The sequence below is a fragment of the Dasypus novemcinctus genome, chromosome 25 (assembly GCF_030445035.2).
Source record: "Dasypus novemcinctus isolate mDasNov1 chromosome 25, mDasNov1.1.hap2, whole genome shotgun sequence".
Classification (NCBI taxonomy): Eukaryota; Metazoa; Chordata; class Mammalia; order Cingulata; family Dasypodidae; genus Dasypus; species Dasypus novemcinctus.
In genome coordinates this window covers 53,617,626-53,689,714 of record NC_080697.1, presented here as the reverse complement: position 1 = coordinate 53,689,714, position 72,089 = coordinate 53,617,626, and positions in this window count along the sequence as shown.

Below are 72,089 nucleotides of genomic sequence, written 5' to 3'. Positions count from 1 at the left end.
TTTCATAGTTTGTTTTTCTAGTTCCTTAAAGAAGGCTGTGTTGATTTTTATTGGGATTGCATTGAATGTGTAGATCAGTTTTGGTAGGATAGACATCTTAATAATATTTAGTCTTCCTATCAATGAACAGGGAATATTCTTCCATTTATTTAGGTCTTCTTTGATTTCCTTGAACAGTCTTGTGTAGGTCTTGGTGTATAAGTTTTTTACATCTTTACTTAAATTTATTCCTAAATATTTGATTTTTTAATTTACTATTGTAAGTGGTATTTGTTTCTTGATCCTCTTGATGTTGCTCATTATTGTTGTACAGAAATGCTACTGATTTTTGTGCATTAATCTTATAACCTGCGACTTTACTAAACTCATTTATGAGTTCTAGAAGCTTTGTTGTAGACCTCTCAGGGTTGTCTATGTATAGGATCATGTCATCTGCAAATAATGAAATTTTGACTTCTTCCTTTCCAATTTGAATGCCTTTTATATCTGGTTCTTGCCTCAGTGCTTGAGCAAGTACTTCTAAGACAATGTTAAATAGAAGGGGAAAGAATGGGCATCCTTGTCTTGTTCCTGAATTTAGAGGGAAGGATTTTAGGATTTCTCCATTGTAAACGATGTTGGCTGTGGGTTTTTCATATATGCTCTTTATCACGTTCAAAAAATTTCCTTGTATTCCGATCTTTTGGAGTGTTTTTATCAAGGAAGAGTGCTGTATTTTGTCAAATGCTTTTTCTGCATCTATAGATATAATCATGTGATTTTTTTCCTTCAATCTGTTTATATGGTGTATTACATTGATTGATTTTCTTATGTTGAACTATCCTTGCATACCTGGAATGAATCCCACTTGGTTGTGGTGTATAATTCATTTAATGTGTTGTTGAATACGATTAGCAAGTATTTTGTTAAATATTTTTACGTCTAGGTTCATTAGAGAAATTGGTCTGTAATTTTCCTTTCTTGTGTTGTCTTTGTTTGCCTTTGGTACTAGGGTAAGGTTGGCATCATAGAATGAGTTCGGCAATGTTCCTTCTGTTTCAATTTTTTGGAAGAGTTCCAGCAGGATTGGTGTTAGTTCTTTCTGGAATGTTTTGTAGAATTCACCTGTGAAGCTGTGGCCCTGGGCTCTTCTTAGTTGGGAGGTTTTTAATGACTGATTCTCTTTATTTGTGATTGGTTTGTTGAGATCATCAATTTCTTCTTTCGTCAATATAGACTGCTTATGTGTTTCTAGGAATTTGTCCATTTCCTCTGAATTGTCATTTTTGTTGGAATATAGTTTTTCAAAGTATCCTCTTATGATAGTCTTTATTTCTGTGGGGTCAGTGGTGGTATCTCCTTTCTCATTTCTTATTTTGTGTATTTGCATCTTCTCTCTTTTTTTCTTTGTTAGTCTTGCTAAGGGTTTGTCAATTTTATTGATCTTCTCAAAAAACCAGCTCTTGGTCTTGTTTATCTGTTCAAGTGCTTTCTTATTTTCTATTTCATTTAGTTCTACTCTTATCTTTGTTCTTTTTTTCTTTCTTCTTCTTATGGGATTACTTTGTTGTTTTTTTACTAATTCCTCCAAATGTGCAGTTAGTTCTTCAATTTTTGCTCTTTCTTCTTTTTTGATGTATGAATTTATGGCTATAAATTTCCCTCTCAGCACTGACCCTGCTGCATCCCACAAGTTTTGGCATGTTGTGTTATCATTATCATTTGTTTCAAGGTATTTATTGATTTCTTTTGAGATTTCCTCTTCGACCCACTGTTCTTCCAAGAGTGTGCCATTTAATTTCCATATCTTGTTTTGAAATCTGAGCCTCTGGCCCTTGCGGATTTCCAGCTTCACTCCATTGTGGTCAGAGATATTATTTTGGATGATTTTGATCTTTCTGAATTCATTAAGCCTTTCTTTGTGGCCCATCATATGGTCCATCCTGGAGAATGATCCACACGCACCCGAGAAAAACATATATACTGCTGTATTTTGGTGTAATGATCTGTACATGTCCACTAGATCCAGCTCCTCTAATATACTATTCAAATATTTCATTTCTTTAGTGATTCTCTTTTGAGAAGCTCTGTCTAGAGTTGACAGCTCTGCACCAAAATCTCCCACATAATTGCAGATGCATCTATTCTTTCACTTAGTATTTCCAGTGTTTGCCTCACTTATTTAGAGGCGCCCCTGCCAGGAGCATAAACATTTATGATTGTTCATTCTTCTTGAGAGATTGTCCCTTTCACTAATATGTAGTATCCTTCTTTATCTCTCACAGTTGTTTTGCATTTAAAGTCTATTTTGTCTGTTATTAATATAGCTACTCCTGCCTTTTTTTGGTTATTGTTTGCTTGTAAGATAGTTTTCCAACCATTCACTTTCAGCCTCCATGAATCTCTGGGTCTAAGATGTGTCTCTTGTAGACAGTATATAGATGGGTCTTATTTCCTTATCCAGTGTCCCAGTCTGAATCTTTTGATAGGTGAGTTTAATCCGTTGACATTCAGTGTTATTACTTTCAAGGAATTATTTATGTTAGCCATATTTTGATTGGACTTGTGTTTGTCATATTTTGTTTTTCTTCTCTTTTTTGTCTTTTTTGTTGCTCTTACACTCTCCTCCAACTCTGCCTGTCCTGTTTTTTCCTTTCTTCCTGCAGAACTCCCTTTATTATTTCTTGAGGGGGAGGTTTCTTGTTGGCATATTCTTTCAATTTCTGTTTATCTGTGAATATTTTGAACTCTCCTTCATTTTTGAATGCTAGTTTAGCTGGGTAGAGTATTCTTGGTTGGATATTTTTTCGTTTAGTACCGTGACTATATCATACCACTGCCTTCTTGCCTGGTTTCAGATGAGAAATCAGCACTTAATCTTATGTAGCTTCCCTTGTATGTGATGGTTTTCTTTTCTCTTGCTGCTTTTAGAATTTTCTCTTTGTCTTGAGCATTGGATAATTTGACAAGTATATGTCTTGGGGTGGGCCTGTTGGGGTTTATGATGTTTGGGGTGCGTTGTGCTTCTTGGATATGTACATCTGCCTCTCTCAGTAGATTTGGGAAGTTTTCAGCCATTATTTTCTGCAACACCCCTTTGCCCCCTTTCCCTTCTCTTCTCCTTCTGGGATGCCTATAATATGTATGTTTGTGCATTTTGCATTGTCATTCAGGTCTCTAAATCCTAGCTGGATTTTTTCTCTCTTTTTATCGATCAATTCTACTATCTGTTTGATTTCCAATGTACTGTCTTCCACATCGCTAATTCTCTCCTCTGCCTCTTCTAATCTGCTGCTATTTGCTGCGAGTGTATTTTTGATTTCTTGAACTGTGGTGTTCATTCCCATCATATCTCTTATCATTTTGCATATGTCTGCAATTTCCTCTCCAAGTGTTTTCTTCATATTGTTAAACTCTTCCTTTACTTCGTTAAGTTTGTCTCTGATATATGTTCTGAGATCTTTAATTACTTGTCCGAAGTTCTGTTCCCCTTCATGGTTTTTAGTTTGTTCATTGGATTCAGCCATGTTTTCCTGATTACTGGTTTGGTTTGTAGTTTTTTGTTGCTGTCTGGTCATCATTTTATCTTGACGGGTTTAATCAGTTCCTTAGCTTCTTTGTCTAGTCTTAGGGATTAATTAGCTGTTGTTGTTGTGTAAGTGTTATATCTTCTCTTTGTCACTTTGTTCTTCTTATTCTAATTTCTTGTTGCTGGCTCAGTTCACTTTGAAGGAAAATATTAGGGCCAGGGAAAGGCAATTGTGTAAAAAAGGAAAATGTGTAAAGTAATATTGGTAATAAATATTAACCGAGTAACAATATGAGATCTGGGAGAATGGATATTAGATTCATGTGAGTTGTGTAGAGTTATAGCAGTAAGTAACATACCCATAATGAGGTAGTCAACTGAATATGGAAGGAATATAGTATGAATTTAAAAGCCAGTGTTTTCATGAGAGAGGGAAAGAGAAAAGAAAGACAATAGTATCAAGAGTGGATAAAAGACAGAAAACAAAACAAAGGTATTAGAAATTACAAGTTAGACAATTTGAGGACCAAAGAAAAGGAGGTGGAATATAGGAGAGACAGTAGTTGATGGAGGATATGAAGATATGGGGGAAAGGGGATAGTGTAGGTGGCCAAAATCAATTCAAACAGAAACGAGGAAATGGAGGATGAGGAAACCCAGCAAATGTGAGGTGTTCCCTGCAGCACCTATTGTATAATTAAGATAAAATAAAATAAGAAGAAAAAGAGGGAAAAGAAGAAAAAGAGAAGAAAAGAAAAGGGGCCAGTGGGCAAAGAAAAGGGTCAGAAACAAACAAGAAAAAGAAAAGAAGAAAGAGAGAGAAAGAGAGAAAAAACAACCCCTAAATAAATGAATAAAGACCTTGGGGGATACAATGGGAGAAAAGACTAGGAGATAATGCAATATTAGCAACCAAGACAATTAAAAAAAAAAAAAAAAAGGAAAAAGAGAAAAAGGAAAGAGAAAAAAAGAAAGGAAAAAAGAAAAAAAAAACCTCAAACTCCGAGGGCTAGGACAATCGAGGACCTCAGATGGACCTCAGGGTGTGGTGGATTCAGGGATGGGAAGTCTGTGATATTGCAAATTCAAGAGGTGTGGGTCTCTGGGGTGTGGGCCACCAGGGTTTATTGGACACAGACCTGGCAACCTCAAATCCAGTTAACAGGGAGCCTGGGAGCACCGCAGTGCAACACAGCCTTCAGGGATCCCCGCAGCTGGGTGCCAGCCCTATTGGGGGGGGAGGTCACATCCACAATCTCTGACCTCTGTGTCAGAAACCCAAAATTTCCCTCTCACAAGAGTCTCTTCTGTCGCTGTCTCACCATTTCAACTTCAGGACACCTCCCGCCGTGCAAGCCCCCGAAACAGCCTGCTGGGGACACCTCTATATTGCAACCAATTTAAGGATGCTGCAGGTGGGCAGCCAGCCCTAGGGGGTGGGGCTCTAGCCGGAAGCTCTGATCCCCGTGTCAGAAACCCAAAATTCCACGCCTCGCAAACGACTCCTCTGTCTCTGTTTCACCTAATCGGCTTCCAGACACCTCCTAACCCTGCAAGCCCCTGAAACAGCCTGCTGGTGACGCCTCTTTATTGCGACCAATTTAAGGACCGCTCCAGATCAGCAGCCAGGCCTAGGGGGCAGGGCTCTAGCTGGAAGTGCTGATCTCTGTGTCAGAAACCCAAAATTCCACGCCTCGCAAAAAACTCCGTCTCTGTCTCACCAAATTGGTTTCTAAAGACCTCCTGCCCTGCAAGCCCCTGAATTGCCCGCTCAGGCCTTATGAATTCCCCAGCACAGCAGAGCCTCCAGGAATCGCTGCCGCCGTGCCGCCCGGCCCAGGGGAGAGTGTCCTGCGCGCAGCCCCTATCTCCGTGTAATAGAGCCTCAGCTCTACCTTTTACACGAATCTTCTCTGTCACCGTCCCATCAAATTGATGTCCAGACACCTCCTGCCCTGCAAAACCCCAAAACAGCCTGGTCCTGAAGAATTTCCAACACTGTCCAGCAGCTTCTTTGCAGGAGACACTATAAGGTGCACTCACTCAGACACCATCTTGCCCCACCTCCTACATAACCTTTAAAGAATATAATATCCTCACAGAATGATACAATGTTGTGTATAACCTTAGAAATAAGATTAAAACACATTTTTTCAAGTCAGTTGACTAAAATGCAGTGTGTCTAAAAATGAACTTTTGAATTTCTTTGTCCATTTTTCTTTTAATTGGAAGTTTTGAAAAACAGAGTATTTGTTAATGATTATTGTAGTACCTGGCTTTTCTTATATTGTAAACACTATTTTCTGCTTTTTGTATTCAATCTAAAAATGAGAATAAAAATAGAGAATTTAGAAAATCCAGATAAAAGAAAAAGTCCTATGTGATTTCCCTATGTAAAAGAAATAATCACTGCCCTATCCTGTTTATTCCTCCAATAAATTTTACAAAAGGATAGTATAGATAGATTTAGATTTACCTACCTAAATACAGATAACTGTATTTACTTTCATATCTGAATTATGTTTTATTTGCAGTAATGCTTTATAACAAATCTTTGTTTCAGGAAGACAACTTCTTCTTGTTTTCCATAAGACAACTGTCATGGATTACATTATTTCATAGGTTTAGCCTGCCTTGTATTGAAGAATGTTCAAGGAAGACTGGTATTTTTTACTTTTATGAGATCTTTCTATATGTTCTACTTCACGCTTCCAATTTTATGCATATGCACTACATTTTTTCAATGGAAACTTTCTCTTTTAAATCTTGTGCTAATTAGAAAAATATATTTTTTGACACTCTTGGAAAAATTACTCTGAAAATATACATGAAAACCTCAACCTAAAAATTCTAATCCTTCATTTTAAGCATTATTACATAGTTTATTATCTTGAGTGGATACAACTCCATCTATTTTGTCACTGGGGATCAAATGATCAAGATGGACAACAAATAACTTTTGCTGTAATGACAGTTCCTCTGAAGCTCTTGAGGCAATTTGCTTGTGCATTAAATGATTCCAGACAACAACTTTCTCCTGCCTTTGTTGGGTAATTTACCTGTCTCTTTTCTTACAGTGGGCCTGTTCCTGCTTGCTGTTATCACAGTCCTCCTGGCTATTAATCTGCTCTGAGCTGGGAAATAAAGTCAATAAGCATATTTTGGTTACATAAAAGCAGAATAAATGGCTGTAGAGTGGGAGGATGTAATCTCACTATAAGTAAAGTGCAGAGGGTTTATTACATAGTATAATATCAAGAAAGCTACATGATAAAGTCATAGTTTTACTGTAGGCCTAAAACTTCTAAATAAACTTCCAAAATCCACAATACAATCTGTTAATTCAATTGAAAAGAAATTTGATTAACTTTTTAAACAGTTTTCATTCACGTAAAAATTTTAAACCCGTATTTTTCCCAGTCCTCATTCCCATTTTTAGAGACAATTCATTTTAATTCTGCCATCTACTTCTTTTGCTCTCTATAGATCCATATTTCTAGAATATGATGGTACTGTAATTTATTCATTTTTACCTATAAATATTGTCAATTGGCTTCTTATTGTGGAAGCAATGGTTTTAACTCTTACACCCTTCCTGATCAGTAAATACATGCAAACACAGCCATGCACATTTTCTTTAATCCCATCCTTACATATTTACCATTAATTTTATCTAAAGCCAATTCAATATTTTTACTCTTATGACTATGTAAATATTATTCACAGTTCAGTCATACTGCATAATACAATTCATTTCACTTATTTTTCAAATTTTGTTGCCTGAGTGGTGAGTCATTAATCCCCCCTCTCTGTTTTGTATGTAGCTATCACTAATTTCAGACGTAACCCTCCTTGATTTTTTGAATTCTTCTGTTTTCTCCCGCTTTAATTTTCTGAGACACACCCTTCTCTGGGAATCTTTCATAATTCTTTTCTGATTTCAATTTGGACCAGTTTTCTTTAGATCTGCTGAACTTTGTCATCCTTAAATATTCTTTAACCAACACCTCATAGATTCCCTCTGCTGCCATCATGCCATTGACGCCTTAGTTTCTAGATCTATAAGTTATTTTTCCTGATGTACTGGTACATGTTAGAGAAGTACCTCCTACAATCATATTTCCAAAGTGTATATATGGGTGATAAAACTTGCAGGACTGAATATGTCTTTATTCAACCTAATATGTGAATGATAATGTATCTGGATATAAAACTCTGGATTACAATTCATTTTTCCTCAGATTGTGAAAAATTCCTGTTTTTTAAATTTTTTTTGCTTGTTTTAACATGTGATCTATTCAAGAATTATATAGTATTTTTCTTAGAAAACACTGTGTCAGGTTAATTGTTATGAATGTGTAAATAACAGATATTCATCTACCATAACTCCCATTAAGTTTGTTTACCCAATTAATATTTAAATTCAGGCTAATACAGGCAGGATTGTATATATAGCATGGAAATTAAATGATTAATAATGTTGAAAATTAGCTCACTGAACCAAAGTTATGAATAAGAAATGTAAAAAAGCAATCAGTTGAAAGTCGTAAAACTGTGTTTCTTAAAGATTCTTTAATTAATATTCTCATTCCTTCTATCAGCACTAAATATTCATCTTTGTGTATGTTAATACTTCTTGCCTAAATTCCAGTTTAGGTTTGCCCAGGATATCTATTTTCGTCATTTTACTTTCACTATCTCTGTGTCCTTATATTTAATATGTATCTGAGTAAGCAGCAAAATTTTTAAATCTAATCTGCCTACCTTTGCATTGAAACTGAATATTGAGTTTGTTTATATTTAAAATATTTTTACATGTGTAGATTTGCAGCTATTCTCTTCACATATGTGTTCTATTTTTAGTCTGTTTTCTTTCTTTTTTCTTATCTTTGAACAAAGTTGTCATTATTATTTAATTTCCCTATTTCATTAGCTGGATAGCTACACATTCTTTTAGTATTTCTTTAATGATGACTTTAGAGTTAGTACTTTTGACTTAATGTAATTTAAATTACTACTCTTACCAGTTGCCAGAAAATACTGTACCTTTGAATCTCAAGTGCATTTATCCTTATTGTACATATTTTTAATGTTTTCATATACTTGAGCTAATGTTTTCATAATTTTAACAGATATTTTAAGTTCCACAAACATTTTCATTAGTGTTTATATAGTCTGTGTTCATTTATATTTGTATTCTGATTTACCAGTCTAGTAGTCATCATTCCTTGTTACACTTTTATGCTTATAATTAAGAGAATTTTCTTTATGCCCTTTAGTAGTTCATCTAGATTGGTTCTGCTCACAATACATTTCCTGTTTTTTTTTCCCCGAAACCATTTTTTTTTAAGTTTAGTCTTCATTTTTGTAGAATATGCTCATTTAAAATTTCCATCCATTGCCTTCTGGCTTCCATCATGTCTGTTGAAAAGTCAGCTATCCTTGAATTTTTCTTTTCTTTTCCATTGGGCTTCTTTTAATATAGAAGAAATACATGTTACAGAGTTTTTTTAAAAATGCGTGTAATTGGAGCCACAAAATCTGTAGAGAGAAAATGTACGAGAAGCAATCAGGGAAGAATAATATCTAAGATTTTCCTAAACTGAAGAAAGATTCTAAAAGTTCTGAAAGACCAAACAGGATAAAGAAAAAAAGAAAATCCAGTAGATGCAAAATTACATATGTGGCTCATATTATATTTCTACCAAACAACACTGCTACAAATGCTATCATGGATGAATGCTCATTATGTGAATTAACTGCAGTAAGTCTTCTAGTAACCCTATGAGGCTAATAACTTTCCTGACTTCATACCACAGGTAAGGGATGCTGTTGATTTTGAAACTCCAGCACCCCAGCTCCATAGATCATTCTCTTAATTACCACTCTGTACCATACCATAGTCAAATCCCTGCTCCTTTTATTTATCTATGTATCTCTCAAGAGAATTTCCAGTACCTCATTCCAGGTGACCGTTTTTATCTCTGTTCTAATCTCACTGCCCCTAATTTGGTGCTTTTACATCTATTATACTCTATTAAGGTGACTTATCAAATAGAAATAAGATTATTTTGGGACTTGAGGTATATGTTAAGTGGTTTTATTTTTATTCTAATGGCAAAAAGAAGACACCGAAATGTTTTTACTATTCATGTTTTTTTTCCCCATGGGTGTCTCTGACTTCCTAATTTAAAATTTAAGTTTAATGAAGGCAGAGGCCATCTCTGTCTTATTACTACTGTGTTCCCACCAAGCCAAGCATCCTGCAAAAAAAGATGCTTAATAAATTTTTTGTGACTGAATAAATGAATAAAGGATAAATAGATAACATCATTAAGGATCTTTCATTATAGCTTTGCAATAGTTTCCTTTTACTTTTCTTATTTCTTACATTTCATGGCAAAACTGACTTATGAAAGCTCTGTCTTATATGCTATGGTCACATTATGTTAATGCATGCTATGATCAGCATAATATGCTTTCTTTTCCTAGCCACACTACTACACAGGATGAACTCTATTACCTTCCACCTTACCCCAAATTGCATATTACCCATACCTACATGCACATTATTTATTATACTTTGCTTTGTCAAAACTTTTAGTACTTCAAACAATTGTTTAGTGGAGGAAGACAAGTGTTGCAATGGGACCAATTATTCCTTTGCAAATATTCACAGGTGGGACACAGTGCTTTAGTCACTTCTTTAATTTGAAATTTGTTTTAAGGAAAATTTCTTCTGCCCCTAAACTTGTAGTTGCTTCTGACAAAGTTAGATGGTAAATGCAGATTATTTTAAGATTATACTCATTTTCACTCTGGGGCCAGCCATTTATAATTATGTCATCAAACCCAGAAAGTTAGGGAAAATAAGTCCAATAAGTAGGATTTTGTTTTCTCAACCTAGGTTTTGTAATCTAAAGGGATTTAAATTGAAATTACCTGAAATTTAAAAGCATGAGCTAAACTTAAGAATGCCATTGTAATTATACTTCTTTCATGTTAATAAACATTGTGGATCCTCTATCTATATGTGACTAAATTCTAATATATTATATAATAAATAATTATTTTGAATCTTTCAAGTTCTGGAAAGGCAATGGCTTTGATATTTTTGAATTCCGATGAATAAAAATTGTAACACAAAACAAGAAGTCTTAATTTCTAACCCTCGTGTAGAAACTAAGATTGTTTTAATTTAGGTCTAGTAACATATTTTCATATTTGGGCAAATTATCTTGAGATATCATAGTCTTTTTTTTCATTATAAGAGAATTTGTGAGTTTACAAAACAATCATACAAATAAATTTGTGGACTCTACAAGGATTTTGAAAATACTTGAATTGGTTGGGGAGAGATTATACCATAAATAATGAGTTTAATGAGGACTGGATTAGTCACTGTGATGTGATTATAATCTCTTATTTTTGAGGTTTATTTTGTACCAGTATATTAATTTCTGAAAGGGCCATATGTTTACTTTTTAGTGGTCAATCTTACCAATGTAGCTATAGAGTCAAGGAAGAACACTCAAGATAATTTTTTAATCAGAGATTAAATTCTAGTCATGTAGTTTACTGACTACATGATCTGGAAAGTTTAGTTCTTATGTAAGTCAATTACCAGCCTCCTATTTCTTCTCAAGCACTCAAGAATACTGGCCTGCCTTTTCTTTAATGTCTGTGTTGAATATCAGTGTTATTTGCCATGTGTTTCCTGTTCTTTCCCTTCATGGGTATGTGATAATATTGTGCTTCCCTGCTCCACTGAAATTAAATCTGGTTATGTGACACTTTGACATTGAAATGTGTCTAGAAATGGCATGGGCCATTTCTGGGTGGAGGGGTATGAGCCAGTACTTGATTAACTGTGGTCCCCATTTCCTCTGCCATGAAATGTTCAAAACAGTGGCTCTTTCACCAACCTCAGTCCTAGAGTGAGAACCACAAGAACAATCAAAGCCTCATTCATGTTCTATGGCTCCATGTTCCCTATAACTCTATGACTTCTCATGTATTTATATTCCTTCCAGTAATTTTTTAACCTCATTTTGCACCTACAGTGAGTTCTTCATCAAGTCACTTAAGTGTGATTGCTTTATTTTTCAACATGAATTTATCCCATACCCCAAAATATTCCATTTTCCATTTAGTCACCTAAAGTTACTCTCATAATAACGCTGTTATCTTTAAGAAGAGTATGGGCAATGGGGAGAACAGAGCATATAGACTAAAACAAGAAGCAACTAAATTTGAATATTAACTATCAATAAACTGATGTTTTGTTGTCATTCCATTCATAGGGGATTTTTTACTGGTTTTCTTCTTACTTTCACCTGTTGTTCCTATAAAAAGCTTTTCCATCAGCCTTTCTTATTTTCACACTCCTTTTAATAGAGGACACTGCTCCTTCTTTCCTTCTTGAGCTACAGGTCTTCACTCAAAATTCCTGTTAATGTGAAGTGAGGAAAATGTAGATAAGTAATTTTTTAAACCCAACCGTCATCCATTGTTTCTACCTTAGGCCATAAGCTCAAAATACAGAGAAATATTGGGAAAATATTCAAGCAAGCAGAAAGGTTGAAAGAACAATGAAAACCCATATAACCCTTCTCCTATATCCTCCAATTTTAAAAATGTTGCCACATTTGCTTTATCTCTTCTTCCAGTTAAAAAGAATTACAGAGAGAGAAACTGAAAAGAGTGACAAGGATATATGTGTGCGCACATGTGTGTGTACACGTGTGTACTGAACCATTTGGAAGTAAATCATGGAAGTACTGTGATGTGCTACCCCTTCAAGAGTAAAGCCTCATCCCTCAGCTGCTGAGTTCTTAGTTGTTAGTACCCTAAGGAAAATTCTATAACTGAATAGAAACATTTTGAAAAAGGTCATATCACTTCCCAGGGTGGCCTGCTTGACTTACCAAGGTGAGTCCCTGAAAAGTTGGTCCTTTGTTCCAAGGCAACATAATTCTGAAGGCTCATCACAGCTGCAGATTTTCCATAGGTTTGACTGAAGCCTTCACTGGCCCTATATCTCATCTCAATTTCTCCCTCTGCCCAATGCTACTTCCACAAGTGTTAATCTGATATTAGCAATTCTAATATTTCTTCTGTGTACTAACCTGATGGAATCTTCTTCCCAGGCACCGCAACCTGCTACAGTTGGTACTGCAAGTGATCCAAGAAAGCAGCTGCTTGGATGAGATTCTGGAGACGGGTTATTGTCTATTAGTCACTACAGTGGCAATGAAGTGTACAGGAGCAGTGGTGGACTCTGTAGTCTGTAGTGGACTACAGAGAGCTCTTGGGACAATGTGATGGTCCAAATGTTAAAATTTATTAATGATGACTTGGGGATGGTCTTCCAGTAGAAGGTAGCACATTACATGGTGTGATGCATGAGGCTTCTGAGAAATACAGAGGGCATAGTAATGCTCAATAGCTTAGAAAAAAAAGAAAAGAAAATCTGACAGTGATTAACTGACAAAGTGATGTAAATGCCAGAATGTAATGAAATAGCATTAAAAAAGGCTTTTGTTTCTTGCAAAAGTAGAAACAACTGGGAGACAGTCCCAGAACTTAATCATAAGACTACTGAACTCCATATGAGACATATATGCTATGGTAGAAAAATAAATAGTACTCTGACAATTGCTATGCAGAAAATATTCTTCAATATCCTGAATCCTCAGACTTTCATGAACCCTCTGAGCCTGCAGAAGTGTCCTACTCTACGCTTTTAGGAGTTAGTAAAATTCTTGCTTGAAGGCAATGCTGAGGTCTTTAACCTGCTCAAAAACATATAGCCCCACCTCCCTCCTGGAAACTGAGCCAATGATAGATTAAGTCAAAATATGATTGGTTAGATATGCACTGGGCCTGCTAGGCAAAGAAAGGGCCAAACACCAAAAGGAGGTGCAGAACTTGGCTCACATTTCCCAGCAGAAGTTAGGAGACCAGAGCTGAGACGGCATTCTCAGGTGCTTGATCAAAATATCCAAAACAATTCTTGCAACAGCCAACAATGGCTTGATATAGCCAGATGTACAATGGATATCACCTCCAGATGGATATTGTTTCACAGTGCCAAAGGGCATTATGTACCAGGCTGGTGAAATACTGGAGCCTAGCTTACTAGCTTCTCTAAGGTCAAAGGTACTGCAGCTTGGTGACTGTGTGAAGGACATTTCAAGGGAGTAATAATTACCAGAGGGATGTAAGTAAAACTTAAATACAATTGGCATTATGGCCTGCTCCCATGGAGAGAGAATATGTATGGTATTGCAAACCTGGATCTTAAATCTATTAATCGCAGCTCAAAAAGAATCTTATGCACTGGGTAGTGTATTAATTAGTTTTAAGTACTGTACCTGTATCTCTCCTATTCTAGATATATGTCTCATAATTATGATGATAGCTTTTCTATTCTAGATCATATACAGAGGGATATTGAATGTGGTAAAAGTTCTGGTAACTTCATTTTCTAAGTAGTTAAGAAACATGCTTATAAGATAAAGGAATAGCTACCTGAGAACAGTGGGGACAACAGCCCTTTTAATTAAAAAGCCACCAAATTAAATTGGGGGTGACCTCTCACAGTCTTCACCCATACCAGGTTTAAACCAGTCTCCCTTCTAGCCCTTATTCCAGAACCTGTCCCACTCATCCCCTGGGGAGGACTGGTAGATCCACATGCCCTCCTGCCAGGGCTAAGCATTTCCCACCGGAAGGGAAAGAGCAAACAGGTGGCTAGGTCCCACTTCAGCTTAGCCTCTTCACGGTGGCCTGTGGGCAACCTTTCCTCACCCAGGACCTGGACACCAAGTTCTGATCAAAACCTGGCCAGAGAACAGGCCTCACTCTCAATTAGAGCCAAAACGGAAGGAAGAGTCCTCTGTAGTACTGATCACTTCCTCAGCTGTTTAAGTTAAAGTAATTGCCAGCTGGGTGTACTTATCCCAAGTGAAGCCAGCTGCCCAAGAAAGTCCCAGCTCATCAGAAAGTCCCAGCTTCTGATGGGATGTACAAGTGCCAGTCATTGGATGATCCAAAATATGTCTTTAAGAGACAGCGCTAGGTAGTGTCTGTGTCGAAGTCAGCTCTTCCCTCTAACTCTAGCCCCAACACCTATTGCTAGGGAGAAAGCAAGCCAGACACCTCTTAAGAAATCTTGTCTGATTTCATTTTCTGTAGTTTCATCCTGTACAGTAACTAAAAGGGAAATGCCTCTTCTCATCTCCCTCTTAGCTAACATAACCTCCACCATGGAAAACTGGGGTGGGCAATTTATACCAAACCCCATTATCTATTACAATCTCTCCCTAGAGCTAACAGCATAGAAGAGATTCGCCGTGCCTTAAAAGCTCTTAGACAGCAAATGGACTCTTTTGCTGCTGTAGTACGGGAAAATTGCAGAGCCCTTAACATGGGGCAGCAAAGGGGGGACATGCCTATTTCTCACCAAAAAAAAAAAAAAAGCTGTTTCTATATAAATCACACTGGAATAGTCCTATTCAGCATTCAAAACCTGCCAGAGGAAGCCCACCAACTTCAGGGGAATGCAGCCTCTGGACCCGCCTGGTCTTTCCACTCTCGTGGTCCAGTATGCCACAGCTGGCCCCCTTTTTGGGCCCACTTACCACCATCCTCTTTATCCTTGTAGTGGGGCCATGTGTCTTCAGAGTTCTAAGTTTATTTCTTCCAGAATCAGTGCCTTCCAAAGCAGGATATTGGTCACACAGGGATTTCAGCCAGTTCCAACCACAGCGTCAGACCCATCTTCCCTCAGCCTCAATGGAGTAGCCAGAGAGGTTTACACCCTGTCAGGCAAGGACTACTGCCCTAACCAGCAGAAAGTGACTACAGAAGAATGACCTTCCCCCCTCAGTATCCCCTTAGGAATAAGGGGGTGAACTCTCTGAGGGGGGAGTTGAGGCAGGTTAGTACAGGGTAACGAGGAGAAAACGAGCCACAACATGGCCGACAGACCGCATGGCCAGCTGGCAATATGGCTGCAAGACCGCACTGGGACCTTGAGAGTAACCCTGAGGTCCCAGGTTTTCTTTCCAGGACTTCCCTTTGGTCCCAGGTATTCAAAACAGCCTCACCATTAGTTCCACATTGGTGGGGTAACCAATAACAGCTGGGGCCTCTCCCCTTAGCATTAGGAAGATGGAGGAATAATTAATGTTTAAAAGGTGATCACACAAGGCAGAGCTCACTCTTTCTGCCTAGAGGACCTGCACCAAATCTTGGTGCATGTTTCTGTCTTTCTCTCCCATTTCTCAGCAAGCTCTGTTCTTTCCCCCATTTCCCAAATAAATCATTTTTACTGGTCTAACTAAAAAAAAAAAAAGCCAAAACATGAGATTAGATTGGGGAGAGGCTAGCTGCTGATGCAGGTTTTAGGACCTAACAAGGACCCCAGGAAATGGTACAGAATACTTTGCTAGGCTAACTCCTAGAAACATGGAAAAGCTATGGCCCACTCTAAGAAAGGCAGAACTTCCAAAATGGCAGTGACAAATGGAATAAGAAAAAATTGAAATCTCAGAGAAGTGGGTATACTGTGTAAGGCTGGAAAACACACTGGCATAGAATTTTCCAGGCATAGGCCCAGAGCATAAAATTTTTACAGGAACAAAAAGAAATGTGCTGATGACAGGAATGCATAGCATCACTAAGAAAGAGTGGTGGCTCAGAGCTGGCAAGAGATGCTGTAACAGAATGCGGCTCCCTGAAATTAGTGAGGATGATAGAACCCTAAACAAAGAGAACTGTCTTGGCTGAGCTCAACTGCGAGATGCCTGGGATACAATTATACTAATGAAGGGCAAAGTTAGAGGTGCATCAGGAATGAAAAGGGCTGTAGTATAGTTATGGAGATGATTAACCGAACATAGCACTTCTAGGATCATTAAGGGAGGGTACCTAACAAGGATATCCCTCAGTTTGTAAAATCAAAAGAAATTAAGCGGTAAGTATCAGAAGACTGATAACGTAACTATTCCACTAAAAGTATTCCTTGGCTAGTTTCTGGAGAGATTGAGTCCCCAAGAGGAAGACTATTGCAGCATCAACCATGACAAGTATCCAAGGGGACTCCACCTCCCACATCTTCCTCAGTGAGGCTCAGGTAGTGCACACTGGAGAAAGGGCATGTCCACCTGTCTGGAGCACTTCTGGACTGGGTGTGAGCTCATATTGATGCTGAGAGACCAGAAGCTAAATCATTACCCCTTTATAGGGAGAGGGCATATGGGTCCTAGGTGATATGATGCAGGTTCAGTTCGTTCATAAAGTTGCAGATCCTCTGTTGGTCATTTCCCCAATTCATTCAAAATTTGATTTGACCTTTGGTACAAACTAGCATTGGTTTCTTGGCTGGTGGAGTAAAAGTTATTCCAGTGTAGAAGCCAGTTCAAATGAAAGTCTCTGAAGTACTAGCTGAGATAGAATCATCTTCTAGAGCTAATGGCAGAGATTAAACCACTAAAGTACTAAAGGATTTGGGGTTGTGATCCCTATCATATCTCCATGTGCAAACACTGAATCAGTCCTGGAGGATAACAGATTATTGAAGATCTAATCACATAGTAGTCCTGAATGCAGCTACCATGCTAGATGTAGTATTTTTGTTAAATCAGATTAACACAAATTCCTGCTCAGAATCTGTGGCCCATAATTTGGAGCAAGTGCTCTTTCCCATCTGTGACAGTTTGAAATTATTTTATGATCTAAAAAAGAAAGTTATTATATCTGTAAAGTAATTCCTCTGGGCATGATACCTTTTGATTGTTTTAAATTCAACAAAGGGGACTTTGATTAGATTACTTGATAAATGAGATATAGGGCAGGGGTTCGTAACCAGGGGTCTGTGAGCTTGAATTGAAATTCATAAAAACATTATTCTTGTGGGGATGTGTTGGTGTGGGTGTGATGTATTTATTGAATAATACACAGTATAGTATGGACTTAGTAAGGGATCCATGGTTTTCGCCTGACTGGGTAAGGGGGTCCATGGAATAAAAATGGCTAAGGACTCCTACTTTAGGGCTTTTGATCGAGCTATGTCAGTGAGGCATGACTCAAGCTGAGTCTCCGTCCTGCCAGCTGGGTCTGGTATAACTGGAAATACAGAGGAAGACTCACACAGACAGACACAGAAGAAGAGATCTCTGCCATTTTTATCCTGCTTTGTGACAGAAAGGAGAGGCTCAAGCAGCTGAGGACCCAGGGAGGGATAAGCTATTTGCCTGGTAGCTTGCAGCTGAAATCAGGAAGAAAGCTGAGCAGCCGAGCATGAGAGAAGACGTCTGGTAAGAGAAAAGCCCTATGCCTGGCTGCCCTCAACTGAGCTCTGGGAAATAGTAGATCACTGAGGGGAATGCTTAGGAGAAAGTACAGCACAGAGGGCAAGGCAGAGACCAGGCAGAGATGCCTGCCATGTTGCTTCAACACATGGCAGCTGACTTGGATGAGAAAGCACCTCTTATGGTGCCTTGAGTTAGACTTTTTACAACCTTGGAACGTTAAGCTTTTACCCTAAGTAAATACCCTTAATAAAATCCAACACATTTCTGGTATATTGTATTGACACCCCTTTGGCAAAGTAAAACACCAGCTCTGCTAGAAAGGAGGGTCAGAAACAGTTCACATTCACTTAAAATGGACAACAGAATATATTTCCAGTAATGCTGGTGTTTGGTCCCTGTTAGTGGCTTTCAATAATTAACAAGCTGTAGCTCAGTTTCCCCTGATATGCACTGGGGAAAGGCTAACCCCATCCCCCATAAGCCTTCGTGTCTAAGGGCATGGCACTTCTCCACAGGTCAAACAAAGAAACCACATAGAGACGGGCATAAACGGAAATGGAGACCTTCCCTACCTGCATCAGAGGGAGATAAAGAAACCCTTTTATCCCTACAGATCAAAGGAACATCTATTCCTATAGCATTCCAAGAAACCGTAACTCCCTTTTCTCTAATCACTATCAGGGAAAGTTTTCACCTCTAGGCCTTCCTATTGGTCCCTGCACCTCACTCGGACCCTCAACCCCTTCCACCAACTAACATTTCCCCACTTAGGAAAGTTCTGTATTCAAATCCCCCCCTTCCAGGAGTGGGTTGAAGTCTGTTCTTCAGACCCCCTCCACTGGGAGAACTTCTCAATAAATTATTTCTTTGCTTGTGGTCATATCAGTCTCCATGTCCCAGTAAGCACTGTTTTTCAACAATAGCCCCCTATAAAAATTGTCTTGGATGAGGGAAATCAATTTCAACCAGTTTACACCCCTTTCTGAGTGGTCCACATCTAATGACTAGTTGATTTAGGGTTATGAAGGCTCCTTGCCCCAACCTGTGAAAAATCTAAAAGATAATCCCAGCCTCAGAACTGTAGGGTTGGCCAAGGCCTTCAGCAAAACTGCTTCTCAGTTCAGGTATGCCTTCTGCTGGCCTAAGTCTGTTTCTTTAGCTTACCTTCCACAGATGTTGTTCTGAAAAGCATGCTCTTATAATTGGTCATACTCGTTTTCCTTCTCAGAGTGTGTTTCTTAGGAAATTCAATTTGCAAAGTAAGTTTAGTAGATGTGTTAAGATTTGTATGTTTGTGTGTGTCTATGTACATATATGTGAGTATACCTTGGCTCAGATAAAACGTTCTGCTAAGATTTTGTTTAGCACTAGTTATCTCTCTAAGCAAAAATGGTAGGCCAAACATTTACTTTCCCTTGATATACTAAGACTCAGGATTGTTGTATTATTACCCGGCTGGCAATTTGTTTGTTTGGATGTCATGGGAGGAAATTGAGACAAGCCAAGTGATGTTTTTGACACTGTACTTGGAACAGTGATAAATAAGAGCAATAAGAACTTTGAGGAGAAAGGTGCAAGATTTTTCCAATCATATCTTGAGCTAATGACATCCCTACAAAATTTTACATAGTTACGTGGGGAACTTATGCCCAAAAAAGTATTGTGTGCTAATTTCATATGCTTTGTTGCAGATTTTGTGCATACATTTTTATTTAACATAAGTATTAAAGTTATAGATTTAAAACTATGCAGTACATCATGTACTACAATATAAAATAGCCTATCTATTGTAGTTGAACATTTAACTTTTAAATAACTCAATTTTATGCATTTAACTACATTGAATATCTTTGTACAAAGGACTACTTTTCCTTAAGATAGGGTTTGAGATACAGAATTACTTACTGAAAAGCATGAATATTTCCAAGATTATTTAGATAAAATGTCAAATTATCTATGTATGAAGATGTCTATTGCATCATACTTTACAGGCATTATGAGAATACACACACACACTTTAAGAATTATTATTTTACGTTCCCCACAAATTTATTTAAAATGACTTTCCTAATATTTTGCATGACTTAGGTGACAAGTATCATAGTTCATAATTAAGAAAGTTAAAAGGTAGAGTATAGTAATCTTTACAAAATTAAAATCTAGCATAAAAAAGAGTTGTGTTTAGTTCAAAGCTAAATGTTGATTAGTCATGTTTTCTTTTCTGAAATTTCTTTAAATGATCTCCACAGATTTTAGGACACATGTTGATCCTTTCAGGATTAATAATATCCCAAAGGTTCAAGTTCAGGTTTTGGGACTGGGATGTCATAATTCATGTCTCACTGCCATTAACTTCTAGTTAGCCTTAGGTAAAGCATGTCTCAAAATATATTCTCAGTTTTTTTGACTGAGAGGTGTCTAATAAGTGGCTTACCTAGAAAACCAGTGTTCAAACTAATAGTTTCTTATTCATAAAGAGTTTAAGATGTGAAGTAGAATGTAGTATGCTATTTAAACTTTTTGTTTCCAAGAAATTTCTACTGAGTTAAGATAATTCATTGCATTTATGTCTTCTAGCCAATCATTGCTGTGCTATGGATAAAATTTTCTAAATAAATCCATGTATTTAATCTGTTCCAAGCAAAAACTTCCAGTCATTTACCATTTTTTAATGATCTTATTCAACTAGGCCAAAGTATAATTGCCAAAACCCACCTGCCCACTGGACATTTATAGAAAGCACAGACTCATTTTAATTCTTGTGGTACACATCCCAAAGGATATAAATATGTCCACCTGTAATTGCTATTTGTCCTCATTAAACAGTAAATAAATGAGCAAACCCCAATAACCAAGGACATTGGTACCAACTCCAACATCTGGTATAAGATGACATATCCTGATTAGGGTTCATCTTTGCAATCTCGCAGACATGTAAACTTAACTCCTTCCTTCTTCCCTAATGTCTCATTTGCTGATGACTGGTTTCCAACCTACATTAACATCCAGTTTGAAAAAATCCATTTGTACTTGTGGAATCAATCTTGGTGGGAGCTGCAACACCTAATGGATTCTGTCCTACTTTGGCACAAACCAGAGTTCTAGACACTAGTGAGATTCAACTCCCATCCCTCACAAAAACTAGATACTGTAACATTCTTTGGTGTATGGGCTGGGATTTGTGCATAATAGAGGGAAACTTTGGGAAGATTCTGCATCGGAACCACCTTGTCATGAAAGCAGCTGTGTGGCAGTATCAGAGAAGCATAATCTGACCTAAGGATAGACAGCCTTGTGTTGGCATATTACACCCTTAAATGGTGTATTTTAAACTTTATGTTAATTAAGCTAGTAATATAAAATATAACACTTAAAATATAACATGAAAGTTTAGTAACCAAGACTGACTTCCAAGTTCATAAATGGAGACTAAATTGGAATACTATATGGAATTTCATTTCCTATAACTGTGTTCTAGGCTAAAAGTATGACAGATACCCTCTTTTCCATACTAGCAGCTAAATGTCCAGTAAGATATTTCCACCTTGTTGTCATCCTACATGTATTTCAAACTAAATATGTCTTAAACTTAACATGTTAATATTTTCCATAAAAAAAATGTTTAGTTCCTCCCACATCAGGCATTCTGCCAGGAACAGCAAATACTATGTTGAAACAATAGGCACATGTCTGCATTCCTCAAACTTACAATCTTTTGAAAGTTTCAAAAGGCAAGTAAGAGAATCCCATAGTGATACTGTATTTTTTTAAATGATAGATGATATATAGGGTACAAGGAAAACACTTAGGACTACTTCCTAAGAATTATCCCAGAATTAGTGAATGGAGAACTATTCCTAGAGAAAGTCCAGATTGATATTTACAATGATTGAGTTGGAATTAAAAAGATAAAATGAAACAAGGGGGAAAAGAATGAAATAGGAGCAGTGGGCGCATGCATTGCAGAATACTTTTTAAAAAATGAACACTATTGGGAAGCAGACTTGGCCCAATGGATAGGGCATCCACCTACCACATGGGAGGTCCGTGGTTCAAACCCTGGGCCTTCTTGACCCATGTGGAACCGGCCCATGTGCAGCGCTGATGCGCACAAGGAGTGCCCTGCCACGCAGGGGTGTCCCTGCGTAGGGGAGCCCCACGTGCAAGGAGTGCACCCCGTAAGGAGAGCCACCCTGTGCGAAAGAAAGTTCAGCCTGCCCAGGAATGGTGCCGCACACATGGAGAGCTGTCACAACAAGATGATGCAACAAAAAGAAACACAGATTCCCGTGCTGCTAACAACAACAGAAGCGGACAAAGAAGTACATGCAGTAAATGAACACAGAGAGCAGAAAAGGGTGGGGTGGTGGTTAGGGGGGAAGGGAAGAGAAATAAATAAAAAATAAATCTTTAAAAAAAAATGAACACTATCTGTGAAGAGCAATACAAAAGAGAGGGTATGGTTTTGGAAACAAATATATATATGTATTTCAGTCCAGTCAGAATGTAAAGATAGTATGAATTGAAGAGTGGGAGAGGAGTGTTTTGGGAGTTTAGTCTGTGCCTAGTTATGTAGGATGATCATGAAGAACCTTGTAGGAATGCAAGAAAGTTTCTAATTTATCCTGAAGGCAGTGGGGAAATTTTTAAAAAATTAAACATCTGAAAGTGGATATAATGAGATAAAAGACCATTGAGTCAGCCTATTTATAGAATGTGGACACACCTGGAAATTGGCAAGATCAAAGGAAGAAAAATGACTAAGGTCATTAAGTAGAGAAAGCTTGGTCCTCTAAATTATCCTCATTTGCTTTGGGCTAGTTAAAAGTGGATAAATTAGGGATATTGTATCAATAGAATTAAACCTCTGATGGTTGTTTAGTTTTGAGAGGGCAAAATCCAATAAGGAATTTACAATTATATTAAACACAATTACAGGAGAGCATGTTGGGAAATAGGGAAATGATGAATTTTGTTCAAGAAATTACATTTCTGTGGTTGATCTATGTGGTAGATATGCAAGATGGACTCTATATCTCAGCCTGAATTTCAGTGATAAAATTTGAGTTGGGAAATACATTAGGGTGTTATCTGCTTTCCAGATGCTACAGAAACCATAAAAGTGAAAAAGGACACTTGAAGTATGCTGATTGAGATATGAATAGAGATAGACTAGGCAATATTGTTGAATGAGAATAAATGAAAGAAAAACCCAGAAATGAGATAGAGGGGAATAGGCAAGAAGGAGGGAAAGAAAACCGGAGTGTTGGCAGAGATGCCAAAAGAGGAGGAAATCAGTATTGACAAGAGCCACAAAGAAGTCAATTAAGATGGGGACTGAAAAGTATCCATTTGCTACAGCAACAAGGAAGTATTAGACTTCCCTTACATCAGTTACAGTAGGAGTTGTAGGTTATTCCCATTACAATTGGTTCAACAGTGAATGGTAGATGAATTGAAATTAGAGAACACAAATATAGACATGTCTTTAAAGAAGTTTGTTGACTAGAGTTCAGAGCTCTTTAGTAGAGCTATTTCAGTAGAGGTAGGTAGAGTCAAAAGGTTGTGTTTTTTTTTTTAATTAGAAAAAACATATTCAAAAGTGATACAAATAAGCAGCAATGACATGCTGAAAATATAGCGAAGAGGTGAGATAATCAGTAATATGAAGCCTTTGCTAGGGAAGAAAGGGATGGCATGTGGGTCACCAGGTGTTATAAGTAGCTTTAAACAGGAAAAGAGACATTATCGTTGCAATAGGAAGAAAGGAATTCTTCAGAGTGGAAAATATTGAGGACGTGCCTATGTGATGAAGTCTTTATGCCTGTATGTGAAGGGGAAACAAAATCTGCAGAAAATGAGAGACAGACCTTGGGGGTGGAGATGTGTAATGAGAGACATGGGGTTGAAATAGCTCCTCTAGGGACAAGGAGTTGGTAAGGGAAACTTAAGAGTCAGTGTTGTACACCATGAATTTATTGTGCTTTCGATCCATACAAACTGGGCACTTGAGCATAGAAATCAAAGCCTGGCTAGAGACGTGATGACGCCACACTATTTCATTCTTTCCAGCTTTTTCTTTTCCCATGAGTAAGTGCAGACGGACAGTAGGGATATAGGGATTAGCATAGAGACCAGAAAATAGTTGGCGTGACAACTCATGAATTCTGAGTATGAAAGGAAGTTCTGGAAGGAGGGGGAACAGGCAGAGGGATCTACAAAGGGACATTTTACCAGGCTTGAAAGATAATGAAATAAAAAAATAGCAAAAAAACAAAAACAAAAATAACTGATATAGTAGCAGTGACTGCATCAGAATGGAAATTATTGTAAATTCTTCCAGCAAAAGCTGCTGCACCTCCCTTATTCTTTATGGTGGAATCTCTCTCTTCTGATCACCCCTTAATTACATTAAACTTTTATACTGCTACCATAATTATCTTTATAAAACTCAGATATGAAGCCCCACGTCTTCTTATTAAAAATGCATGATGAATTTTATAGCCTTCCTTGTCTTCAGAAGAAAGTCCTAACTCTTTAAAGGGGAAGCTTTCTTAGCCAGTATCCACTATTGAAACTCACTGGAGTAGCCAGCATTCACTACTCGTGCCATAAGCCTTTGACCTAAGTCCACACCACTCCCATCTTGTCAATCAGGTACACTCTCTTGTCCATCAAATCAATCACATGCCTTCCAGGAATCGGCTGTTCCCAAATCTGTTTATTTAAGATGTCCCTGTACAGAAGCCCAGATTTCACACCACGATTTGGAAATTAAACAGCACACTCTTAGAAAAACAGTGGGTCAAAGAGGAAATCTCAAAAGAAATCAATGACTACCTTGAAACAAATGATAATGATAACACAACATAACAAAATTTATGGGATGCAGCAAAAGCAGTACTGAGAGGGAAGTTTATAGCCATAAATTCATATATCAAAAAAGAAGAAAGAGCAAAAATTGAAGAACTAACTGCACATTTGAAGGAATTAGAAAAACAACAACAAAGTAACCCAACAGGAAGAAGAAGGAAGGAAATAACAAAGATAAGAGCAGAACTAAATGAAATAGAAAATAAGAAAGCGCTTGAACAGATAAACAAGACCAAGAGCTGGTTTTTTGAGAAGATTAACAAAATTGACAAACCTTTAGCGACACTAACAAAGAAAAAAAGAGAGAAGATGCAAATACACAAAATAAGAAATGAGAAAGGCAATATCACCACTGACCCCACAGAAATAAAGACTATCATAAGAGGATATTTTGAAAAACTATATTCCAACAAAAATGACAATCTAGAGGAAATGGACAAATTCCTAGAAACACATAAGCAGCCCATATTGACAAAAGAAGAAATTGATGATCTTAACAAACCAATCACAAGCAGAGAGATAGAATCAGTTATTAAAAATCTCCCAACTAAGAAGAGCCCAGGGCCAGATGGCTTCACAGGTGAATTCTACAAAACATTCCGGAAAGAACTGACACCAATCCTGCTGAAACTATTCCAAAAAATCGAAACAGAAAGAACATTACCCAACTCCTTCTATGATGCCAACATTACCCTAGTACCAAAGCCAAACAAAGACATCACAAGAAAGGAAAATTACAGACCAATTTCTCTAATGAACCTAGACGCAAAAATACTTAACAAAATACTTGCTAATCGTATTCAACAACACATTAAACGTATTATACACCACGACCAAGTGGGATTCATCCCAGGTATGCAAGGATGGTTCAACATAAGAAAATCAATCAACGTAATACACCATATAAACAGATTGAAGGGAAAAAATCACATGATTATATCTATTGATGCAGAAAAAGCATTTGACAAAATACAGCACCCTTTCTTGATAAAAACACTCCAAAAGATTGGAATACAAGGAAATTTTTTGAACATGATAAAGAGTATATATGAAAAACCTAAAGCCAATATTGTTTACAATAGAGAAATCTTTGACTCCTTCCCTCTAAACTCAGGAACAAGACAAGGATGCCCACTGTCTCCGCTCCTATTTAACATTGTCTTAGAAGTACTTGCTCGAGCACTGAGGCAAGAACCAGAAATAAAAGGCATTCAAATTGGAAAGGAAGAAGTCAAAATTTCATTACTTGCAGATGACATGATCCTATACATAGAAAACCATGAGAGATCTACAACGAAGATTCTAGAACTCATAAATGAGTTTAGTAAAGTCACAGGTTATAAGATCAATGCGCAAAAATCAGTAGCATTTCTGTACACCAATAATGAGCAAGATCAAGAGGAAATCAAGAAACAAATACCATTCACAATAGTAAATAAAAAAATCAAATACTTAGGAATAAATTTAACTAAAGAGGTAAAGAACTTATACACCGAGAACTATACAAGATTGTTCAAGGAAATCAAAGAAGACCTGAATAAATGGAAGACTATTCCTTGTTCATGGATAGGAAGACTGAACATTATTAAGATGTCTATCCTACCAAAACTGATCTACACATTCAATGCAATCCCAATAAAAATCAACGCAGCCTTCTTTAAGGAACTAGAAAAACTAACTATGAAATTTATTTGGAAAGGAAAGAGACCCCGAATAGCCAAAGACATACTGAAAAAGAAAAACGAAATTGGAGGAATCACACTACCTGACTTCAAAACATACTACAAAGCTATGGTGGTGAAAACAGCATGGTGTTGGCATAAGGAGAGACACATAGACCAACGGAATCGAATTGAAAGCTCTGATATAGAACCTCACATATACAGCCACATAATATTCGATAAAGCCACCAAACCCTCTCAACTGGGAGAGAGTGGCCTATTCAACAATAGGTGTCTGGAGAACTGGATAGCCATATGTAGAAGAATGAAAGAGGATTACCATCTCACACCTTATACAAAGATCAAATCAAGATGGATCAAAGACCTAAATATAAGAGCCAAGACCATAAAAACCTTAGAAAGCAGTGTAGGGAAACATCTACAGGACCTTGTAATAGGAAATGGATTTATGAATATCTCACCAAAAGCACGAGCAGCAAAAGAACTAATAGATAAATGGGACTTCCTCAAAATTAAAGCCTTCTGCACCTCAAAGGAGTTTGTCAAGAAAGTAAAAAGGGAGCCCACACAGTGGGAGAAAATATTTGGCAATCATATATCTGATAAGAATCTTATAACTTGCATATATAAAGAACTCCTATATCTTGAAAATAAAAAGATAAACAACCCATTTAAAAAATGGGAAAAAGACTTAAACAGACACTTCTCCAAAGAAGAAATACAAATGGCAAAAAAGCACATGAAAAAATGTTCCAAATCTCTAGCTATCAGGGAAATGCAAATCAAAACTACAATGAGATACCATCTTACACCCATAAGATTGGCAGCTATGAAAAAAACAGAAGAATACAAGTGCTGGAGAGGATGTGAAGGAAGGGGAACACTCATCCACTGCTGGTGGGAATGCAGAAGGATCCAACCATTCTGGAGGACAGTATGGCAGTTTCTCAAAAACTAGCCATAGATTTGCCATATGACCCAGCAATACCACTGCTGGGTATATACCCAGCAGAACTGAAAACAAGGACACAAACCAATATATGTACACCAATGTTCATAGCAGCATTGTTCACTATTGCCAAAAGTTGGAATCAACCCAAATGCCCATCAACAGACGAGTGGATCAATAAAATGTGGTATATACACACAATGGAATACTACTCGGCTGTAAGAACAAACACACTACAAACACATGTGATAACATCGATGAATCTTGAGAACCTTATGTTGAGTGAAGCAACCCAGACATTGAAGGACAAATACTACATGACCTCAATGATATGAAATAACCAAGCTGCCCTAGATAGCAAGAGACTGAAAGATAGGCTTACAGGAAATCGGAGGGTGGAGGAAGGATGTGAGCCGATGTCTGCAGGGGTGGAATTTAAGACGAGATGGTGGTAAGTATGAACACAAAGAAGAGATAAAAGGGGGGCAAGGGGTTGCCTTTGGTTGGGGCTTTGCGGGTTTGAGGGTGGCTGGGGAGGGACGGATGGGTAACATTGCCCAAAAGTGGGGGGAGGGAGGGGTAGCATATGAACACAGGAGAGGGTCAGGGGTGGGTGGAGAGTAAAATGCCGAGAAAATCATATCAAATATAATAAAGAGGGTTACCTGTTTAGAATGCTGAGGGGAGGGTCTGATGCAGGACGGGCTCCTGGGGAATGTCTAAATGCTCATTCTGCCAGAGTGGGTGACACCATGGGGTAGAAACCCAAGTAGTGAGAGTGGGGGTGGACCCACATCCTGAGGAGGACTAATGCCATCAAATAGAGGCAACTGTATCCCTCGAGAGAAAGGGTGGCTCCCAGGGCATTGGGGCAGTTGAGCAAGTTAGGCCCTGAACACTATTCCATCTATCTCTGGAAGCGGCTCCTCAGGAAACGGAGGTTGGCTGTCACTGTGGGCACCAAGGTGGAAGGGAAAATGGACGGTAAATGTGTGGAACCAAGGTAAATGGGGGGTAAGAGAGGAGTTTCTTGAGAGTACACAAGGATGGATATAAAACATGTAATATTACACCATAACATATAGGAGATGACAGACTGATAATGTAAACCATAATGTAAAACATAGGATAACTAAGAATGTAAAGAACTGTGTATCCTAAAGTATGCACCATAATGTAAGCACAGATGTCACCTTGTTAGAAAGCTAGTGTCTCAGACTCTGTAAATCACGTTAAGTAAATATGATGTAAATAGGGTGTAAGAGTATCGCTGTGGACGGGAAAAGGTTTTGTGGTGGATGTATGGGAGTGCTGTATATTATATATATGCATTGCTGTGGTCTAGGGCTCCTGTGAAGAGAAGCTGAATAATTAGGGGGGGAAAAAAAAAAAAAAGAAAAAGATAGGAAGTAGAATTTTTTCCAAGTCAACAAGTGATCTTTATCTAACCTTTAAACCCATCGCTATATGCCATTCTCTAGTAAGGGACCCTGACATTATATTGGGCTTCAAATTTCGGGGAGTTCTGGATCACAGAGTGTTTCAACAATGGCAATGGAGGGATACTGGTATGGGATGCCATTGACAGGTGATATATGGCTGACAGGGAGCTGTACAGAACATATGTCCAGGGTGCATGGTAATGTTTGGATATACTCATAGTGGCAACAATTAAAAACCACAGCAGGGGGGGTACTGGGTTCCTGGCCAGTGGTGCTCTGTCGTGGTCCCTAGGGGAGCAGCGACAGTCTCCCAGGTGTAGCGGCGGGGACCGGGAGGGAGTGAGGGTTCAACAGTGAGCCCCTGATGCTAATGACTATGCTTGTGAGCTGATAAGCCTAAAATAAGAACAAGGCCTAGAGCAACATTGTGCCTGGGAATTTCCTCCTGTCAGCCTTCATGTTACTCAAATGTGGCCAGTCTCGAAGCCAAACTCAGCATGTAAATGCAATGCCTTCCCCCCAGCGTGGGACATGACACCCGGGGATGAGCCTCCCTGGCACCGAGGGACCACTATCAACTACCAACTGACGATGCAACTGGAAAATGACCTTATACGGAAGGTTCAATGCGGATCAGCAGAATATCCCTGTCTACATAAAATAACATGACTTTAAAATGCTGTTTGACCTAAAGTAAGGGGGAAATGGAAAGGAGAAATGAGTTTATATGGCTACGAGTTTCTAAAAAAGAGTCTGGAGGCTGGCAGAAGGATTGCCCTTATGCACAACCGAGCAGAGTCAGAGAGACAGATAAAGCAGATACAACCCCCAGATATTGGTTCCTTTGAGGGCTAAAGAGACCCATGGGAGTTATAGTCATGGCCGATGGGGTTAACTACCAGGTCAGATGGCCCCTCTTTGGAAATGGTGTTTATGTGTGATGAATCTGGACTCAGATGGGATCTCCCTTCATAAGACTTTCATGCTAATGTGCTGGAGGTGCAGTTAATGTTGGGGTTTAAGATATATTTAGGGGATTTGAATCTCTGGACTGACAATGTGATAGCCAGGTCCTGAGCCTCAACAGACTCCAGCACCTACAATCTGATTTATTGGACTTACCACACTCAGCTAAGATGGAGTTGAGGAAGGACAACCACCACACCATGGAGCCTAGAGTGATTACAACTGAAAGTGGGAGGATTGCATCCAGCATCCATGTGGAATCTGAGCCTCCTCTTGACATAGAGGTGCAATGGACACAACCAATCCAATGTCCACATAGAAGAGGTGGCATTGGATTGGGAAAAGTGGACATGGTGGCTGATGGATATGGGGAAAGGCAGGAAGAGATGAGAGGTGGAGGCGTCTTTGGGACATGGAGCTGCCCTGGATGGTGCTTCAGACGCAATCACCGGACATTGTAAATCCTCACAGGGCCCACTGGATGGAATGGGGGAGAGTATGGGCCATGATGTGGACCATTGACTATGAGGTGCAGAGGTGCCCAATGATGTAATTACCAAATCCAATGGATGTGTCATGATGATGGGAACGAGTGTTGCTGGGGGGGGGAGAGGTGGGGTGGGGGGGTGGGGTTGAATGGGACCTCACATATATATTTTTAATGTAATATTATTACAAAGTCAATAAAAAAAAGAAAAATAAAAAAAGATGTCCCTGTAATTAAAATTTTATATTTTTTGTAATTTGAAAAAGCACACCTAAAGTGGTCAAATATGCATATTAAAAGAAAAGTTGTTTTCATGAAGATTAAGGTAAAACCTGACATCTTGATGCACAGACACACACAACACAAACTAGAATTTCATTTAATAAACCTAAGTTCAAAGGAAGAAAACGCTGATATGTTTCAAATTATAAGGTTAAAATAATTTCAATTAATTTCTTGCCTATTTCAATGTGATTTCCTGTTTTTAACTGTAATTTGGTTTATCGCTTAACTTCCATTGTGATAAAAAAAACACCAAAACTGTCTGTACTACTGTATACTGGCTCATAAAAGTCCTGGCGCTGTGATTGACCTGCTCTTACAATCTATCCTTATGTCTCAAACAGCCTCCCACCACTAGCCCCTCTCCAGCCCACACTGTTGGCTCTCCTCAAACGCACCTCGGACTCCAGTTAAATGGAAGTACTTGCTTTTTCTGATTATGCCATTTACATATATTTGTACATTGTTTTGCATCTGCATGAAATTATAGTATCTTTTTATTTACCTGGAAATAGTACTTTTCCTATGAAACACACCCCTACTCCTCCAACCAGGGTTAACCTTCTTGCCGAAGTTTTCCAGAAGCCCCCAATATGTAACCCTAGGAGGACGCCTGACATGCGTGTTGTAGCTAATTTTTAGGTATCTTTAAACCACCAGATTGTTAGCCACTAGAAAGGGAGGATTGCGTCATTTTCCTCAATCTAACTAAATTCCTTTATTTCCTAAATGGATTTTTGGCATATAATCATTAAGCACCGATATTTTGCATCATGAATGAATAAATGCATGACTGAAATGGAAGGATGGGCTTTTCTACTAGCTTATAAAACTACTTGTGGGAACAGATGGCATTAAATACCTTTATCCACGTAGCACTTAACCAAGTTCTTTCTGCATAGGAGGTGTGCAATACTTTTTATTGAATAAACTAATTGGTAATACGGACCAGTCCATTCTTTGCCTCATATTGTTACCTTGTAACTAGATGGCCAGGGCTCTAATATTGTCCTGTTTTCCCAGGATCCCATATGACCCATAAAAGGTGAAAATTTCCACATATATGAAGATGATTCACACAGTTTTATCATCTGCTCCAGTCTCTCTCTGCTCTAGCGCCATGTACCTAACTCCAGCCCATTATATCCAAGAAAAAAAAAACCTTACAATATTCCCCACTAAATAAGGTTGTCTCCTGGTGTTTTTCCATAGTACATGGCACCACCATGCATTGAGTTTCAGGGTCTTTACATGATAACTTCTTTTACCAAAACCTTCATATCCAATAAACCACAAGATCCTATTGACTTTAAATTCCTAAATAACACTTAATGACATTCATTTTTATGCCTCTCTACTACAAACAATATACTTTAATAACCAAATTAGTATTATTTCCCATTTGGAGGTTTAGTATCCTCCTAACTTTATTCACAAAGCCAATCCACTTACAGCAGACAGTTCTGTTTTGGAAATGCTTATACTCCACTGAATAAACTTCTGTGATTTCTCCTTGACTTCTCTCCTTAATTTTGCTCATAGGGATGGGATTTTAATAGTTCAAAAATGTTACAGTGGTAATTTTCCAAGAGAATTTAACACTTGAACTGAAAGGAAACACTGTTTTGGGAATTTACTTTCCTTGGAGACAGTGTACCTTAATGGTTTATAGCACATTTTGAAGACCTTGATCTACCATTTACTAGTTGTGTCTTCTTGAGGAAATTGGAGAGAAATTTTCATCCATAATAGGGAGATTCTTTCTATGTCCATAGATTTTTAGGGTTAAATAAAGTAAATACCATGTGAAAATTGCTTAAAGCAGTAAATGACTCCTAATGATTGCTTGATAAATGAATGGTAGGTAGGAGGTGTATGATTTTGGAAAGTTATGTCCTGTAGCACTTGTTGACCATGTTATAGAAATAGACCACAATTTTCCATATATCTAACTTTCAAAAACTTTAGTTTTGAGGATATTGGAAAGTGGAATAAGTGAATTTTAATTGAAGCAGATGATAGAGAAAAGTGAAAATGCTCTAAAAGTAAAGAGAGGGAAACAAAACAAAAAACTACCATTATCCTTTTTCCTCTGGAGTTTGTTACTTTTGTGCTGGCAGGAGAAGTCACATGGTCCTGAAATAGTGTATTACTGGACTGACAAAGACCTTGGTTGGGAGACAATTACGTCCACTCTCTGGAGTCCATCGCCAAGTGATAATGAGGTGTGAACGCATTCCTCAGAAACCACAGACATGCCAAAAGGGCAATTTAACACCTCTTCAAAAGATAGATGAGACATGAATTATTCATAATGAGCTCAGGCCTGACTCCCCGTGCAACAGACCAGCTCAGAACAGGGACTGGTGTGGTAGGAGCTCTCCTACTGGAATTTGTGTGTCTTTCCGTTAGGCGAGGGTCACTGTCTTTAACCTACTTAATGCTTTTAAAGTAGAGATCCTTAAAGAATTCTCTCTCTGTCTCTCCCTCTCTCTTTAATTCTGGCTGTTTCCTTTACTATTTCATCTAGGATTGTTTATGTAGCCCACGTCAACTTCGTTTAAATGTATCCTCCATCTGTACTTAAAGATTGGTAAATGTTTTCTGTTTTGTCTCTATTCTTTAAGTCTGCCTGTTTCATGCTCCTGAGTCATGATTTCTAAGTATAAATGAAGATGATGCCACTGAGTTAAAACACAGCTGTTCATTTCCACTGGTCTGTCTGTGTTTTGCCAGAATTCATCCACAGGGCCAGAGGAAAGGGCAACCATGTTTGTGAGACACTGATCATTGCAATCTCTCTAAGCATAGGAAAGTATTTTCTTTACATTGAGTCAACTGATGCATAAGGATTCAGCAGCCACAACTACCTACTCTAAACCAGTGTCTGTCAAACTGTTTTATGGAAATTGGATGGTGTTCTGCAAATTTAAGCTCCTAAGGTGTTTTGCCATGGAAGGTCAGTTTTAGAAACTTCTGTGATATTATTCATTTATTTCCTAAATAACTTTGTGAAGGGTCATTATTTATGAATTAAGTTCTATTCTCTTCTTCCTCCAAACCACAAACTTATCTTTACCCAAGAGTGTACTTTTGTAACATTGATAAATATGCTTCAATATACATTGAAAAGGTGCCAACCCACCGGGAAGGGTGTTCATGACATTTTTATTTTTTTTTTTGAGACCTGACAATTATAAAATACTGAAATGTACACTGGATAAAACATGTTGTCTTCAGTAATATAGAAAATCGAAGTAGTATTTTCCTAATTTAAGACTTTTACTTTTAATGTTGTTGTATTTTTCAAAACTTATTTTTTTTAAATGCTTGAATTTAAATGCTCACTAGTAAAATGGATGGAAAATAGATGAAGAAGATATGCAAAGAGTAGCTTAGTGGCAAAATGAAGTAGCACTCAAGTAAGAATGAAAGCACTTACTTTCAGCCCAAAGCTGCTTTTGACCAAACATTTCCCAAAGCATATATTTCTCTTTTTTTTCCATTTAACAATCCTTTTCCTTTCATCAAATCCTATTTCTATATGAAACTGAGAGAGCTTCTTTCTTGAAATTAACCTACAAAACCCAACTCAATAATTGCTTCTTTTCCTCATATTTTATGTAATTTTCTTTCTTAATTATGATAGTGTCTCCATTTTAAGACACTGTTAATTTTTAGGAACACAGTCATTTGAATAGAGAAGTAGGGAGGGAATAATAAAATATTATCAAATAAATATACGTATTAGTTGCATGACACACCCAGATCCCTGAAAAAGAAAGTGTAGTGAGAAAATATGCTTCTCAGACATTAGAATACGAAGAAATTTTGCCATAGGTTTGACTACTTTATTGATTTAAAATTTTTAAAAGAATAAATTATATGATAAATTATAAATTATATTATTTTTATTTTCTAAGTTATTCTAAAATACATTTTATTATTTGGGCTTCCCTTGTCTCAGTTTGTTCTTTAGCCTCTTTCCTGGACTCTATGATTTATACTCTTTTATTTAATTATGAAAGCAGCTAGTGATATAGGCTTATCTCTGAGTAAAATATTTCCTACATTTCACAGGTTTGCTATGAAGTGTCTCTATTCTATTGTTTTTTACAAAAATTTATTTACACATTTATTTAAAATAATTCTTCCCCATGTAACTCATGGCAAGCACTATGCTAGGTGCTTGGAATAAAAGATATGTCAAAACTGAAGTTTTGCCCTTCACGATATAGTAGTGCAGACAGCTGTAATAAATTATCACAGGAAAAAATATAAAACAAGAATGTGGCAAGTGTTAGAAAGAAGAGATTCCTGAAGCATGGGCACCATTTAAAGCTTGTGTTTAGCTTAGCTGGACTGGGGGTTAACTAAAGATTTTCTAAGTGTATGAATTTGAGCTGAGATTTAAATGATATATCCTCAATGCATTTGACTAAATGAAGAAAAATCCAAAAATATTTTAGGTCACAGATCAGCAAACTTTTTTGTGCAAAGAGGCAGCTTCGAGGGTTGCGCAGGCTGCCGTAACCACTCAACTGGGCCGTGGTGGTGGGACAGCAGTCATAGACAATGCACAAAGGACTCAGCGCGACATCCAGTAATGGATGTTTCTAAACAGCTGATCCAGTCTGGCGACCCCAGTAATGGAGTCAGGAAGTGCAGGATTAACTACATCCCCATTTTGGGAAGAACCATAGAAAAAGATTCCCTAAAGGAAGATCTCGTTCAGTAACAATGTGTATGAGAGAACAGGGTGTGCACCACACAATCCCATGTGTACGAGTAAACAGGTGTGCACTGCACAATCCTATGTGTACAACTGAACAGGGTGTGCACCATGCAATTCTATGTGTGCGAGTGAACAAGGAGGGCACCGCACAGTCCTATGTGTACAAGTGAACAGGGTGTGCACCGCACAGTCCTATGTGTATGAATGAACAGGCAGGTGCACAATCCTGTGTTTGTGACTGAACAGGGTGTGCACCACACACTCCTATGTGTTTGAATGAATGGGTTGTAGACCACACACTCCTATGTGTACAAGTGACCAGACTGTGCACCCTACAGTCCTATGCTGTGGCCCTGGCCAGGGTTGATAGACGGCAGAGAACTGTGAGAACGGTAATGAAGGTGAGGACACAAGACTGAGACCGACGCCTTTAGCTATGTTAAGAGAAATGAGAATTCATGATGTAATTTAAGGAAGGAAGATCAATGCCATGTTTGACTAACATGATGGAATGGTTACTACAGTTCAACATGGGAAATAAACCAAAAAGAATCAGAGTAGTGGCTTTTTTAGTTTTATAGACATAATACATATTTATTGTTAAATTCATTAATTAAAGGGAAACAAAAAATCACCAAAGAAGTGTTTTAAAAAGCATTCCAAACTCATCATCCAGAAATAATTACTATTGCATACATTACGTGGATTATATTAAAGACCATTTTGATGAGTAAACACTATTAGAAATAATTTCATAAAAATTGCATCATACTAAACATTTTAAGAGTATGATGAAGTTAAGACACAAAAGAAAATAGGGAGGAGCGAATATTAGCTCACGTGGCAGAATACCTGCTTCCAATGTATAAGGTCCCTATTCAATCCTCTGGTACCTCAAGGTACAAGGGAAGCAGATGTGGCTCAAGCAATTGAGCTCCCCCCTACCACATGAGAGGTCCCTGGTTCAGTTCTCGGTGCCTCCTAGAAGACAGCAAGCTGGTGCGATGGGCAGGCACAGCAAGCTGAGGCAACAAGATGATGTAGCAAGAGACACAAGAAGGAAAAGATAACGAGACACAACAAAGCAGGGAAGAGAGGTGGCTCAAGCAATTACGCACCTCCTTCCTACATTGGATGGAAAAGAAACAAGGAAGACAGACACAGCAAATGCAAACAGTGAGGGGGTGAGGAGAAATAAAAAATGAGCAACAACAAAAAACTCTAGTTCTCAGTGGGACAGACATAGCTCAGTAGTTGAGCCCCTACTTCCAATGGACAGGGTCTTGGGTTCAATCTCCAGTACCTCCTTGAAAAAAAAAAATGAAAACATTAGGAAGAGGTTATAGCTCAAGTTCAATCCTTCATACCTCCTAAAGTAAAAAATTAAAAAATGAAGTAAATCATGAAAGTGGAATTCATTTTACTACTCCCAACCTTTTCCCTACCACATGACATTTCTAACATTGGTCATTTAGGATGAATTATATGATTGGTAAATTTGGGAAGGTGAGCTTGGCTTATTCTTCTCAGCTTTTTCTTCCCTCTCTTGGATGCGCTAAGGCAAGGCACACTGGGCAGGTGGACTATGAAGCGACGGCTGAGTCTATCTAATCTTGGGCTCTCAGTTAACAGGTCCATTTGCCTCTCACAGCAAGATCACTGTGCCAATCTGGCTTCTCCATAGTAATTGAAATATTACGGGCTTATCTGTCTTCTCCGTAGTAACTGAGATATTATGGGCTTAATATATAATGTGAATTTTATATCCATTGATTTAGAATCAAGGTTGTAGGATGTGGTAGTTTGGATCATGCACCCCAGTTTAAACATGTTCCTCATTTTAACCTGCATTCCTGTGGGTGTGAGTGAGCCCTTTGCAATAAGATCCCTTAAATAGATTAGTTTTAGGCAAGCTAAACTAAATCTTAGTTTTGTCCACTGAGTGAGGTGGTGCTCAATCTGGGTTCCTGGAAACTTAAGGGAAAGCCACGTGAAGGAAGCCAGAAACTGGATGTCAGCGAGAACCAGGAGGAGAATGGACATGGCAACACCACATGAAGGGAGCAGACAAGCCAGGGAGCCCCGCGTGGCTGCCAGCCAGGACGAGACCACGAGAGAAACGGGGAGAGGCAGCTGACTCCAGCCCCAAACCGTGAATGACAGCCCCCTGATGCTACGCCAGCCCCCTGCCGGTGCTTGTCCTAGCAGCCTGGCAGGCTAAGACAAGGGCTAATTCACTACTCTAGTGATCAAAACTGACCAGGCAGAGACTTTTCTCCTCCTCTACAAGATAACGAAGGATTACATGGAAATTGTACAATGAGAGCATTTACCTGGGCTGCCCAGTAAATGCTGAATATAGTTAGTATTTTGCTCAACACCTATCTTACCATACTTGATTTCTTCTTAATTGTTTTATTTGCATGGTGAATATTTTTTGTTTCTTTCTTCAGTTTTAAATGTATGCCTTATTATCTTTAATCTTTCACTTTATTTGTCCTTTCTGAGGAATCTTCTTGTTTGAATAATTTTTAATGGCCTTCCTTGAAATTTCCCCTTCTCCACCTCCACCTCAGAGCTATCTATCACCAATTCATTATTAAGAAGCAACTATTTTTGTGAGTCGCTGCTTCTTACTTTAAAATGTCATGAGGGAGTATTGATACGCTTTTATTTTTTGATGGAAAATATTGTTCTTAACTGAATCGCTAGTCACTATTCGAAAAGTAATCCTGCAAGAACCTTTGAGGGATATGAACACTTTCACTTCTTAGGTTTGTTGTATAGTAAAATATTATGACTAATATCACTGAATGTAATTCAATAGAAACAGCATTGTACCTGGGTCATTTTTTTAAGTTTGAAGATGGATAGTTTATAAATTTTTCTTTTATTATTTGTGCTTTTGTTGTCCTGTCTAAGAAATCTTTGCCTAGTCCAAGGTTACAAAGGCTTCTTTTCCTATGATCTCAAGATGTTGTTTTGTTTTTAAAGTATTTTTAAGTATTCCTATAGTTTAAAAAAATTTTTACAAATACTCATTTTTGAGAGGTGTCTTTAAAAGAAAAACATCATTAAATGTTTGGGTGATACTTAAATGTATGAACGTGTATCTTTTCTCAATGATATTACATTCATCATCATACTGGTGTTTTATTATAACCTCTTCATCTCAATCCACCCCCCCAGATGACTCCTTCATCTGTTTACTTTTTGTTTTTGCTCATTGGTTTATTCATTGTCTGCTTGTTGTTGTCTGTTTTTTCTTTAGAAGGCACCGGGAACTGTAATGGGACCACCCATTTGAGAAGTGGGCACTCAAGTGCTCGAGCCATTTCTGCTCCCTGCTCATTTGCTTTTGCTCCTTGTCTTTGCTTGTTGTCTTGCCTGTTGTCTTGCTCATTGTCTTGCTCTTTGCTTTTGCTTGTTGTCTGCTCATTGTCTGCTCATTGTTTTTTCATCTTTTTTAGGAGACCTGGGGAACCAAACCTGGGACTTTGCATGTGGGGGGTGGGTGCTCACGGCTTGAGCTACATCTGCTCTCCATCTCAATTTTCATTTTTGCTTTTAAGGATATGTGCTGTGTTTATTTTGTCCTAATAATTTACAACACTTGATTTCTTGTTCTGTTGGTAGCCACCTTTAAGATTTTGAACATGTTGACTCATGTAACTTGATTAATACATTTAAGAATGAAATACCAAATGATCATTTAAAATAAGGAATTTAAGTTGTCTCTCTCACTCGATAACACATGCTTCCCGAACTTTAATGATATTACCTGGAGTTTGCAATTCACACTATTAAGTTAATTTTACAACATGTTATGTTCTATTTCAATAATTGTGTTGTTTATAATTTAATGTGATTGTCTTTTTTTTTCATATTCTTTTTTGATTACAGCTATGTTGGCATAACAAATTTCCTTCTTCATTTCAAGTACACTACACAGTTTGGTCTTCCAGCTCTCCTCCCTAGATTTATTTTATTTACTGAATTAACAGCTTATAGGGATATAGTTCACACACCATGTAGTTCACCTATTTAAAGTAAGCAATTGAGTGATTTTTAGTATAGTTGCAGAGTTGTGCAACCATTACCACCAAAACATAATTTCTGAACATTTCATCATCCCCCAAAGAAACCTCATACCCAGTAGCAGACACTTCCCACTCCCCTTTCACCATTACCCTGCCTTAAGCAATCACAGATCTATTTTCTGTACATATTGATTTGCCAATTCTGGATATTTTATATAAACAAACATATTTTTATTTTAAATAATTGGCTTTTTTCACTTAGGATAATGTTTCAAGGTTCATCTATGCTCTATCATACATATGTACTCCATTTCTTTTTATTGTCAAATAATATTCGTTGTGCAAATATATACCATTATATTAATCCATTCATTATTGATGGACTTTTGGGTGTTTCAACTTTTTGACTATTGTGAATAATGCTGCTAAAACAGTAGTGTAAACGTTTGCATGGGAATATCGGCTTTTTATTTCTTTTGGATACATATCTCAAAGTGGAATTACTGGGTAATATGGCATCTCCACATATAATCTTTGAAGAACTGCCAAATGTTTATCAAAGGCACTGTACCATTTGACATTTCAGTCAGCAATATATTTGCATTCCAATTTCTCTCTGTTTATTAGCTGTCATTTTAATTATAACCATGCTAGTGTGTGTGAAGTGATGTCTCATTATTATTTTGATTTGTATTTCTCTAAATGTTAATGATGTTGAGCTGATTTTCTTTTGTTTGTTGATCATTTGTATATCTTATTTGAAGAGGTGTCTGTCTATTCATATAAATTTCCATTTCTTAATTTGATTATTTAGTGTTATATTATTAATATGTGAGTGTTCTTAACATATACTAGATGTAAATCCCTTATCAAATATATTACTTGAAAACACTTTAGCCCATTTTGTAGATTGTCTTTTCAATTTCTTAATGGATTGTTTGCAGCAGAAATGTTTTTAATTTAGATGAATTCCAAATTTCTGTTTTTTTCTTATTTTGCTCTTCCCATAGGATTCATAACCAAGAAGACTTTACCTAACCCAAGTTCATGAATATTTACTCCCAAGTTATCTTCTGAAGTTCTCTAGTTTTAACTTTACATTTAGATCTTTGATCAATTTTGCATTAGTATTTGAATATGGTATAAGTTTGAGTCCCTTCCTCATTTTTTTCATATGGCTATCCAATTGTCCCAGCATAATTTGTTAAAAAGACTATTTTTTCCACATTAAATTGTCTTGGCTTCTTTCTTGAAAGATAATTTGTAGATCAATATAGAGAATATTGCCATCTTAACAAAATTTAACCTTCCAAATCAGTGAACATGGGATTTCTTTACATTTCTTTCAACTATGTCTTCTAATTTTTACAGTGCATGCTTTGTACTAATTATTTCATCCTTTTTGATGCTATTCTAAATGGGATTCTTAATATTACTTTTGAATTGTTCATCCATAGAAACACAATTGATTATTGTATATTGATTGTTTTTCTTTCCTAGGCTGCTTAAGCAAATGCTGTGAATTGGGTTGGATTAAACAACAGGCATTTATTACCTTACAGTTTTGAAGCTAACAGAAAGTCCAAATCTGGGCATAATCACACAATGCTTTCTCCCAGAAGCCTGTGGCATCTGGGGCAGGCTGCCCGAGATCTTTGGCTCTGTTGTCACATGTTGAGGCCCGTGACAGCGTCTCCTGGTCTCTCCCTTCTCTTTCAGGGTCCGCTGATGTAGCTTCTTGCTTCCATGGCTTACTCTTTGTCTGAATTTCATTCTCTTATAACAGTCTCCACTGGTAGGACTAAGACCCATCCTGACTGAGATGGACACACCTTAACTAAAATAACCTCATCAAAAGTTTCTGCTTACCATGGGTTCATACCCGTAGAAATAGATTCCATTTAAGAACTTGTTTTTCTGGGGTACATACAGCTTCAAACCACCACACTGATCATGTATCCTATTGCTTTCTGAATTCATTTATCAGATCTAGTTCTTTCTTAGTGAAGTCCTTGTAATTTTCTATGTATAAATTCATGTGTCCCTCATATAGAGTTAGTTTTAGTTACTCTTCCTGATCTGAATGACTTTTACATCTTTTTCTTACTTAATTGCCCTGACTAGAACTTCTGGTACTATACTGAACATGAATGACAAGACTAGATAATCTTTTCTTTTTCCTGGTCTTGGGGAAGTGTTCAGTTTGTCACTATTTTGAATGATCCCAACTGTGTTGTTGCTACTATTGTTGTTTTTATGGTTTTGTTTTATTAGTTGTAGATGTGCTTTATTAGATTGAGGAAGTTTCCTTCAGTGCCTTGTGAGTGAGTGTTTTTATCAAAAAGGTGTTTTGGATTTTATCAAATGCTTTTTCTTCAATATTAAGATGATCATGTGTGGTTTTTTTTGTCATTTATTCTATCGATATGCTGTCTTATATTATTTAATTTGGGAATCTTTAATCAATCTTGCATTCCAGGGATAAATCCCACTTTATCATGGTATATAATTCTTTATGTATGATGTTGGATTCTATGCTAGTGTTTTAATGATGATTATGTCAATATACATAGGTTATATGGAACTGCAGTTTTCTTGTGATGTTTTAATTTGGGTTTGCCATATGGATAATACTGGTTGTACAGGAATAATATATGTTCTCTACTTTTTTGTTTTTATTTGTTTTGTTTCATTTTGAAGAGGCAGTTAAGAGTTGATGTTATTTTTTATTTAAATCTTTGATGGAATTTGCCACTGAGGTTTCAAGGCCTGTGATTTGTTTTGAGGGAAATTTAAAAATTACTACGTAATATTTAACTTTTTATAGCTATATTCACTCTATTTCTTCTTGAATCAGTTTTGGCGGTTTGTGTTTTTTGAAAAATTTTCCCATTTCACCCAAATTATCAAATTTGCTGCCATAGTTATTTATATTATTCCCTTATAATTCTTCTTATTTCTTTAAGATCTGAAGTGGTGTCCCTCTTTCATTCCTGATTTTTTTAAGTTGACTTTATATATTTGTTTCCTTGGACCGTCTATCTAAAGGTTTGTTGATCTTTTCCAAGAAACAATTATTACTACAGATACTTTTGATTTTTTTCTATATATCTCATATGTATTTTGCTCTTCTACTCTTCCTTTACTACTTTATCTTAAATGAATATTTTGTAGTGTAACATGTTAATAGCTTTAATGACTTTCCATTATGTTTTAAAAAATTTATTTATTGAAATATATCACCCACACACAAACATACATAAACAATAAGTGTATAGTAAGAGTTATGAGCTTTCAAAACAAACATATAAAACTTCATACAGGACTCTCATAACTCACCCTACCACCAACACCTTGCATTGTTGTTAAACCCTTTTAACTAATCATTAAATAGCATTGTCAAAATATTACTACTAACCCAAGTATTTCCCTCCAACCCTCCTTATTATTATCTTTATGTCATTTATATGTGAACATACATAAACAATTAAGTATATGGTAAATGTTGTGAAGTCACAAAGCAAACATGCATAACATCATACAGGGGTCCAAAACATCAACCCTCCACCAACATCTTGCATTGTCATGAGATGTTTATTACAAATTATGAAAGAATACTGTCAAAATCTTACTACTAATTATAGTCCTTATCTTACATTTGGTGTGTTTTCCCCCAACACACCTTATTATTATTTTTTAAATATATATTTTTTATGACAGCAGTTGTCAACTTATAAAACAATCATGTACATATGCAGATTTCCCATGCAACACCCCTCTATTAACACACCACACTGTGGTGGAACATTTGTTACAGATAAGATAATATCATCTGATTGTTACCATGTCCATAGTATACATTTGGCTCACATTTTCCATATTGCCCCATTATTAACACAGTACATCTTTGGCATAGATGCAAGAATATTATATTATCACTGGTAACCACAGTCCATAGATCATTTCTGGTTGTATTTTACCCATGCATTCCCAACACCCTACAGTAGTGATATACCTTTGCTCTAGTTCACAAAGGACACTCTTGCATCTGTACCACAATTCTCATCCACCTCTTGGTTTACTGTGCTATTCAGTTCCTAGATTATTCTCTAGCATTCTGTCAATTGGCATTTACATCCCTTGACTACCATTTTCAGCTACATCCCTATTTATAAACTAGCTATTACTATTTTTACATCCATTCCATACATTTCTACACTTTTATAATAAAGCTAATTAAATACATTCATTAAACATGAGTAGTCCATCTCAGTCTTTCTCATATCCCTTTTAAGAATCCACCACCCACCACTAGGTTTTGAAGATATTTTCCTACAATTTCTTCTAGAAGTTTTATGGTTCTTGCTTTTATTTTTAGGTTTTTGATCCATTTTGAGTTATTTTTGGATAAGGTCTGAGATAGGGGTACTCTTTCCTTCTTTTGGCTATAGAAACCAGTTCTTTCAGCACCATTTCTTGAATGGACTGTTCTGCCTGAGCTGTGTGGGTTTGACAGGCTAGTGAAAAATCACTTGACCATACATGTGAGGGTCTGTTTCTGAGCCATCAATTTGGTTCCATTGGTCTATGTATCTGTCTTTATGACAGCAACATTCTGTTTTTACCACTATATTTGGTAGTATGATTTAAAGTCTGGAGGTGAGGGTTCACTTTTCCTTTTATGATATTTCCATCTAGTCAGGACCCCTTACCTTTCCAAATAAATTTGCTAATTGTGTTTTCAATTTTTAAAAAATGCTGGTGGAATTTTTATCAGGGTTGCATTAAACCTGTATATCAATTTGAGTAGAATAGACATCTTAATGATATTTAGTCTTCCAATCCATGAGCATAGAATGTTCTTTCAGTTATTTAGGACTTATTTTTATTTCTTTTAACATTGTATTGCAGTTTTCTGAATACAAGTGCTTTAACATCGTTGGTTAAGTTTTATCTGTCATATTTTATTTTACCACTCTTGACAATTCTAGTTACTTTTATTGATATAATCTTCATTCCTAGGCTCTCTTCCAGGCATCTCTCTCCTGTCTTTCATTTTCAGGCTCTAGGCCACCCTTTTAGTATTTCCTGAAAATCTGGTCTGTTGTTTAGAAATTCTCTGTTTCTGTTTATCTGTGAATATTCTAATCTTGCCCTCTTTTTTGAAAGACAGTCTTGCTGGATATAAAATTCTTGACTCATAGTTTCTTAAATATATCAGACCACTCTCTTCTTGCCTCCATGGTTTCTGGTGAGAAACAAGCACTTCATCTTATTGGGTATCCCTTACATGTTATGCATTGCTTTTCTCTTGCTGTTCTCAGAATTCTCTCTTTGTCTTTGGCATTTGACATTCTGATGAGTATGTGTCTCGGAGTTGGTCTATATGGATTTTTCCAGATGGGAGTACATTGTGCTTCTTGGACATGGATATCTATGTCCTTAAATAGGATTGGGAAATTTTCTACCATTATCTCTTCAAATATTCCTTCTGCCCTTTTCCCTTCTCTTCTCCTGAGACACCCATGACATGTATGTTTGCACATCTCTGGCTGTTGTTTAGTTCCCTGAGACCTTGTTCATTTTTTTCCATTCTTTTCTTCATCTGTTCTTTTGTATGTTCACTTTCAGAGACCATTTCTTCAAGCTCACCAATCCTTTCTTCTGCCTCCTCAAATCTGCTAATATATGATTCCAATATTTTTTAATATCATTTATTGTGCCTTTCATTCCCATAAGATCTGTTATTTTTCTTCGTATGCTTTCAAATTCTTCTTTGTGCTCATCCAGTGTCTTCTCAATATTCTTAATCTCTTTAGCCATCTAAATTTGTTTGAGATTTGTTTGATCACCTAAGATTTGTTGTCTCAACTCCTTTATGTCATCTGGAGGCTTATCTTGTTCCTTTAACTGGGCCATATCTTCCTGTTTCTTGGTGTGGATTGTAATTTTTGGTTGGTGTCTTGGCATCTGGCTTATTAGAGTATTTTTTCTGGGTGCAGTTTTTCTCTTTAGTTTAGGGCTTCCTGCCCTTTCTCCCTTGCTGGTTGTATAGTAGGAGCCAAGGATGTAATTGGTGCTATTAACTGTGGAGGCTCAAGCTGTGCTCATTGCCCCAGGGATGGATGAAGCTTCTAACTTTCTCCTTTCCCAGAGGTAGGGACAGAGTCACAGTTTCTGGAATAATCCAAGTCCTGCAGGCCTAGACAGTAATTGCCCAGAGCGACTGATGAAGCTTCATGCCCCTTTCTCCCCTGCCTGGGGCATGGATGGAACTGCAGGTGTGGGCAGAAACCTATGCAGTGCAGGTCCAAGATGACTACAGTTGCCCCAGTAGACTTTTAATTATTCAGTTCATGCCAGTCAAAGGTACTCTCAGTTACCTGGATGACTGGTCCTGAGCTAACCAGCCTCCTCCCTGCCAGAAGAGGGACTGAAGCCTAGGCTAGGGCTGCAGTCTGATCTGGGTAAAAGAAACCAAGCGGCTCCTACCATCATTGATATTTGGTCAGCCTGGCTTCCCCTCAGGCTGGGGGCAGAGTCAAAATGGTGGCCACTGGCCTTTTTCTGACATGGACAAATTCACACCCCAACTGTTCCTAGGGTTATTCCCTAGCCATCCGAGTCTACCAATCAATAGCTGAAATTGGCAGCCAACCATCTCCTCCTCCTCTGTTTCTGAGAAATGGAGCTTCCAGTTCCTGCCACAGAACAGCTCCTGGGGCAGCTTGCACCACCATAGTAGGACAATCACTGGCCCCTGCAGCTTGGCTGACAATTTCCCGGAGAGGCTGGTGCAGGTGCCTGCAGCTTCTTCCCTGTTGGAGGTGACACTGGGTCTTAGGCTAGAGCTGCAATCTGACCTGGATGGAAAGAAGCCGGTCCCCACCAGCACTGGGATCCTCAGTCTGCCCTGCTTCCCCTCGAGCCAGGTGCGGAGTTAAGATGGCAGCTCCTGGCCTCTTTCTGACTGGGACAGTCTCAACTTTAGCTGTTCTTAGTATTATACTGTAGCTCGCTGAATTTTACTCATCCATAGCTGAAGTTGGTGCCCAACCGTCTCTTTTTCCCCTGTTTTTGGAAAGTGGAGCTTTCAATTCCAGCCACGAAATCAGCTCTCAAGAAGGTTTGTGCCTCCAGTGGAGGATGGGTACTGGCCTCTGAGGCATGGAGCCTCTACTTCCTAATCTTCTCTGCAGATGGGCAGTCTCCTCCTTCCACTCCTTCAAGAACGTTGCAGGATGCCTTTCTGATCTCCTGAAGCCACCAAGCAGGTGCTTCAGCTAGCTTCAGAGGACAGTTTACTAACTGTCCTGTAGCAGGATCTGACTCTAGGAGCTACTTACTCCGCTGCCATCTTGCTGTCTCTTCTCCATTATGTTTTTTTTCAGTTTTCTTAGCAATTCCTTTAGGCTTTTTAATAAGCTTCTTAATCTATCAAAATCAGATTTATACTAATTTAATTCCAGTGAGATATACAGAAAGTTTATTCCTACATAGCATATACCCTCTCCCTCTTTTTACTGCTAAAATTATTATACAATTGTAGCTATATACTATACAAATCCCAAAATATATTGTTATAAATATTACTTTATATAATTAGGTATTTTGAAGAAACTAAGAGAAGAAAGTAAGTATACATTTATAGGGTTTGCTATATTAATTATCATATTTATCATTTCTGATTCTCTTCAATTTTTGCTGTGTATTCATGTTAGTATCTGGCATCATTTCCTTACTCCATATTCTTTTTTTCTCTTCTGCTCTTTTATGATGTTAATGTGAAATATATTATATTTCTATACATTATAGGTACAATGATAGAATTATATAAATTTTTTATGCAATTGCTTTTTAAATCAGTAAAGAGTAAAAATGAATAATGTCTTTTAGAATTACCTACTAATTACCTTTAGCAACACTCCATTATTTTGTGTTTTGATTCACATTTGATTCACAAAGTGACTATTTGATGTCACTTTCTTTCAGCCTGAAGAATTTCTTTTAGTACTTTGCATTTCTCAAAAAGTGAACCCGAGAGCCACCAATTCCCCCAGTTTTTCTTTATCTGGGAATATCTTTATTCCACCTTCATTTTTGAAAGATATTTCTATTACATTTAAATTCTTGGATAATAGTTTATTTTTAATTTTCTTTCAATGCTTTGAATTTACATACTTCACCCTTCTGATAGCTGTTGTTTCTTTTATGGGAGGTGGGTTGTTGAGGGGAGGAGATGCTGGTACTGTGAACTTTGGGTTGCCTATTCCTTCCCCAATATCTACTAGACTATCATCTGGAATGATCTGAAAAGAATTCATTACCATGCAGAGCACGTGAGGTTTGTTTTTCCATAGTTGCCAATATCCTGTTTTATTTAACTTATTTAACTTTCTAAATTTTGACAATAATATTTAAATAAATATTAATATTTATTTAAAATAAAATATTTAATTTTTTCTGAGTAATTAATAATGAGGGAGACCATCGCTTTATGAAACTAGTCATTACAGTTTTCCTGAATATGAATACCTAAGTGTATTCTTTGGTCATTTTTCTACCATTTCCATATCATTTCCAAATATTATTGTCAATATTTTGCACTTTTGAGGTTTTACTTAACAAGTTCTTCACTAGCCAAAAGAGACAAAGATATACTCTGAAATTTCTGCTAATATACTTATAATTTAGCTTTTACATTAGAATATTTATCAGAAGTTTGTCTTTACATATTATGTAACTTAGGGAAGAAAACTTATTTAAAACATAGCATAATTAACCTGAAACCATTAATGGGCAATTAAAATTTTATGAAATATATCTATATTTCATATATATTATATAAATGTAATATGCAAAGTTTTCCTTTGTTCATTTATCTGTTCTTGAACTGTTAATTTTTCTGTTCTATTTGCCTTTTTCAGTACAGCACTGTAATATTTCTTACTACTATAATCTGTTAGTATGGTTTGTTTTATGGTAGGATGAGTTTATCCTCCTTACTTTATGTTTTTAAAATTGTTAGAGCTATCTATGGCTTTTAACCGCCAAATATATTGGAGTAAATATGTTTAAATACTAAAAATATTGTGGAAATTTTCATACAAATTACATTGAAATAATAGATTAATGGGAAGGAGTTTGCAATTGACATGTTCATTTTATCATTTTGCGCTATCCATAAAACATGTAATCTCTTCATTTATGTGAATATTCTCTTCTTCCTTTGACTAGAGATTCTTTTCAACATGTATTTCTTCTGCTTTTACTGTCCAGTTAATTCCTGGATACCTTTTTTTAAATTCTTTTGAATGTTATTTTTCTTTATAGTATATTTTTGTAAGATGATCATGAATCCATCAGATTTGCTTAAGTCTTTTTCTGATTTTTAGGATTTGCTTATTGATACTGTGAAATTTTGACTTTAGAGAATAATATATGAAAATAGAAATTGTACTTTCTTTCATAACTTTTATTTATTTTTATTATATAATTATTTTGGCCAGGGTCTTCATTTCTACATTGAAAAATAACAGTGATAATAAATACACTTAACTTGATCTAGTTTTTAAAAGACATAAGTTGTTCTAAAGTGTTTCTATAGAGATTGTGTTTGTTTTAGGATTTTGAAATATATACTATATCAAATAAGTTTAATCTATTCCTATTTTTCTGAGACTTCTAATAATAAAGTATATTGAAATACACCAAATGCTTTTCTGTGTCTATTTAGATAACCATGTAATTAATTAATTCAATAATATTTGAATTGCATTGACAGTTACTGATATAATATTATCCTTGCATTTCTTGAGTAGATCTAACCATTTATTTTAACATACACTATCAAATGAAAATATTCCAACTAAAATATTAGCAAATCAAATTAAAGTTCATAGTGAAGGGGCATATAAGTTTTCTACTTTCTTCTTTTATAAATCAACATTACACTACATAAATTATAAAGAAATAGGATAAACAGTACAATCTGTTGTTCAATTGTATCATATAAATTGTATGTAACAGTTTAATTTTATTTGTAAATTTGAAAACCATCGTCTTTTAGGCTCTGCATGTCTGAGTTTGTGTAAAATGATAGTGCTTCCACATTGTGATTGCTTTGAGTGTATTTGGTTATTAACGTTTTCAAATAATTTGCTAAATATTTATTTTAGTTTTTTGGCTTGTGCATTTTCTCCATAGTTCTTTAACTTTTTAGTTTTACCTTTTTTATTTCTGTATTTTTATTTTGTGCTTGAATAGTCTCATCACATGTTTGTCCCTCCTATTAATCCACCTCAAATATATTTGGGTCCTGTTAATCTTGTCTCTAATGTTATTGCTTTTGATCATATTGATGTCCTCCATTTAATCGTTTTCTTCCCCATCTTCCTTACTTCTTTGGGGTGATGATAGAATTCCTATTCTACTTTTTGAGTTCAATGGTTTGCCACCCATTTTTATTCATTAAAATTTTCTGACAAATATATTTACAGTTATACATTTCCTTTTAAATGCTGCTTTAGTACCACATTTTGCATGCACTTTTATTGAATTCCACTTCTAGGCATTTTTAAAACTTTTTCTCATGATATTTTCTTTAATCCAGTGCTTATATATTACTGTACAATTTACTATCCAGATATATGACTTGTTAAAGCTCTACTTTCTTATTGATTTCAACAGTGGGACAGCATATTCTGTATGAATCGTTTATTTAGATTTGAAACCTTCTTTGCACTCCAGAATAGTTACATTATTCAATGTTATATATGCAGTCAAAGATATCACTCTTTTTATTGTATTTAAATCCACTCTCTCACTTTCTCTTTGGCTCTAGGTATACATATTTGCACTTTTACTTTCAAAAGTCTTATTTTGAAAGTTTATTTTTATTTCCATCTAGATTTATCAGTTTCGTAGAGAATATTTTAATGATCTTTAACTACCCTTGCCACTTTGTGGTTTCGTGCTGTCAAACCCAGGGGCCCCTCTTGCTCAGGGCTTTGCCACACTCTCTGTGTCCGTCTGATAGAGCCCTCATGCTTACACACTCATCTGTGGCCACTCCCAAAACGGGAATGGAGGCAATTAATTGCCCATGCTTATTTACCACCTTTTTGGGAAACAAGCATCTCTTACACTAAGTATTCAAACATTTTCAAAAACCTTTCAGGGTTCCCCTACCTTCGTAAGTTCCTTTTGCTTTTCTGATTTCATTATCACTGTCAATCATTTTACATTACAACTTTACATTTTTTTAATCTCTTAGGTTTATTTTTGAGGAACTGTAAGGTCTCATTAAGTACTTTTTTACATGAATAACAAGTGGATACATTTTCTGAGTGCTAGCCTGCCTAACAATATCTAACACCCACCCACACACACCCTTACGGTACATAATGAATTAGAATCCTTAAAACACTGGGTTCTGAAGTAAGTCTAATTTGAGGCTTTGTTTGCTGTGAGGAATTCTCCTCTTGCTGCAGCACTTGCTCTTTCCTTCATCATCTGCTTCTGTGTTTTGAGGCACCCACCTTTGCAGTGTATTTACAAGCATGGGAGAGCCTGGGGAATATTTTACACAATTTAAAAACCAGCAGACATGCAAAAGCAGGATGTCGATGAGATTTCTGTTTAGTCAATCGGGTCTCTAAAGTAAGTAGCATTTACCTGAGAAGAAAAGAGAAGGAATGTTTCCTACATTTGTTTTTGGTGGGAAAGACTTCTCTTCCAGGAGTTAAAGCCACTGACATTTTTTCAGTTGAGTTTTTATGACTCTCATAGAAAATATTCCTCCCATAGTCTTGCAGTAGTTGACATGCCAATATTTGTGTCCAGCAAATTTTCCTTTCCATTCTCCATAATATATGCATTTTCATGGATAGGGGGGAAGCACTGGCATTTCCAGCCATGAGATAAAGTATCTGAGGGAAAACCATTCCCAATTTGATATTTCTCTTTAAAACATGTGTTTTTGGATAAAATTATGCAGAGCAGTGTTAATTCACTGAACGCCTTGATGATTAAACCACAATTTTGAAACTTTATTTTAATGGCAGAATATTTTCAGTGCCAAAGCAAATTAGAGAGCAACCTAAATGGCAGCATAGCTGGAGAGCCACAGATAATAAAATATTATGCCTGCGCCAAATGAGGAATCAGTAGATCTTGTGAAGGCAACCCTCTTAAGACGTCTTGTCAATAATTAATGGCAAAGAACTAGAGTTCCTGGCCCTGACTGCTTCTCTCTGCAGGATGTAGACACTGGTAGCACACTTTGAACTTTTATCCCACCCCACCCATTCTGTCTGCATTCCTCTTAGGCTCTCAGTCTTCTGTTCTCAAAACGAAGCTGCGTTTTGAACTACAGGATAGAGAAAATATGGGAGATATGATATTAAAAGCCTAAACCTGGGGCATAAGTGAATGCAAGAAGTCTCAGTGGAAGTACCACTTCTTTCTTTGCATAAAATATGAGTTCTTATTTCATAGTCACACTCTATTACCAAATATTTCTTTAAACAGAAGAAATAAAATGATTCTTCTTCACTCTGTTGCTGTTAGGTATTCTTTCTCAGCAGGTATTCTAACTCCACAGAAATATCCAAGTTATTGTTTAATGTTGTAATATCAAGACATTCTTTATGGGAGGGAAACGCTTCAATTTAGTACTCAAGGCAGGGATGGCAAAACTCTGGGAGAAGGAAAGCATCTGATTCCACAATTAATTTTAGCAAATGCTTTTTTTTAAAAAAAACAACTTCAGACAACTGGGAACGAATTGAAATTCATCAGGAATTCCCAGAGAAGTCTGGTGTGGCTGAGGAGTCACTGTTACTTATTTAAAACATTTTGGATAACAAGCGAATTGAGAAGATAGGGAGGAAGAATAGAGAGTGGTGTGTGGCGTTTTACCATTCGGAAAAGCACATACATGCCCATTCCCATTGTCAATCTTTAAATACAAATCAATTTAGAGCCAACTTTTAATTTTTTTTTCCTTGAATAAGTCTTCACAAAATCTTTTAAAATGAAACTTCCACCGAGATTAATTTTAAACAAATGTATAACTTGAAAGAATTAACAATTGTTATTATTGTAGATATAATATTCTCAGCATTGACTATTCTGAGTAAAAGTTAACCAATAACAAATGAAAGGAGATTGCTGTAGATTTTTCAGATACCAATGTGCAAAGAAAGAAGAGGAATAGTATATATTTTTCTCTTTATCTTTCACTTATGTTTATTTCCAGTATTTCCAGAGAAACCTCATTATTATTGTATTAAAATAAAAGAGGGCTTTTCTCTCTCCCTCTTTATTTTAATGACATGGGCAAGAATTTAATTAGATAGAAAATGTGAATTATATCTCATGGCTACCAGAATACAGAGGAATTAAGATTGCTTTGTGTATATATGCATTTAAAGAAGCTTTTTAATTGAATTCTGTCAGGTTTTAAAGTGTCTTTTGGCCAATTTCGTATTGCTGCTCTTGTTTGTTGTTGCTTCTCTTCAACTCTATTAAAGTTCCTCCTTATTTTTCTGGTTTTTACTCTGCAATCTGTCATTATATCACTCTCATTTTATAAATGTGGTTACAGAGGCAAATGAAAAATTTGAATTGATGATCTGTATTGTCATTTCCAATTTTAATATTCTATGTGTCTAGTGTTTTATTTCTCAATTATAAAAAATAAGTAATTATATGTATTTATACTTTAATTATGAGTATTCTTTAATTTGGCACATAATTGCAGAGGGGGCATTAATAGATAGCTTACCCATAAAATATGAATACAAGGATAAATATATCAAAAAGAGCCACTAATCTGTTCCCATTAATGTCCCTAGAACATTACATACAGTAACCAGTCTTTTTCTGGATGAATGGGTGAGTCAAAATTTCTAACAAATATCTTCAGTTGCATGATAAAGTAGAAAGGACACTGATGAGTAATCAAGAGACCTACGCATTTAGAGCAGATATATCTCTAAGTAGCTGTATGATTTCTTTTTTCTGGGACTCAATTTCTCCTCTTATAAAATGAATGTATTAAATTATATGGTTTCTGAGGTTGCTTCTTACTCTTTATTTCTAGGTCCTATTTAATATTCACTGTTCAAAAGTTATTAAATTACAGAGGCTGAACGGTTACATACCAGGATCTTTGAGGTTCTACTCATGGAACTAAATGCAATAGAAATTTACTTTGACCTTGATGTAAGTTAGAGAGAGCAATTTTAACTCTACCTAATCAACTGTACATTTTTCTAGAAACGATATCTACTACTTTCCTCATTCATTTTTCACCTGAGCTCTTTAGATTTCACTCTAACATGAATCTGACCATCAGCTGAACTAGTACAGTTTTAAGTTCACTTTCAAATAGCATTACTACAAATGTAGGAAGAAAAGAAAGTCAAGCTACTACAAATACTAAAGTAAAATCCAGGTTTCGACTTTATTTTTATCTGACTTCGGCACTTAGGCTAAAGTTTCCCATGGAAGATTAATGCAATTGAAGAGACTAACATAAGTCCCACAAAACATATAACTAATTCAAGATATATACACACACACACACACACACCCATATAAATACATACACTTTCCAAAAATACAAGTATTGCAAGCAGAGATTGATAATGACTCCAGATAGGAGGCAATTCCAATAGTCCAAGTGAGAAATGATTTAGTCTCTGAACTAGATTTTGACAATATGGGTAATAACAGGTAACATTTATTGAGTGTTTATTATGTGTTAGGCACTTTTTTATGCACTGTCCATGTATTAATCAGTTTAATTCTCACAAAATTCTATGAGGTAGTCATTATTTACCTCTCCAATGTCAGTTGTAAATGGTGGACACTATGTCTGAATCCCCAGGTCCTTAACCACTACCTTAGTTTGCTTCAAGTACAGAAGGTCGAGAAGGGACATCTCTGATAAATGATCCAGAGTTGGAAAAAATTAGCATGGTGGTTTGTGTCATTAAAATCACATTGAGCAAACTACAAAATCTTTCTCAAAAATCTTCTGACTAGTAATTATGATAATTATGTGATTTCACAAGCAACTCCGGATACTTCAAAAATTCCTGTGCGGTATTTAATGCTCTGTTTTTGGATGCAGATTTTGATTGCCTGAGATTTTATGTTAATCATCTAAAGTCAAACAGCTAATTAAGGTTCAAACTCATGTTTTCCAGACAAAAATCCACTTACTTTCCATTTCTTTTACAGATTGTCAAGCATTGAGGAAAAAGGACAGTGGACTAACATCAACTCTGTTAACTTATTTGTTTTATAAATAACTGCATTAGAGATATTTTCCTGAAAATTATTTTTTCAGTAAGTTCATAATTTCCAGCCAGGTAAGTGTTGGCCTGACTTAGGTTTTGATGCTAAGGACTCAACTGATATTTGTGAATCTTGAATGTTAGGAGGTAATCATGCCATTTCAAAGATGAACATTTTAAAATCAGCCTTATAGTACCTTGAAAATATGGACAGTATAACTTGTCATATGACTATTGTGAAAATAGGTTATTTCTACTACTATTGGAAGTAGATTATAATCCCAGAGTTCTTCATGCAAATACGAAATTGAGGATTAGAGGTTAAGTGTTCTTCTTTGTTTGCTTTTAGAAAGAATAATGGTTATAGTAAGAATTGATCCAGTAGATTTCATTAACTAGCTCAAGATATCCTTTCATGTAGTCAAGTGGGGAAAACAATCTGAAAAATGATAAAGAAATGGAGAAATGCATTAAAATTGTTTTATGTATGAGAAAGAACATTTTGAGTTAGTCATCATGGATAAGTATGCTTTCAGCACTTAAAGCAAATTCAAAATACATGAACTCACTAAATAATTTAAACAGTCTTTATTTCTGATTCATGTATTCCCTTCTAATAAGGCAACAATAGGGCACTTCTTAGGGTCCATACTAATTTAGCTAGAAATGAAAATTGAGACCTAGCTCCTTCAAATCTTCCTACATTTTTTTTCCTGAAACAAAATGGTTTCCCAGCTTTCTTGGGACCTCTCCTGAATTAACCTAGGTCAGGAAGGAAAAGCAGATATTCCGTTCTGAAAGGTGTGCAGTGGAGAAGTCAATGTTGGAGTAATGGTAGTAGAAACAACTCTACAAAGGATTGTTGACACAAATCCTTAGCAAAGATAGGACCAGGGAGACACTGGTGGAAGTAGTGGAAGGTGGGCTGCAGAAATTAATCTTAGTAGTTCAGAAAAATTTTGGACAGCTAATTATAACAGAAATGTTCAACAATTTTATGCAGTTTTCATTAGGCAGTTGAAGCAGCTTGGCAATGAAGCATCAGAGGAGAATTGAAGTAAAATAGCAGTCCAGAAAAGACAGCCTAGGGTAATGTGATAAAACGCCATTTGAGGTAGAAATAAAACTTGGCAATTTGAATTAGGGAAGACTAATTTTATTGCCCCATAACCTTAGTTTTTCACCAGAATGTACTGACTTCTTTGGTGTGCAGTTCCTACACGAGGTGGTTATGTGTGTGCATGTCAGGATCGGCTGTGTTCTGGTTCCTTTGGTCTCTGCCTAAATCACAACAAAATATTTGAATGGCTGGCTGTGGTATTTATACTGGTATTTGCCTGACTTGCTAGTTTAGGAAATGTAAACCGTAAAGGGTTAGTTGTGCTCCATGCCAGTCATGTACCCAGGTTAACAGCAGCACCTGTCCTTCCTCTCCATTGTGTTGCTTTCCCGGTTAGGAATGTGGAGGAATTTCAGCTCACAGGCTATTACCCACATGTGCAGCGATATGGCCAAGAGAAGTTCGGTTTCACCTTCACCGTCAAGGTCACATGGAGTACTACTTCATTTGTACTCCTAAATTTCCTTACATTTTATTTCGGTACATTGATATATTAGAAAGTGATAGCCAGAAAATATTTAACTAGTATTTCTTTATCTTATTTCTATATTTGTCAATTCTCAAAGATTTCGGATTTTGCTATGTAGTATGTAGTTAAATGATATACTTTTTCCATTTAAAAAATATTGAACTCTATCATTCATACAGGAAAATACATAAACAAGTGTAAAGTAAAATTTGTGAACTTACAAAACAAACATGCATAGCATACAGGACTCCCAGAGATAGAATGTGGGCTGAGAATGGGGGCTGATGCTTAACGTATGAAGAATTTTTAATAAGATTTCTTTTAAAATTGTAGAAATAAATAGAGTTCATGGTAACGCATTATAGTGAGTATGACTAACACTGCTGAATTATAAATGTGATCGTGACTGAAAAGAGTACTCTAGGGACATAAATGTCAGTTGAAAGGATGCTAGAGGACAATCTAGGGACTATAACACAGTAATTTCGGTGGTGGCTAAAGATTGTTCTTAATAGTATAAATATGAAAATGTTCTATTACAAAGTGTTAAGAATTTTTAAAAGTTTTTAAAACTTCTGTTAAAAAAGAAACTGCCAGATATACTACAGCTACAAGCTCATTGTCTTCCACATAATAGCTAATCAATAAATGTATGGTTATGAATACATTAATAGTTGAATAAGTGAATGACTAAATAATAGATAACACCTTGATTTTATTTTAATATATAATTGACCTACTGGGAAAGAGAATGTTAAAGAATTTTTTTTTTTCAGGCTATTTTCAAATTCTTTTTTTTCTGGTAGTTTACTTAAATATTTTGCCAGCATAAAAGTTGTCATCTTTTTAAGAAATGTTGGAACTAGATCTTTCAGTGCTTATGGCAGGATATTATTTCTTAACATCTTGCCAAACTCCCATGTGGCTATACCGATCTTGTACCAAAGCATAATGGAAAATATATTGGAAAGTGGATTGAATGACAAATAGGAATAGAACATTTTACAACAGTGGACTGAATTTTAGACAATCTCCTTTTAAAGATCTTTCTCTCTCTCTTCTTTTTCAGAAGTTCAGAGGTATAGAGACATCTTGTTTTATATGAGTAAGCAGACATTTTTACTTTCTACTCTCACTGCACTACCAAGCAGGAAGACTCATCAGTGTCACATACTTTTTCCTAATGCCTAAAGTGTTTCCTTGGCCAATTGGCCAATCAACATTTGAATTCAGGGAGACTAAGAGCATCATCCAGGATAGAATTTTATGGAAGTCATAATTTTCCAATTAAATGATAGCCAAATTATCATGTATTTCATGAAGCTGGTTGTTTATTTGTAGCTTTGGATGCTATGTGTGTGTATAGAAGCCTTAGAAAGGAGCTTTCTTATTATCAGAAAGCAGAAAATTGAAGAGATTATAAATGCTTTGCATTTCAGCTTATCATTGGTTCCCAGTGGGTTGATATTTGGAAATCTGATTCCTCCATTTACATTGGATTCCTCCATTTACAAATGGATTCTTTTAAACCTCTAATTGGACATGCTTAGAATGATATCATGAGGCTGGAGTTCAAAGGAGAGGTCAAACCTAAAGACATAAATACGGGAGTCTTTAGGGGTGATAGGACTAATTGTGTTCACCTTGAGTAAAAGGAGAAGAGAAAGAAGTCCCAGGAATACGTTTTGGGCACTCCAAAATTTGAGGGTTGGTAAATAGGTTTGGTAAACTGATGAAGTCTGGGCTATAGAGAAGGAAGAAGATCATACACTTTACTAAAGAAAGTATTGTATTCTGTAAGCCAAGAAAGTGTTTCACAAAGGAGAAGGAAAATAGCTGTAGAAGAATGCTAAGAGGTCTATGATGAACAGACCTGAAAATTGTTCCTTAAAATTTGTCACTGTGGAAATTGCTGCTGACATGTGCAGGAGCAACGTGAGAAATGAGAACCTAATGTAAGAGAGTTCACAAGAGGAGACATGAGCATGAGCCAAAGTTAACACCAAGAACATGGATAATATTTTCTTTAATTTTTGTTGTATTGGAGAGCAGAGAAATGGAGTGGTAGCTGGAAGATGTGGAGGCAAAGAGTGATTTTTCCAACTAAATTAAATATGTGGTAATATGCAATGTTTTACTGCATATTTTTTTGCTGGTGAAAATGATCTAGTAAAGATGGGAGAATGATGATGTAAGAGGTAAAAGGGGAAAATTCCTGGAGGAGAAGGCTTAAGTAGGAGAGAAAGGATGTGATCCGGTACACAAATGGAGGTCTTGACATTAGATACAATTTAGAGAATACTATATCTGAAACTGGGGGGATTGAGATTCTTTACATATGTGAATTTTTCTAAGAAACAAGTTTACCTTCGTTATTTACAGTGATTATTTACAGGATTTTGTAGTTACATCCTTCTAAAATTCATTATGTACCCTATTGTCTAATTTATTTTAACTCAAATGACCCATGCTCTCTGAATATACCATGCAACATGCAGGTATGGACTGACAGCCTACTTTTCTCTTCAATTTCTCTTTATAAGAATCTTAGCCATTGTTTAGTTCATACAGATACTCAAGATTTTCACATTCTAGGAAACGCATGAGTCAGAATCACCAGGAGACAAAAACTACATAGTAATTTGAACAGGGAAGCTTTGACAGAAAGAACCATTAACATAAAATTATATATAAGAAGGGATGGGAGAGAACTCTAAAGACTACCCTAGGACTGCAAGAGAATCATAGAAGATAGAAAAAAAAATTTCCCCAGAGCTAAGATTCAGACCTGAACGTAGAAAGTGTGGTTGTTGCCCAATGGATAGAAGAGAAATTTGCTGGGCTGCCCTAGGTCAGAGCTGGTCCACAGATACTGCCAGAAATGACAGGAAAAATGGGTTGGAACTGGCAAGCAGGAAACTCCCTATGATACCAGTAGGCTCTGTCTGGTGGGTAGAAAAGTGTGGGCCAGGTCTGGAAAACAAAAAATCCCCTGCCAGGGTTCAGGTAGTCTGAGATTGGTAGACACGCATCCACGAGCAGTGATATCGCATCACAAGAGGCAGTCCAAAACACTAGCCAGGACTGGCGAGCTGGAAGATGAGTGCCACTGGATGTCCTTCACATGGCAGAAGAAATCAGGTGCTTGGGGTCCTGTCCACCTTCAGTGTCCCTCCTGGCAAAGGAAAAATTTGATTTCCTCCAGCTCCAATATCACCAGCAGGACATCTCAGGGTGGATTTGCAACTGAGAGACAGTCATTTGACAATGGGCACATAAATTATTTTTACTTTTATTTGTTGAAAGCTTTCTCAAGATCGTATGTGGGAGAATCCACCAACTTTAAGTTGTTTTGATTTTTTATAGATTATCAGATTGATCTTGAACGTTCTCTGGCCAAATGAATCTTAAATGGTTTTTACATGATTTTTAAGCTAAAGGAGGGGGTCAATGGTAATATTTATAAATTAAGAAACAATGGAAGAGTGAGGTGAGAATGGATGAGGCATGATGGACCAGAACCTGCAGGCATCGTAGCCATGGAATGGTGTTTATCATTTATGAAGCAATAGATGTTGCCTCATAATTATGTTCACTAGAATGGGGAAGAATAAAATTAGGGCCTTTTCTACTAATGTATTTGAGGCAGAGGAGGATTGAAGGTATAAAACTTGAAAAATTTTACAAGGTAAGGTTTGAAACACTTTGGGATATCTAAGTAGAGATATAAAGAAGGAAGATGGACATATGAGTCTGGAGCTTAAAGGAAAGCTTTTTGGTGTTAGATGAGGGCTGGATCGCATCTGATATAATTCACCTTTGTTTTTCCGACACCTAGTACATTATCTGGCACATACTAAGCACTAAATATATAATGTTTGAATTAATAAATGAAAGGTGGGTGAAACTTTTGCATAGAGGTAGTGATTGTAGCTAGGGGTACAGATGAATTTACTAAGAGAAAGAGATAACAGATTGGTCAGATTAAAGACCTGGACCAAATCATGCAGGGCCTATTATTTAATGACAGGTGGAGGAGATTAAACATAAAGTAAGGCTAAGAGAGGATGATCTGAGAAGGAGGTGGTTAATGATAGTGATGACTGCTGAAAATTCATATAGAATAAAACCTGGACATTGTCTATGGGATCTTCATAGATGAATAATCATAAGAGAGAAAAGATGTAGGAGGTAGATTGGGTGAGTTGAAAGTTGAGGGGGAAGTGTTAGACTGAAAATAAAATAAGCAGACTTTAAAAAGAGGGTACAGTGCAAGTTTATTGAGCTAAGGTTGCATTAATGCAGAAGCAACACCAAGAGGTTTCTGCTCAAAGCATTGCGTTGGTGGAACAGCTTTTATGGATGCTTGAGGCAAAGGGAATGTGTGGGGGAATGGGGAGGGGTGAGGACGATGGGTACATGAACTATGTGAACTTGGGGGCCGGGTGTCCCCGTTTGTTTATTAGCAACCAGGATGCTGATGTAAGATTGTGGCCATTTGGTGAAGATCAGCAGACTTTGCTGGCTTCAGCTTGAACTCTTGCAGTTCTTCTTCCCAGGCTGGCCAGGGGTTTTTATCAGCACTGCAAAGGGTGATTCGTATGTCAGTCTACTTCAGTTAACTTCCGTTTCTTCGTTTCTTTTTTATAATTTCTGGATAAATGGAAGCTCAAGCAAATCAAGATGGTTAGTAAACTCATTGATCGTTCTAATTTCACGGAAGTATGAAAATAGAGAAAATGAGTATAGGGTACTATAGGGGAAATGTGGCTCTAACTGAAAGATAGAAGGATGGTAGGCTGAGATACAAGTCAAAAGATAGTTGAATTTTTAAAAAATAATTGAAGATACTTGAACAGTTTTAAAAGCTAATGAGAAGCACAGAATTAAAATGAAGTTGAATATTCAAGAGGAAAAAATGGATAACAAACAGTGTAATATCTCAGATAAGACAGGTAGGAACATTTCATTGCTACTTAAAGATATGTTATTTCATGTGAATTGTGAGAATTTAGTAAGCTGAAGTTCAATTTGCTGAACTTGCACTTGTTTGGATGTGTAAATGTGTACATATCACAAGTACTTTCATTGATACAATGGAGCCATCACAGAATTTCATACAGACAGCAGAATTCTAGCACTTGTTAGTTATCACACAAAATGCGCCCCCACCAGTCCATTCTGTGACACGAGGATTTCAAAGAGAGAAAGAGATTTATTACGTGGAGAACAGGAGCTGAAGGGTCAAGCTCAAATCTCTCTCCTAGAGTCTGAAGAGCTTGGGGTTTTTATGGGAAGTAAACAAAGAGAGATGGCTACAGAGACTTTAGTAGATGCTGAATGATTTTAATTGGAAGTGTGTAGAGGTACTCAAGAAGCTTTTGAAGACTGAAAAAAACCAACTGGGGTACGCCTTGGGATACAGGTTACAATGGGGTTATAAATCACTTAATTAACGTAAGATAACAAGTAAAGGAATTGACCTGAACTAAACAAATGAGCCATTAAAAAATGACAAAATCCGGCTGGGGCAATTCATATGGTTGCAGGTTACAGCAGAACTGTGAATAGTCAATCAACCTAAGATAATAAGTAAGGAAACTAAACTAAACAAATGGGCTGTAAGATCTGGCTTGAGCTAAGCCAGCTGGGGCAAATCATCTATTTATAGGTTATAGCAGAGTTGTAAAACATTAGATAGCATGGAAATGGAAGCAAACTAAAAAAACACCTTTACCATTAAATCTTGTGGTCTGCAGTTATGATCTACAGGGAAACAAAGACTTTTCTTAAGGGAAATGGGCCACCTGGCTACAACCAAGGTTACAGCATTACATTATCTTCCCTCTGCTTATTCCTTCCATATCTACTGTTACTTGAAATGCCTTGAGCAATATATTATCTCCATCAAAACAATAACCACATCAAGAAAACAGCATTGCTCTATTTTCAATTCTGAAAAATCTGCTTAAGTTTTCCAATTATTGTAGCATTTTAGACACAAGCTATATTCTTACTCAGATCTCAGATTCTCCCTGGAGGTATCTAGGAACTTTTTTGTAATTAATTTTGGTTATCAAGGGACCTATAAAAAACAGAAATTCTTGCTAATTTCAGTCATGGTTTGAGTACACTGGCATTCTTGGTGATATTCGAAATATTCTTACCCGTTCAGAGTCAAAGAGCTTTGCTGACATAAGAAACTAGGCATAATGTTTTTCTAAGAAGAGTTTGTTAAGGGTCAACATTCAGTCCATCTGTTAGCAGAATGCTCGGTTCTGGGCTTCTAGGTTCTTGGCTAGGTCACATAAAAGAATTTGAGGGCTTGCCATTGGGTAGGCAAGGGAGTAAAGAGTATATTAAGAAACAAGAAAAGAAAAACAGTACACAACCCTAGACATGGTTGTGGGCATTGCTACAGCATGAGACACACACGTGGAGCCCTGGGTTGGGCCTTTTTAAGGTCTTTCCTCCTCCCCCTTCCTAATGTTGGGGAGGGGCCCCAACTGTCTACTGTTCTGATTGGCTGCCTTACAATTTCACCTGTTAGCTCTCAGGGGACCATTGGGAAACCTGTTTGGAGTTATCTGGGGCTTCTCCTTAACCTTGTAAAGAATTCCAAATGGGACCTCATGGTGAGGGCCTAGGTGGGGTTTTTCCAGCTTTGTTCTTAGGAGCAGTGGTTTCCAGGAAGGGTCTCAGAGCCATGTTCTCTGCTGGGTTCCAGTTGCTTTCCTTCTTTCACTATACTAACCTGCCTCAACTTCCCCCTCGGGGAGTTTTCACCTTTATTCTTAAGGGGGAGCTGAAGGGCGATGGTCATTCTTCTGTAGCTGCTTCCTGCTGGTGAGGGCGTGTAGACCCTGCCTGCCAGGGTGTAAAACCTTCTGGCTGTTCTATTGCGATTGAGGAAAGATGGGTCCAGCACACGGTTGGAGCTGGATGAAATCCCCATGTGACTAATATCTTGTTCTGGAAGCATTGTTTCTGGAAGAAATAAACTTATGTAGAATTTAAGATATATGGTCCTACTAAAAGGATAAAGAAGATGGTGGTAAGCAGGTCCAAAAAGGAGGCCAGCCATGGCATACCAGACCCCAGGAGTGTCTTCAGAGGCTGCATCCTTCCAAAGTGGATGGGAAATGGCATTCTTCATGGAGTTCTTTTATGCTGTTGGTTAACTCTAGCCTTTTGGAGTTATCTGGGGCTCCCCTTTACCATGGCAAGAGTTCCAAATGGGACTCATGGCCAGGGTCTAGGTGGGTTTTTTCTGGCTTTGTTCTTAGTAGCAAGGGGTTTCAGGCAGGTTCTCATAGCCATGCTCTCTGCTGGGTCCCAGCTGCCTTCCCTTTTTCCCTACACTAATCTGACTGACAGGTTTGCATATGAATCAAGTGGCAAAAAGATGGGTGCAATTATCCTGGGTCCCAACTCCACCAGTTACCTGCTACATCAAATTTTTGTCATAAATTAGATTAGGGAATGCAGTATATTATATTTATAGTGACATGGATGTGAATTTCATTCTGAAAAATTCAAGATGAAGGAGAGGATTGCAAAGATTAGGGTGAATGCTGGTTGTGAATTGAAAATTGTGTGTAGCTGTAAAGTATGAGGAAGTACACACCTAAACTTTATCTCCTTTTGTCAATTAATTTTGAAAAAGTGATTTGACTCTGCTACTTCCTTGAAAAATGTACACTATAAACTGAAGACCATGGTCTATAGTTTACATTATAGTTTATATTTCGCACTGCACAATTGTATAGGTTTTGACCAAATGTATAATGGCCTGTATCCATCATTGCAATGTCAATGCCTCGATATGTGTTCATCAATTGTAGCAAACGCACCACACAAATGAAAGATGTGGGAGGGGAAAGGGGTGGAATATATGGGAATCCCCTATATTTTGATGTAATATTTATGTAATCTAAAGCTTATTTTAATATAGAAAAATTGAAAAAATAATAATAGGGAAATTGAGTAAGGGGGGATGGTTATCTAGAATTCTCCTCTACTTTTGATGTAATATTTTTGTATTCTAAAATTTCTCTAAAATTAAAGTTTATTGTTAAAATAACCTTAAAGAATAAAAATCAATATATGAGGCCAAAAAAATATAACTTTTTAAATTAAGAAACTGTCTTGCATATAAAAACCGAACCACTTGATTTAAGAACATACATTTGCTAAATTGTACTATCGAAAGTAGGTAAAATGGGAAATTTCAAGTTGTATATATAATATGAAATAATAAGTATAAAAAAGGAACATAATATACTTCCATGATTGACTCTTCTATATACTCTTGTTTTGAAATAATTTTGGACTTACAAAAAAATTACAAAAATAGTACAGGTAGTTCTCATATACTTTACACTTAGCTTTGCAAATGTTAAACATCTTTTATAAAAATAGAACAATGATTAAAAATCAAGAAATTAGCATCGGTACAATTTATTCAGATTTCACCGGTTTCCCCTAATGTCCTTGTTCTGTCCAGGATCTAATTCAGGACCCCACCTTATATTAAGTTGCTGTCTTTTCTTCACTCCATCATGGCCACTTGGAACTTGTTTTTTATCTTGACCATTTGATGAGCACTGGTCAGTTATTTTGTTGAATGTCCCTAAATTTTGCCTAGACTGATGTTTACTAATGACTTGGTTGAGGTTATTGCATTTTTGACAAGAAGCTCACAGTGGTGTCCTCTTCTCAGTGCATCCTAACAGTGCTGCCTGAGAGGAATATGTATTATTACTGCTGATGTTTCCTTGGTTACAGTGATGTTGCTATATTTCTCTTCTGTAAAGTGACTATTTTTCCTTTGGCAAATAATACTGTAATTTGTATGTGTGAAGAGGGTACCTTTAGAGTCTACGAATATTCTGTTTTCGTCACACTTTCTTTTACCAATTTTAGTATCCATCAGTGGATCTTTCCTGCAACAATCACTACTGTGATGTTCTATTAGTGTGTTCTATGTTCCTCATTCCTCCCAAATTTATTATTTGGAATTATTCAGTTATTTATGTATGTTAATATCAATGCGTGGCTGTTTCTTTTGTTCTGTGGATTATAATCCAATATTATTTTTATTTAATTTGTTTACTTACGTCAGTATAAATGCATGGCTATTTCTTTTGTTCTGTGGATTGTATTTCAATATTATTTTTATTTAATTCATTGCTCCAACTGTTCTAATTTTGGCCATTCAGAGATCTTTCCAATTGTTTCCTGTGTTCCCTTTCGACATGTCTTCATTCTTTTTTGAGGAAGCTATTCCTTACTTTACAGCACTATGAGATATTCAGGATCATATGGTGTATTACTTGAAACTCATGCTTTTTGCCTATCAGTAACTATACAAATATTATGAACATATAGTTGAATTTAAATTGCAATATAAATGTTAACTTGCTTTTGAACCTGTGACATCATACATGGGAAGCAGACACTCACCCAACTGAGCTACACCCACTCCCTTTATAAGATTTCAATTTGAGGGTGAGAAAATGTCCAAATCAAGGTATGGTCAAGGTGTGGTTTACTTCATGCAGAATGGCTGCTGGTGATCCTAGACTACCCAACCACATGGGAAAGCACTTGGTGGCATCTGCTGGTCTCTCCCTTCTCTTCCAGGTTTCCTTGCTTTCAGGTTCTTGCTTCAGTGTCTTTCTCCCCCTTTGTCTGAATTTCATTTCTTTTATAAAGGACTCCAGTAATAGGGCTGAGACCAATCCTGCATGATGTGAGTCACACGTTACCTGAAACAGCCTCATCATAAGGCTACTTATAATGGGTTTACACCCACAGGAATGGATTAGATTAGATTTAAGAACACAATTTTCTGGGATACATTCAGCTTCAAACCATCACACAAGGGAATACAGAACAATGTGGGTTAAGTGGTATTCCTACAGTCACAAATCTAGGTAGTAGCAGACATGGGATTTAAACTTACATTTGTTAAGTTCCCATCTTTTTCCTTCTGGCATATTAGAAATTGAAGAGAAATAGGCTTTATATAACAAACAAACAAACAAAAAACCCCAAAACACAGTGATTGTTTGACAATATCTGAGCATTGGCCCTGCAGTTTCTTGCAAGAATTGGCCCAGTTGGTGTTGAATTTGACTCAAAACCAGGGGTATCTGATATTTGTAAAAATTTCCTTACATAAAGCTGCAAAGATTGATAGTGGACGTTTTACCAGCAGAGTAACAAAAATCTCATGTATGGAAGGTCTCAGAGGACCCAGGCATAATTATATGCTGGAACCAGCTCCTGCCCTGAGGTGGTTAAGAAATTTTAATTTCTTAAAAAATTTTATTGAGCAAATTATGGACCAAATTATGTCTGGGTATATATGGAATAATTGTGATACATGTGCAAAGATAAGTGCTATGGCAGACACTGCTAGAAGTGTCTCATACATGGGAAGCAGTATCCATTTCCCCTCCCATCTTTACTAACAGATTTTCCAATTTGTTCAGAGAGGTGATGTGACCAGTTTAAAAAATCAGAAGGAAACTACATTTTGGGATCAAGTTTCTCAACGAAAGGTGAATATTTATGAAAGATCTTTCCGTTGTCCTGCATGGGAGGCCAACTGAGTAAGAGACGTTTAAGAAAGCAATCTTGCAACCATGAGTACATGATTTCTGACTTATTGATAATTTCATTGAGCCTCTGTGCTATCTGAGCCTCTGTGCTATTTTTGTATAACTAAGGAAAGTTAAACTGCACAGATCTGGTTCCCATTGCAATCATCATTGGAATAATGTATATAAGTTAGGTTTGTCTATTGCCTTTTTAGGGAATCCTTTCCTTCCACCATTAGAATTAGTTAATGGGGTATAGGACTTCATTTTCTAGACAATTAGGCTTTATTTTTTAAATAAAATTTTATTTTATAATAGTTTTAGATTTACAGAAAAATTGTGAATATAAGAGTCCCAATATACTCCAGATGCAGTTTCCCTATCATAACCTTTTTTAACTTGGTACATTTGTCACAATAAATGATCCAATATTGATACATTATTACTAACTGAAGTCCACGATTTGCTCAGATTTACTTTTTTCATGTAATGTCCTTTTTTCTCTTCCCAGATATCCAAGACGCCACATTACATTTTGTTGCCATCTCTCCTCAGGCTCCTCTTGTCTGTAGGTTTCTCAGACTTTCCTTGTTTTTGATGAGCTTGACAGTTTTGAGGAATACTACTCAGGTATATTGTAGGAAATTGTCTGATGATTTCCTCATGAGTAAACCGGGTGATGGGCTTTGGGGAGAAGTGATACAGAGTAAAGCACTGTTCTCATCAAATCATCTCCCAGGGCTGCACTGCGAACACAATTTATTACTCTTGATCTAGGCCTTCATCTCCTGGCTGAGGCAACCTGTGCCTCTTTTGTCCACTGTAAAGTTACTCTTTTTTCCTTACTTTTTCATACTGTACTCTTTGGAAGGAAATCACTATGTACATACATGCTTAAAGTAAGGAATTACGTTCTAACTCTTTGAGAAGGAAGTATCTATACAAATTATTGAATTCTTCTGCATGGGAAATTTGTCTATTCTCCCCTAATTTTCAAATGTTCCAATCATTTATTTATATCAACATTTATATTATATACTTTGAGTTATAAACAAATACTATCTTATTTGTACATATAATCATATGTACTTATGAGTATATCTAATTATATATAATTTTGTTGCTTGATTTGCTTCCAGCTTTGCCCAATGGGAGCTTTTCCATTTGGTTACAGTGTTCCTTTGACATATCCCATAATTGTGTGTGTGTGGGGGGTGTAGCAGTTTGATATGGTTCATGAATTCCAAAAATAGTTATTGGACTGTTTGTAAACTGGTCTGTACATGGGTATGATTAAATTATGATTAGGGCTTTGATTGGGCCACGTCAGTAGGGTGTTGAGTTCCCATCCTCACAGATAAAAGACATGGCAAAGGACAGAGTTGAAGTTTTGATGTTGGAGTCTTGAGTTGGAGTCCCAAGAAGTAAGCACACAGAGGAGCTTGGTTGTGAGGAAAGTGAGAAGGCCCCGGGAAGAGAAAAAGCTATTTGGCTAATAGTCTACAGCTAACCTTGTGGAAAAAACAGAGTTGCTGAGCCCAGAGAGAAACAAATCCCAGGAAGAGAGGATCCCAGGAAGCCTGAACCCTGGCAGATATCAGCAGCCATCTTGCTCCCAACATATAGCAAACGATTTTGGTGAAGGAAGCAACTTATACTCTGTGGCTTGGTAACTGTAAGCTTCTACCCCAAATAAAAATCCTTTATAAAAACCAACCAATTTCTGGTGTTTTTCATCAGCACCCCTTTGGTTGACTAATACAGGTTGTTTTTGTTTTCATGTGATTTTTTTTTTTTTTTTTGAGTACTTCCTTACTTCCTGGCTTGCCTTTCATATTTCCTGCCACAGTTCTAGACTCAGTTACTTCTTCAAGTAGCCCTGATTCCTTTTATTGGAGAATGAAATTAGATGTGCTTGTTAGAGTGTCATTTCCTTTAGGTCTTCTCAGGTGAGAGCACAAAGAAATGTGTGCATACTAAGGCTTTTATATACACATATCTGTAAGTATTGTATATATAACAGTTTATATTAGGCTAGACATGCGTTCATATGGAGGCTTTAAATTAATCCATTACAATATGGATCATAGTAGACTTCTCCCATTGCTTTTCTATTATCTCCCACTCCATGCATGAATAACCAGTCTTCCACAATCTGCTATCCTGTGCTAAATTGTTCATTTCCAGTATATGCATTTAATTGTTTTAGAATGTTAACGCATAGCCCTATGGGAAAAATGTATCAACCACAATCTATTACTTCTGTACAGTTCATTTTGATTTTAGTCTTACAGGCTCTGCTCATTTCCAAAGTCACTTTAGTCAGCACTTTTTTTTGGCACCTCCTTCATTAAGGTTGTTTCATACACTTTGTTTTAGTTTAGGAGACTGCTAAGAGCAGATACCATGAAATGGGTTGGCCTAACAGTGGGAATTTATTAGCTTACAGTTTTGAGGCTGAGTAAAATGTCCAAATCATGGCATTAATAAGGTGATAGTTTGTTCCCAAAGACTATTTGCCAGCAAGCAATCTTTGCCTCATCTGCCAGATGACAAAGTACAGTGTGTATCCGCTGGTCTCTGCCTTCTTTTCTGGGCTTCATTGCTTCCATCTTCTCGCTTCTGTGGCTTTCTCTCTGCCTGAATTTAATTCTCTTAGAAAGGACTCCAGTTAAGAGGATAAAGACCCACCCTTGGCCATACCCTAATTGAAATAACCTCATCAAAAGGTCCTACTTACAATAGGTTTACAACCACAGGAATGGGTTAGCTTTAAGTACATGATTTTCTTGAGTACATACAGGTCCAATCCTCCATATACATAGATTATTATTATTTTTTAAATCACATTCTAATTTTCATCTAGATCCCTTGACCTCCTATTCTTTTTTTTTTTACTTATTTTGACTACATCATGGTCTCCTCTTTATGCTGTCAAGTTCTATGGATATTGATAAATGCATAGAGTTATGCATCCACCATTACAGTATTATACAGAATAGTTTAATTGCCTTAAAACTTCCTGTGTTTCACCTGTTCAACCCCCCCCAAAATAATAAATCCCTGTAAAAAAAGCACTCTGTTTACCATTATATAGTTTGCGTTTTTAAAAATGTGATATAAATGGAGTATACTGTATGCAGGTTTTTCAGTCTTCTTTCACTTAACAATATGCATGTAATATTCATTTACATTTTTTTATCTTGATAGCACATTCATTTTTTATTTTGAATGTATCCTGTTGGATGGATGTTAACTAGTTTGTTTACTCTTTCACCTACTGAAGAATATCTTGGTTATTTCTCATTTGGGATGATTATAAATAAAGCAATTATAAACATTTGCATGTTTATGTAGACATACATAAATTATCAAATAAGTTGAGAAAATACCTCAGAATGAAATCTCTGTATCATGTGGTAAGACCATGTTTAGCTTTTTAAGAAATTGCTTACCATGTCTTCAAAAGTATGTGTCATTGTGTTTTCCAAGTAGAAATGAATGAGAGTTCCTGTTGTCTTCCCAGCAATCGTTATTGCCAGATTTGGGGATTATAAATAATCTAGTAGGAGTATAATTGCATTTCATTCTTGTTTTAATTTTCATTTCCTTAATGACAAATGATGTTGATCTTATTTTCATGTTTTTCCAACATTGCATATCTGTTTTGGTAATGTACCTGTGCCGATTTTTTAATTGAGTGGCTTATTTTATACTCTTGAGTTTTAAGATTTCTTTGTGTATTTTGGTTGCAAGCCATATATCAGATATGAAATTTGTAAATCTTTTCTTCCAATCTGTAGTTTGGCTTTTGATTTCCTGGACAGTGCCTTTCACAGAGCAAAAAATGTTAATTTTAATAATGTCCAACTGATCAAATTTTTATGTCATATATTCTGCTTCTGGTGTTGTGTCTAGAAACTCATCACCAAATGCAAGGTTACATTAATTTCTTCCTATTTTCTTCTAGAAGTTTTATAGTTCTGTATTTTACATTGTGTCTATAATGTCGTGTTTATGAAGTTTTGTTTTGTTTTTGTTTTTCACAAATGGACTTACAGTTGTTTCAGGACCATTTGTTGACAAGACTTTCTTTTTTCCAGTGAATTGCCTTGGCGTTTTCTTTAAAGAGTAGTTGACTGTATTTTGTGAGTCTATTTCTGAAATGTCTATTGCATTCCATTGATCTAAGCATCTATTCTTTCACCAATACCATGGTGTCATGACTAGTATAGCTTTATAATAATTCTTGAAATTTGGTAGTCTAAGACCTTGAACTTTGTTCTTTTTCAGTATTATGTTTGTTATTTTAGGTTTTTGCCTTTAAAAGCCAGTTTTAGAATCAGTTTATCAAAATCTACAAAATAGCATACTGGAATTTTGATTGGGATTGCCCTGAATCTACAGATATATTTGGGAAGAACTGACATTTTAATTATATTGAATCTTCTCATCCATGATCATGGAATACTTCTCCATTTATTTAGATCTTTGATTCCTTTCATTGGCATTTTATATACTTTATTTTTTAAATTATAATCTTTAATAAATCAGCCAAACTTAAATTATAAGCACTTTTTCCATATACTCTCCTGAAATAGATGATGTGGCATTCAGAATAAAATAGAAATAAAAACACTTATGTAGTGTAATGTTGATTACCATTCATATGCCAGCCTAACACTGATTTATTTAAAAATTTCTATCTATGTTAGCCTAGTTTCCCTAGAGAGTAAAACCCAAGGATAATAAATTTCAGGGCAGTAGGAATAAGGGCGAGAGCAAAGTGAGACAAAAAGAAAAAAAGGTGAAACAATTTGATCTATTTCCAGTCTAGGTGTTTCAAAACATGCCTCAAAGAGCAACGGCAAATTTTGACATAGGACTTGGGCTCTAGGGCTACGAGGTGAAACCTCACCCTTCAGTGTCTCACAGAAGACAGAAAGATGGATGAGCTTATCTGCCAAGGAGATTATTTGCTTGTTTCCCCTTGTGCAAGTTTAGCCCTATAGGAAGGGAATTCTATTGCACTTCAAGTTTGTACCATCCAGCCTCACAGCAGCTGCTCAGGAATCCCAATGCCACTCCTCAATTTCAAGTATTTTCTGGTATTCTAAAGTGGAAGGGTAGCTCTGCAACAGTGAGACACTAACCAAAATAGAGGAAGAGGGATAGTTGAGAGAATTCGAGAATCTGTGAATTGGGACTCACAGTTTATGTCCCAATACATTACCTCAAGGTCAAAACCAATTTGAAGCAGACTTCAAAGGTTGAAGATAACATTATGCCAAAGTCCCTTG